This window comes from Hyperoodon ampullatus, assembly GCF_949752795.1.
Source record: "Hyperoodon ampullatus genome assembly, chromosome: 19".
NCBI classification, from domain to species: Eukaryota; Metazoa; Chordata; class Mammalia; order Artiodactyla; family Ziphiidae; genus Hyperoodon; species Hyperoodon ampullatus.
The window spans coordinates 31,733,691-31,803,851 of record NC_136932.1 but is presented as its reverse complement, the minus strand read 5'-3'; the positions used below and the strand labels follow the sequence as shown (position 1 = coordinate 31,803,851).

Genomic DNA, 70,161 nt, shown 5'->3' with positions numbered 1-70,161 from the left:
CGGCCGCCACGCGCTTGCGCGACCGGGGGAGGGGCGCCGCGGGCGAGTGCAGGGCGTGGCCGAGGCCGGGTCCCCGGCTCCTTCCAGAGACCCCCAAAACAGAAAGCGCGGTGGGCATCTCCCATCGCCGGGAAACTAAGGACTTAACGAGCTTGATAAACGCAAGGACTGCACTATTTTTTTTCACTTTGCAAATCAGCTCACTGCATTTGTCAATTTTTAAAAACTGAAGTATAGTTGATTTACAATTATTATATTTAAACTATAAAAATAAACATTGTCTTTGAGGAAAGCCAGAACAGCGCCTGGAAGAAAATTCGAATCTTTGACCATCCACCATCCAGACATAACCGCTGCTAATACTTCCATGTGCGGTATTTCTTTTTGCAGATTTTTAACGGCTACATCCACATCCCAAATATGTTACTGGACTTTCAGCTGACAGCACACATCCGGAAAAGTAGCCATGAATTTTAACAAAGGGCAAATACTTGTGTATCCGGCGCCCAAATCGAGAAAGACATTAGCACCCGCCCCTTCCAGTCGCTTCAAATCCAATTTTGAGATGAGATTATATTGTACCTAACATTTTGTTAATATTCTCACTTGTCACTGTATTGCCCGCATATTTTAGTTGATATGTTTTCTAGCATAATGTTAAAGGGTTCATTGTCCATCTCATGGGAGTCCTAAGACCCTGCTTCTGGATAGTACTTTTTCCTTTTTATTAAATAAGAAAGATGAAACTATTCAATAAGGGAGTAAATATGCTTTTAAGTAAAAAAGCTACTAAGTAAGAAAGAGCGCTATCCTGGTCTGCTTAAGAACAAGAAGCATCAATTAACTCAATAAATACAACACCCGCAGGGCCTGGTGTTCTTTACAGGAGGAGAGATGGAGCCGACCCGCCTTTGCCGGAGGAAGGGAAACCGTCGTCTGATGCTCGCAGTGAACTTGGGGTTGGGGGCAGCTGAGACCGCCAGAGCATCTACTGTCTAACAGGAAAGGAGGCGCGGCCAGCTTCTGTGTTTGTGGCCACGTGTGACACTAGAGGCATTTGGGATTGACCCCAGGGCTGTTAGAGAAGCAGAGGCCAGGAGGCTCTATCCCTGTGCTCCCAAGGGAAGAGCCAGCCAGCTCACAGCATGATTGCTGATGCCTTGTCCGGATTCCACGTAGCCAGAGACCAGAGTCACCTCTTTATTGCTTTTGGTGGCCCAGGGGTGACGTGGACCCTGACGGGGGTGGGGGGAGGGATGGGGGGACCAAGGGAGTGGAGGCAGTGAATGAGGTGGAGTCCCCAGATTTGGATTCACCTTCAGGCTGATCACACACTCCTTTCCCTTCTCCCCCCGCAAGCCCTCCAGCCTTGGCCGCACAGCAAAGTCACTGTGAGGAAGAGCCAGTGCCCTTCCCATGGAGGCCAAGGGCCCAGAATCTACTGGGAGGAATGCCTCACCCACAAGGAAAGACCAGAGACGCTCTTGAAATCCTGCTCAGAATTTTGGATACACACGTCCCGGCCCCTCTTCTCCTGGGATGTGGAAGCAAAACCTGATGTTTAATTGTGCTGTGGCTGCACCCCTACAGGACAGTGTGGTGACGCAAATGGACATAGGGATTAAAGAAGTTGGTGCAGGTAGTGTACAGGGACCCCTTTGAAAAGTGAGAGCCCTGCCTGCCAGGACAGACCAGAGTGCAGCAGTGCAGTGGTCATGCAGTTGTGCAGGGTCACGTCGTCTTTTGTGGGTTTTTTTGCTTTTTGTTTTTTTTGGGGGGGCTGTGCAGCATGAACCCGTGCCCTGGGCATTGGGGGCACGGAGTGTTAACCACTGGCCCGCCAGGGAAGTCCCCCAATTTTTGTTTTTCAAAATACTGGATTTTAAAAATTTATCTTAACTGCTGAGGTTTTTGGTGTCCCTGCCCCCCAGAGAATGCCTCACTCACCTCACCCTAGTTCCGGCCTTGCTTCTCACCAAAATTCTGCTGATGCCCAGAAATCGTAAAGAACTGCTTCCTTATTTTAGGACTAAACTCTATTACACCAAAAAACAAAAACAAAACAACCCCCCCCCCAAAAAAACCCCACAGGGCTTCCTGGTGGCGCAGTGGTTGAGAGTTGAGACACGAACCCGTGTCCCCTGCATCGGCAGGCGGACTCAACCACTGCGCACCAGGGAAGCCCGAAAAAAAATTTTTTTTTTAAATAAATTTACTTATTTTACTTATTTATTTTTGGCTGCATTGGGTCTTCGTTGCTACGCGCGAGCTTTCTCTAGTTGCGGCGAGCGGGGGCTACTACTCTTCTTTGCGGTGCGTGGGCTTCTCATTGCGGTGGCTTTTCTTGCTGTGGAGCACGGGCTCTAGGGTGTGCGGGCTTCAGTAGTTGTGGCTTGCGGGCTCTAGAGCACAGGCTCAGTAGTTGTGGTGCACGGGCTCAGTAGTTGTGGCGCACGGGCTTAGTTGCTCCGCGGCATGTGGGATCTTCCCGGATCAGGGCTCAAACCCGTGTCCCCTGCATGGCAGGCAGATTCTTAACCACTACACCACCAGGGAAGTCCCATAAATCACTTTTATGACAAAACAGTCAATGTCCAGTTAATACAAAAAAAGGATGAGTGCCAACACTGGCAAAGAGGGTGGGGAAATAGATACTCTCACTCAGGACTGGAAAAGAATATAAACTGGAACTAGCTGTTTGGATCGTAATGCGGCAAATGTTTTAAAAATGCTTCTGTCCAAGCATTTCCTCTTCTAGAGAATAGTTACTAAAACAGTTAAGGCTAGAGGCAAAGATGTACCTTCAAGGTCGTTCGCATCAAAGCTGTGCTTGTAACAGTGAAGCCCAGGAGGCAACTGGACTGTTCCATTTTACAAGCTCAGTCTGGATTTCCATGCGAATGAGCAGGGGAGCTGGCCTTGGCAAGTGCTTGCATTTAGGAGCTACCCGAATAAAGGGATGTCGTACTCAGACTCTAGGAATAACTGCTGTGGAGCAAGTATGCAGGGATGGAACATTTAAATTTTTCATTACAAATCCTGGGAGCCAGCGTTGCGTAAGCCAGAGCCCCAGGCTGAGGACAGGACTCCTCCAAGCTGTGGCCTCCTGATTGACAAGAAAGGCCAGTCGCAGCCCATGACGGGAGATGGAAGCCCCTGGCCGCTGCAGAGAGGAAAAAAACTGCAGATTTGGGGAGAATGGAAGAAGTTTTCACATATTGAGGTGGGGGGGAAGTCATTCTGGTTATACATGAGCTAACTCGAATTATATACTAACCAAACAGCCTGTGTGTGCTGTCCAACATATACTGCACATCTGCTGTAAAGAAAAGGGTGCACTGACCAGAAGTAAAGAATGTCCATGTTAAAAATAAAGATGAAAGGCCTCCCTTTCTGGGACGCCAGTGCTGGTTTCTCCTTTGATGGTAAGACTCCCTGCACAGGTGCCCAGGCCACCCTGGCTCACTTTGTATTTGCTGGTCCGTTTTTTTGAAACCTTGAAGGAGTGTGTCCCTGACTTGTTTGATGTTGTTCGTTCTGACAAGATATAAAACTGCACTGAAAACCATGCTTCTCTGTAGCAGATCCTCAGAGCTACTGAGAGCCTGTCTCCCGGGCTACAGTCCTCACTTTGGCTCAAATAAAACTCTTTTCCATTCCCATTATAGTTTGGTTATTGATTATTTGTGTCAACAGGGAGTCTGTGAACTTCAGGCATTTAGATTTTTGGGTTTTTTGGGGGTTTTAAATATATTTTTTATTTATTTGGCTGCACTGGGTCTTAGCTGTGGCATGTGGGATCTAGTTCCCTGACCAGGGATCAAACCTGGACCACCTGCATTGGGAGTGCAGAGTCTTAGCCACTGGACCACCAGGGAAGTCCTGATGATTTTGTTTTATGCCAGGTTTTCCTCCTTTGCTATCTGCCTCGAAAACCTTGATTAGGAAAGAAACCCTCCCTTAAGATGGGAAAATCCAAGAGGATTACAGTTGGAAAGTCTGCACCTCCCTGCCTGTCCTTCCCCTTTTAAAGTTTCTGTGACCCTATTAGGTTTTCGTTTTGCTGAGGACATACTTCAGTATAAACCCGAGTAAGTTTGGCTGGGCTCGAATGTCTTCAATGATCTAATGGAAAGGTTGCCACACTTGTTCGTGGTCAGAAGAGACTGGGGCAGTGTGGATGCCCTTTACCTTGGAGAAATGGAGAGCCAGAAGCAGAAAGTTCTGTCTGCAGGGTATTGGCTGTGGGTGTACATAGCGAGAGACAAGGGTCCTGTCCAGCTGGTCCCCATGTGACAATAAATGTGACTTTCTCAACTTTGCCCCGTGTGACAATGTTGGCCAAACTCATCTCTGGAGATGTTTTTCAGCCTAGAGATCTTGACTCGGCATTCTACTAAACCCAAAAGCCCTGCTTACTGTCACCCGCCAGATGCCGCTGATGGCAACTGGGGGCTACGCACAGAGGCTTTGATGGCAGACAGGACCCTGTAATTCCATTAACAGTCAGAGGAAGACAATGCCATCTTTTGGGGACTAAAACAGCTGTCTTCCAACATGGAAGAACTATAAAAGGGAGAGCCTTGTCCCTATTCATCAGAATTTAAATATGGGCTTAAACTGCCTTAGACAAGAAAGGATTACTGTGGAAGATTGATTCCCTCTACCAAGCAGGTGGCAAGCATACCAGCCCCATCCTTGCCGCCTACTAACTGTGTGCCACTGGACAGGTCACCTGACGTTTCTTTGCCCTAGAGTCCTCAATTCTAAACTGTGATATAACCGATCTCAAAGGGTTGTTGGGAAGGATAAGCCAAGGAATCCTCTGGAAATGGGTTCCAGAGAGCACAATGTTTTGTTTCCTAATTCTTAGCATGTCTCCTAGGCTTCCACGGACATGTCAGAATATAGGACTTCAGAGTTGTCAGGGCTGCCCAGGACTGTGGGGAAAGATGTGATTTAACCTAATTCTAGGCTCTGTCTAAGCACGAGTAGTAACTAAGCCTGCTGTCAATACTTACAGCAGAGTCACATAAGCCAGCAGATGGCTATGGCACAGCTCCCTTTTCCACTTTACCTTCTTCTGTTGTTTCCCCCTCTCCTTTCTCTCGAATATGTATTGTTCTTCTCTGATTAGGCTTTAGTGGAGTCCAACCAAATCACCCTAATTGCATCCCCAGAATAGCCAGTGTGATCTTGTACTCTCTGATGGATGTGTAAATTGGGGAATCATCACCACAAAATGACTCATAAACCTACAAGTGGCCTGGAACCTCAGATCTTTGCAAATTTTATCACTTTTATGAGGACCTACTATGCCCCTGGCACCGTGGTAGGTATTTTATGTGTTACTTCATTTAATCTTCACAACCAATACGCTCTTGAATTCTTCACTGAACTTTGCCTTCCTTGATGGTTGAATGGTCAGGCCCCATAAATGGCTGCTCCCTTGCTCTCTGTACATCCCCTGCCCAACCCGGCCCTGCCTCACCCCTACCTTATGCGCGTGATTGCCTCCCCATCTTAATCTGAAAGTTTAATCAGTAACTATCCGCGTGATCAGCCTGACCCCCAGCTAATGACTGTCCTAGCCCTCGGACTGGAGCAGCTCCAGTGTGTTCAGTCATCACCAGGAAACATCGACCCTCATGATGGTTGCTCACTCAGAGCTGTGCGAGACCTGTTCCTTCAAGCAGTTCCCCCATTGACCAAGGGGTGTTTCTGACCTCATGCTCCGTAAACCTGAGAGCTCTCCCTCCCCACAGTGAAGACTGCTGCCGTGTCCTGCCTGCCCTGTGCCGTACACAGCGGGGTGTCACTGCAGGACCTTTGCCTCTGCCATGTAAGATTCCCCGTCCAATAAACAGATGTCTCTGTGGCTGTCTCCTGGCTCTTTCTTTCATCTTCACTGCTGGGCAATTACAAGGACTGCAGGACTGAGGTGTGCAGCCCAACAATGGTCTTTATTTATTGTTCTCCATTCTTTCTCACGTGAAATAACTCCCTTGGAAGAGCCTTGTGCCATTTTTTAAGTTTTCCAAAGAGATTTTTCTGCTTTGGGCTTCCATTCATATTTTGATAGTATAAGGACTCTGCCATTTTTACAGAGATACTTTCGAATGTTTAATCTGTTGTTCAGTCTGTTGATATCTTCTCTTCCTGAAGGGAAGTGTTCCTACGAATAAAATAGGAATTACTATAGGCTCCCAAACTCTTCTAGAAAGTCTGGCCGAGGACTGAGGTCCCCATCTCCCTCAGGACAACCACCAGCCAACCAATCCTGGGGTACCTCGGGAAAGAACTGCACTCTCCACGCCTTTGAGAGCTGGGGGCTAAGCCCTATTTTGAGCTTCTGAGATTTCTTATCCAGGAGGACATCCTGTCTGCACCTGTCAAAACTTTTAGACACTCCCAAGACCTAGTTCCTGGTTCTCTTCTTCAGTTTTCCTCTACAGGGTGGGACCCTTCTTTTACTTCCTACACTCTCAACTGTTTCTTGTATGGATATTTCCAGAGGTTCAGTGAGGTCCAGAATAAATTTGTTCCAAGGCTCTAGAGCTGGCCCGCTATTCCGTTTGTGCCTACGCCACCCGTCCTTCCCAGGGCAGTTCTGCTCCAGGCCGCGCCCCCCGCCTGGCTCCCCGGACCTTCACGGACGAGGCCAGGAGGGAGGCAAGAGCAGGTACAAAGGCAAGGGTGGGCCTGAGAGACTTGACTGCCGGAGGCAGCGGCCTGGGCCTGGACGGGCGGTGGGCGAGGACTGGCCTCAGCTCTGGGACCCGGGACACCTGGGCACAGGTAGGAGGCACCTGCGTTACTAGCACAGCCTCAGGTGCACGAGCTCCGCTTTTAGCCCCGCCCTGCGCCCGGCCGACCAATCCCGCTGCGGCTCCACATGCTTCACAATGGGGCGTCAGTGACGTCATGCGGCCCCACGTGACTCATCCCGGAAGTCCTCCCAGCCTGCCCTTCGCCCTCCTTTCTGCATCCCGAGGACTCTCTGCCTCTGTCCAGTGCGGTGATGTCACCAGTTTATTGTTAAACTTATCATTGAGTTTATCGAGGCCTATTGCCCCTGAGGCCGCAGATGAGCTGACTTAGGAGGAAAGCTGCAAGGGGAATCTGAGAGCGCAGGAAATGAGGTGCTGTGCCTCAAGGTCCACTCTTATTTGCTGAGCATGGATTTTGTGAGCTCTTAAACGGGGCTCATGTTGTCTCCTAGTGGAGAGTGAACACTGTCCCTGCCGAGTGAGTAATTAAGGCCGGATGAGAGTCACAGATGTTGCCCCCGAAGGCCCTAACCCTCTCCGTGTTCCCAAAGCGAAGTCCACGAAGGGGTCTGTGTGAGGTGGGCAAGAGGTGCAAGTGGTCACGGAAACGTTTCCTGACGCCCCCTGACTGACCCGCCGCTCCTTCCCGCCACAATCCATCTAAAGGCACTGAGCTGGAGGACTTCCTGCCCACATCCGGAAAGCGTCATCGAGGGGCTTTGGAGCTGGGCTGCCTGGACTGGAGTCCCCACCTGTCACTGGCTCTCGTGGGTCGAGGGTGTGTCTTAAACTCCCTCTCGCTCTCACCGTCTACGTATAAAAAGGAGCCTCACTCAGGGCTACTGGGAGGTTGGTGTAAGAACCAATAAAGCACTCCGAACATACCTGTGCTCTGTCAGCTTTTTAATGATCTACTGCAATATTTAAAACAGCCCTGGGTTCACAACTTTGTGCCAAATGACAGCCCTTCTCCCTTGATTCATCTTGTCAACGTCTTCATTCAGAGGTGCTATTAGCGGGACTCGTTCACGTTTGCCCATCTTCCTCTTTTTAGAGGTGACAGGGCAGATGTACTCACTCGAGCAGCTGCTGCTGAGAGTGGTGGGCTCAGACTGAGGACTTCCTGTGGGAAGCAGGCGAGTGAGAACAGAGCTGGGAACTTGAAGATGAATGACAAAAACGTGCAGCTAGGGCTTCCTTGGTGGCGCAGTGGTTAAGAATCCTCCTGCCAATGCAGGGGACACGGGTTTGAGCCCTGGTCCACGAAGATCCCACATGCCGCAGAGCAACTAAGTCCGTGCGCCACAACTACTGAGCCTGCGCTCTAGAGCCCACGAGCCACAACTACTGAAGCCCACGCGCCTAGAGCCAGTGCTCCACAACAAGAGAAGCCACCGCACCACAACGAAGAGTAGCCCCCGCTCGCCGCAACTAGAGAAAGCCTGCGCGCAGCAACAAAGACCCAGTGCAGCCAAAAATAAATAAATAAATAAAATAAATTTATAAACAAAAACAAAAACGTGCAGCTAGAGCGGAGGTTCAGAGGAGTGTGAGGGCCAGTAACGCATGGTGGACAATTCAGAACCACCACTGCAGGCCTCCCTCGGTCCGTGTCCATCCACGCCTGGGTTTGGATCATGAACTCTAAGGCACCAGGATCATCTGTTGTTGTAAGATCATCTGTTGTTGTCCCCCTTTGACTGGGCCTCTCTCAATGAAGACAAAGTAAAATGCCTCTCTCCAAGTCTGTGATTTTCAAATGGTTTCCATTTAGAGGTCTTTCATGGGTTTGGGAAAGTGAGGGACTGGATTAACCACTCAGGCTGGCCCCATTTTCTTAGATCTCCCATCGTTTCTTTTTGTTTGTTTTTCTGCCACACTTCGCGGCTTGTGTGATTTTTTAAAAAATAAATTTATTTATTTTATTTATGGCTGCGTTGGGCCTTCGCTGCTGCACGCGGGCTTTTCTCTAGTTGCGGCGAGCAGGGGCTACTCTTCATTGCGGTGTGCAGGCTTCTCATTGCGGTGGCTTCTCTTGTTGCAGAGCACGGGCTCTAGATGCACAGGCTTCGGTAGTTGTCGGGCATGGGCTTAGTTGCTCTGCGGCACGTGGGATCTTCCATGACCAGGAATCAAACCCATGTCCCTTGCATTGGCAGGCGGATTCTTAACCACTGCACCACCAGGGAAGCCAGCTTGTGGGATCTTAATTCCCCAAACAGGACCACGAGGGAAGTCTCAGTTTCCCTGTGGTTTTAAATCTGCAGCCTAGGGGTGGAGGAGTTGAAGAAAGCCCTTTAAAGAAGAGAAACTGGAGGCTATATCACAAGCTCCAACTTTACCGGAAGGTGCTTGCAGTGTCATAATTTCTGCATTTGACTGAAGGGCTTGGTTCTGGTGGTTATGAAGACTTAGAAGTCCCAAAGCCTGCAGTCAGCAAGCTGGAGACCCAGGACAGCCAGTGGCATAGATCCAGTCTGAGTCCAAAGGCCTGAAACCCAGGAGAGCAATGGTGTAACTCCAGCCCGAGTTCCAGTCTGAGTGCTGGAGAAGACCCATCTCAACGTGAGTCAGCGAGAGCATGTTCTCCCTCATTCCACCTTTGTGTTCTATTCAGGCCTCTAACAGATTGGGTGGGGCCCACCCACAGTGGGGAGGGGAAGCTGCTTTACTCAGTTACCAATTCAAATTATAATCTCATCCAAAAACGTCCATGCAGACACACCCCAAATAGTATTTGACTAAGTATCTGGGCACCCCATGGCCCAGGCAAATTGATACATAAAATTAAGCATCATAGGACTTCCCTGGTGGTGCAGTGGTTAAGAATCCGCCTGCCAATGCAGGGGACACGGGTTCAAGCCCTGGTCCAGGAAGATCCCACATGCCGCGGAGCAACTAAGCCCATGCACCACAACTACTGAGCCTGCGCTCTAGAGCCCACGAGCCACAACTACTGAGCCCACGCGCCTAGAGCCCATGCTCTGCAACAAGAGAAGCCACCGCAATGAGAAGCCCGCGCACCGCAACAAAGAGTAGCCCCTGCTCGCCGCAACTAGAAAAGCCAGCACGCAGCAACGAAGACCCAACGCAGCCAAAAAAATAAATAAATAAAATAAATAAATTTATTCTTTAAAAAAAGAAGTTACACCCCTGAGAGGGAAGCTAGATCCTATATTAGATTCCTAGGGCTGCTGTAACAAAGAGCCACAAACTGGGTGTCTCAAAACACAGAAATTTATTCTCTCACAGTCCTGGAGGCCAGCAGTCTAAAGTCAAGGTGGCAGCAGGGTTGGTCCTCTCTGGAGGCGCTGATGGAGCGTCTGTTCCATGCCCCTTTCCCGGCTTCCAGGGTTGCTAGCAATCCTTGCCTTGTAGCCACATCCCTCCCATCTCTGCCTCCATCTTCATGAGACATCCTCAGTTTTGCACCTCTTTCTCGAATCTCCCCCTCCTTTCTCTTATGAGGACATCAGTCAATGGAATTATGACCTACCTTAAATCCAGGATGATCTCATTTGAGATCTTTAACTGGATTATGTCTGCAAAGATCCTATTATTTCCAAATAAGGTGACAACTGAGGTTCATGGTGGGTATGTCTTTTTGGGTGACACTATTCAACCTCTTACAGACCCATCTCTTGCTTGCAGATGGCCTGGGTCTCTGACTGCCATCCTGCTACAGACTAAGACTTCGACTTTGGGCATATTCCATAGCCTTCCTGATCTTTAGTTTCCTCACTAGTTAAAGGAGGTATGGTCTTTGTCTGGTCTGCCTCACTCACTCAGCCTTGTATTCAATGCATTTTTGTTGAGCACCTTTTAGACACTGGTCTCTATATATCTTGACACCTCATGTGATCTTTTGGGTAAAGAACAGAGTAATCAAGGTGATGCCAGCAAGACAGCAAGATAGGAAGTCTCAGCCCTCATCCCCAACAGGGACATCAAAGTAACACTAGAAATACCAAAAGATCTTTACGAGAACTCCAGAAACCAACTAAGAAGTTGCAGTACCCCAGGCAAATATAAAGCCAAGAACAGCCACATTGAAAAGTGTAAGAAGAGCCATTTCACTTTATCTGTGATTGCCAACCCCCACCCCCAGGCCAGCACAGCTTGTACCTGGGGTGTGGGGTGGGGTGTGGGGAAGAGAACATGAAATGTGTGTCATCATTCCAGCTTTCAGAGGGCTGCCCAAGGCACTGGTTTCTGTCTCTCCTGACTTGAGGGCTAACAGAACCAATGCAGTTTGGATGTCTGGAGGCTGCCCAAAGCAAGGAGGAGCGAGGGCAGCTTTCGGCAGCACCAGAGGGCCTGTGGTACTGCAGACAGAGGCCAGGGCAGCTTGGTGTGATCAGAAGATGCCTAACTTCGTAGCTTCTCCCCCAGGAGGGAGAGAGAAGGGCAGAGCATGAGTACAGCATTCTGGCTTTTTGGAGATGCGCCTGAGGACTGGTATCTATCTTGCCTGCTCTGGGGAGCTGACAGGCGGCTGGCATGCTTCAGATGCCTGGGGGCTGCTGAGAACAGAGGAGAGCTAGGGAACATGCAGTACATTAGACAGGCACCAGAGGGATCAAGGGATTTTGTACTCCTTAAAAAGAACCCGGCAGGGCTTCCCTGGTGGTGCAGTGGTTGAGAGTCCGCCTGCCGATGCAGGGGACATGGGTTCGTGCCCCGGTCCAGGAGGATCCCACATGCCATGGAGCGGCTGGGCCCGTAAGCCATGGTCACTGAGCCTGCGCGTCTGGAGCCTGTGCTCCGCAACGGGAGAGGCCACAACGGTGAGAGGCCTGTGTACCACAAAAAAAAAAAAAAAAAAAAGAACCTGGCAAACCTAATTGGGAAGTTATGTGCACAAGCCCAGGGAATGTGCACCTACCCTTCTACCATCAAAAGATTTCAGAGGCCTCAGAATATTTAGCTGGGCTAATTGGTGAGGGTATTCCCCTGTATAAAGCCTGGGAAAGGTGACTTTTTTCAAAGCATAAAACTCAGTAAATAATCACAAGGCACGTGAACAAACAAGGAAAGATGTCCCAATCAAAGGAACAAAATTAATGTCCAGAAACCAAACCAAACCAAAAAAAAAAAAATCTCTGAATTACCTGTCAAATAAGTCAAAATAATTATGTTAAAGAAGCTCAATGATCTACAAGAGAACACAGAGAGACAACTAAACAAAATCAGGAAAATGATGCATGAACAAAATGAGAATATCAACAAAGATAGAAACTATTAAAAAAGAACCAAATTGAACTGAAGAATACAATAACTGAATTAAAAAATTCAGTAGAGGAGTTCAATAGCCAACTCGATCAAGCGAAGGAAAGAATCAGAAAACTCAGAGACAAGTCATTTGAAGTTACAAAACAAAGAAAGAATGAAGAAAAGTGAAGAAAGACTAAGGAACTTATAGGACACCTTCAAGGTGACAACATAGACATTATGGGAGTTCCAGAAGGAGAAGACAGAGAGAGAGAAAGGAACAGAAAGCTTACTTGAGGATATAATGGTCCAACTCTGAGGACGGAAATGAACATCCAAATTTAAGATGTTCAAAAAACTCCGAATAAGATAAATACAAAGAAGCCTACACTGAGACACATTTTAATCAAACTGTCAAAAGTAAAAGAGAGAATCTTGAAAGCAGCAAGAGAAAAGTGACTTGTCATATTCAAGGGAGCTCCCATTAGATTATCAGCAGATTTCTCAGCAGAAATATTACAGGCCAGAAGGGAGTGGATTGACATATTCCCAGTAATGAGAGAAAAATAACCCTGCCAACCAAGAATACTATAATTGACACAACTATCTCTCAAAAATGAAGGAGAGGGACTGCCCTGGTTGTCCAGTGGTAAAGAATCCGCCTTCCAATGCAGGAGACGTGGGTCCAATCCCTGGTCAGGGAACTAAGATCCCACGTGCCATGGGGCAACTAAGCCTGCATGCCACAACTACTGAGCTAGTGTGTCTCAACTAGAGAGAGAAAACCTGCACACCACAACTACAGAGCCCATGTGCCCTGGAACTAGAGAGAGAAAACCAGCACACCGCAACTAGAGAGAAGCCCATGTGCCACAATGAAGAGCCCACACCACAATGAAAAATATCCCACATGCTGCAACTAAGGCCCAACACAGCCAAAAAATAAAGTTTTTTAAAAATGAGGGAGAAATAAGGACCTTCCCAGGTAAACAAAAGCTGAGGTGGTTCATCACCCCTAGACCTACTGTATAAGAATTGCTAAAGGGAGTCCCTCAAGTTGAAATGAATGATGCTAGAGAGGAACATGAAAGCATATGAAAATATGAAGCTCTCTGGTAAAGGCAAATACTTAGACAAATAGGGAATCCTGAAATACTGTAATGGTGATATATAAATCACTTTTAAAAAAATAAATTTGTTTATTTATTTTTGGCTGCATTGGGTCTTCGTCGCTGTGCACAGGCTTTCTCTAGTTGTGGTGAGTGGGGGTTACTCTTCATTGCGGTGCGCGAGCTTCTCATTATGTTGGCTTCTCTTGTTGCAGAGCACAGGCTCTAGGCGTGCGGGCTTCAGTAGTTGTGGCACGTGGCCTCAGTAGTTGTGGCTTGCGGGGTCTAGAGCGCAGGCTCAGTAGTTGTGGTGCACGGGCTTTGTTGCTCTGCAGCAGGTGGCATCTTCCCAGACCAGGGCTCGAACCCATGTCCCCTGCATTGGCAGGCAGATTCTTAACCACTGCGCCACCAGGGAAGTCCCATAAATCACTTTAAATGCTGGTATAGGATTTTTAAAAGTATACAGATTATCAAGATTATGGTGATGTTAGTAGGTCAAAAGGTAAGGAGGATGTAAGGCTAGGTACCTTCTTTTTTAGTTTGTTATTTAACTTTTTATTTTATTCTAGCCATCTTAGATCTGTTTTATGGCCCAGCATATGGTCTACCCTGGGGAATGTTCCATGGGCATTTGAGAAGAATGTGTATTCTGCTGTTGTTTGGTGGAGTGTTCCATAGCTGTCTGTTGGGTCTAACTGGTTTATGGTGATGTTCATTTTAATCTCCAGTGATTAATATTGAACTGTCTGCTTCTCTCTTCATTTCTGTCAAAATTTGTAATACATTTTTTTTTGTTTGTTTTTTTTTTTTTTTTTTTGCGGTACGCGGGCCTCTCACTGCTGTGGCCCCTCCCGTTGCGGAGCACAGTCTCCGGACGCACAGGCCCAGCGGCCATGGCTCACGGGCCCAGCCGCTCCGCGGCATGCGGGATCCTCCCAGACCGGGGCACGAACCCGCCTCCCCTGCATCGGCAGGCGGACTCTCAACCACTGCGCCACCAGGGAAGCCCCCAAAATTTGTAATACATTTTGATGCTGTTATTAAGTACAAGAATGTTTAAAATTGTTATGGCTTCTGATGGATTGACCCTTTTATCATTATAAAATGTCCCTTCATATCTCAAGTAACATTGTTTATTTTAAAGTTTATTTGGTCTGATATTAGTAATAGCCATTCAAGCCTATTTGTGGTTACTGTTTGTATGATACATCTTTTTCCACCTTTCTACTTTCAATCTGTATCTTTAAAGTGTATCTCCTGTAGACAGCATAGAGTTGGATCTTTTTTTTTTTAAATCCAGTGCAAAATCTTTGCCTAATTTTTGGATTGTTTAATCCATTTATATTTTATATTACTATTAATATACTTGGATTTTCCTCTGACATTTGCTTTTTGTTTGTATCTGTGTGTCTCATGTCTTTTGTGTTCCTTTATTTCTCCTTAATTGCTTTCTTTTGCATTACATGGATATCTTCTAATATAGTATTTTAATTTATTTAATGATTTTTCACTATATATTTTTTAGTTATTTGGTTACCACGTGCATCCTTTTTCTTAAAAAATATTTATTTATTCATTCATTCATTTATTTTGGCTGCACTTGGTCTTAGTTGCGGCATGTAGACTCTTAGTCGTGGCTGCTTTCAAAACTGTTTCCCTGTCTTTGGCTTTCAACATTTTTACTACTATGTATCTGTACATGGTACAGTCTCTATGGACCTTGTCCTTAACTTCACAAATTCTTTCTTCTGCCAGTTAAAATCCACTGCCGAGCTCCCCTATTTTTTTATTTCAGCTATTGTCCTTTCAATTGCAGAATACCCATTTGATTCTTTTTTAAAGACAATTCTATCTCTTTGTTTTTACTCTCTGTTGAATGCATCATTGTCATCATGCCTTCCTTTACTCCTTGATGGTATTTATAATGGCTACTTTGAAGGCTTTGTCTGTTCAAAGCAACATCTGGTCTCATTCGCTGTCAGTTTCTGTGCCTGCTTTCCTTTTTTTTTTTTTTCCTGGTGAATGGGTGATACTTTCCAGTTTATTTGCATGTCTCATAATTCTTCTGTTGGACCCTGAACATTTTGGATGATACATGATAGCAACTCTGGATACTGGTCCTCCTCCTGGCTTGTTATTATTATTAGCTCTTTCTGTTTCTTGACTGGCTGGATTATTTTAGTGGAGTCTATTTCCATCCCTGTGGTGTTGAGCCTGTAAGGTTTCTGGGGCACAGCCTTGGATGTGCATGCTGTTGCCTTGGAATGACACTGGTTTTGTCAGGGCTCTCTTTGACTATCTCTTTCCCTGAGTACACCCAGCTGTTAAACCCCACTAATTGCGTGCTGATTCCTCTACTGTTTTCAAAAATGCCCAGGGGGCATAACTTGCTCCATAGCCTGAACTCATCAAGCCCCCACTCCTTTGAATGGATATTTGTAGAGGTCAGTGTTTGAGATCTGTTCTCATCCCAGGTGGTCTCCTCCCAGCTGTCTCCCTTCCTGGTTTGGGGGTAAAGCAGCCAGCCTACAGTTAGCTTATGTGTCCATTGATCTCACCAATCTCCTTCCAACTGCCTTTCACCACATCCTCCACTGCTGAGAGCCCTCTTAGGATTGAACTTCTCCACACTCTACTGCAGATGAAGTCAGTTCCTCTGGGAAGAGATGAGGATTTATCTGCTTGATGGCCTGACTCTCCCCCCAGGCAAAATCTCTGAGCCAGGGTCTGGAGCTGAGGGTGAGGACAATGGCCCACTTTTTCTGAGTGATATCACCCCAGGAGGAGCTGGGCACTCAGTAGAGGGGAAGGGCAGTTGACTCAGGTCTTCTTGGCTTGTCTCTCCAAATGTGGAAGTACCACCTTCCCAACTCAGACAAGGGCAATCGGGGCCTCAGTGTTCTTGGTGGCACTGATCCCAAGGTAGAGCTCCTGTCCCACCAGTGGAACCTGGGGAAGAAGGGACCCCCACCTCTTGGCCACACTTGTGCAGAATGTAGCTTCCACAGCAGGTAGCTGAGGACAGGATGGAGAAATGCTGAAGCCCTTTCCTTGCTGGGAAGATAGCCCTTCCGGTGGGAGCTGGGGTGGGAGGGAGCCCTGAGCTGAGATCAGGGAGGAAGTGCATTCTGTTTCAAACACCACCAACTTCAGGACTTCCCTGGTGGCACAGTGGTTAAGACTCCGCACTCCCAATGCGGGGGGTCCCGGGTTTGATCCCTGGTCAGGGAACTAGATCCCACATGCCACAACTAAGTAACCTGCATGCCGCAACTAAGGAGCCCACCTGCCACAACTAAGACCCAGTGCAACCAAATAAATAAATAAATATTTAAAAAAAAACCCAAAACCCACTACCGACTCCTGGCATGCTTGTTGAGCTCTAGTAGATTTTCTTGAATATTTCTTCATTTTCTCTATGCCCCTAAACTATTCTAGAGACTTTATTATTATTATTATTATTATTATTATTATTATTATTATTATTATTATTATTTGGCTTGCAGGATCTTGCAGGATCCCTGACCAGGGATTGAACCCAGGCCACAGCAGTGAAAGCGCTGAGTCCTAACCACTGGACCACCAGGGAATTCCCATCTAGAGACTTTAAATGGTTATGCTTTTGTAATTGTCACCAGTTTCACTGGCAAGTGGGTCCACATTGCCCCTCACACTGTCATATCTTTCACCTCACTCTTCTCAAACATTTTCTCCTTTTGGTGGGGAGAGAGGAAGGGATGATATTTTATACTGTGTACCTCTTGCTCTCATAACCCTGCACAAGTATCACTCCCGGGTATTTGTGACAGTTACCCACACACTGGCAGTAGGGACAGTCTGAGCCCTGTGATCCTGGAAAACAGGGATCTGTATAAATTTTAGGGTCAGATTTTCCATTTTTGCGCAACAATGCTGATGGGGTTTTGAGAGAGATTGTCTTGAAACAATAAGTCGCCAGGGAAGAATGTCATCTTAACAATATTAAGCCTTCCAGTCCACGAACACAGGATGTCTTTCCATTTATTTAGATCTTTAATTGCTCTCAGCAATGTTTGTACTTTTTAAAGTATGACTATTATACTTCCTTGGTTAAATGTACTCCCAAGCATTTCATCCTTTTGGATGCTATGTTAACTACAATTGTCCTCTTAATTTCCTTTTTGGGTTACTCACTGTTATCATATAGCAATATATCTAATTTTTGTGTGTTGATCTTGTACTGTGCACTTTGTTGTATGTTTTTAGTGTAGTGATATTGTTGAAACACCAATAAAAATAGAACTAGGTGCACTGTTACTGTGGTTATGCTATAGTTGTGAGATGCTGGGATGTGCAGGCAGTACTTTTTTAAAAAATTAATTAATTTATTTAATTTATTTTTGGCTGTGTTGGGTCTTCATTGACGCACGTGGGCTTTCTCTAGTTGCGGCAAGCAGGGGCTACTCTTTGTTGAGGTGTGTGGGCTTCTCATGGTGGTGGCTTTTCTTGTTGCTCTAGGCGTGTGGGCTCCTTCAGTAGTTGTGGAGCGCAGACTCAGTAGTTGTGGCACACGAGCTTCGTAGCTCTGTGGCATGTGGGGTCTTCCTGGACCAGGGATCAAGCCCGTGTCCCCTGCATTGGCAGGTGGATTCTTAACCACTGCGCCACCAGGGAAGTCCCGCAGGCAGTACTTTGATTAGTGACCTTTGTAGAAAACTTTTTTGACAGTGTGAGGGGCATGAAAGGCTCAGTAGGGTGATCTTTTGAAACCCTTTACCCGTGTACAATGCACAAACTGCTTTCCTTCCTGATGTATGTCGTTAGGATATCTCTGAAGTGCTGTGGTCAGCAGGGCACAGTACATGTACTATTCGCTTAGTGTCAGATGTTGAAGCTTGTGTTTAACAGAGACATGAGTGTGAATGACTCTGCATGGTGGTATCTTTGAGAATTCTGTATTTATCAGCTGGTGGTGCAGTTACTCCTTCAGTGCAAGATGTGTCTGTGACACCCTGTGATTAGCAACGTGTGCTGTGTGTACTGCTTTCCTTAGTGATGTGTGTTGAGACTCGTGTTTAACTGAACTGGGTGCGTGACTGATCCTGTAGAGCTGTCTCTATCACTGAGTCAGTCACTGTGTGGTGCAAACACTCTTTTCTGTAGTGACGTGAGCTGAGACTGTGTCACAGAGTATGTGGTTCAGGTAGCTTGTTATTCTGTGATCCATGTTTGAACACTGTGTTTAACAAGCTGGTTGGTAAGTATATGATGATACTCAAGTAGAAGTGTGTGGTTCAAGTGCTTCATTCTTACAGGATACACGTTTGAACTATGATTGAATTGAGACAAGTGGATAAGTGAAGAAGTACGATGCTATGTGTGGAATGCTGTGCCATGGGTGTGGCTCACATGCTCCATTCTTCAGCAATATATATTTAATCACTGTGTTTAACAGAATGAAGCATGTGAATGAATGAATATAGTGTTATATCTTTGAAAATTTGTGTTTAGAAGTGTGTGGTTCACATATTTCATTTGATACATGCCTAGATTCCTTGTTAGCTGAACTAGGTGCCTTTGTAAATGAGCACAGCATTATCTCTGTGAAACATTGTGGGAAAGAGTGTAGTTCATTACTCTTAAGTGATACACATTAAAACACTGTTTTAAAGGCTTACATGTGTGAGCAAAATGGCAGATTAGGAAGCTGCTAGCCCTAGCGATCCTCAGTGTGATTATCAGTCATTTCTCAGCAGTATTCTTGGAGGCCAGAAGGCAGTGAGATGACAAATTTAAAGTATTGGGGGGAAAAGCTGTCATCTGAGAATTCTATATGCAGCAAAACTGTCCTTCAAAAATGTGGGAGATTGGGCTTCCCTGGTGGTGCAATGGTTGAGGGTCCACCTGCCAGTGCGGGGGATGCAGGTTCATGCCCCGGTCCGGGAGGATCCCACATGCCGCAGAGCGGCTGGGCCCGTGAGCCATGGCCACTGGGCCTGTGAGTCCAGAGCCTGTGCTCCGCACCAGGAGAGGCCACAGCAGTGAGAGGCCCGTGTACCGCAAAAAAAAAAAAAAAAAAAAAAAAATGTGGAAGATTGCTTAACACTATTGAGCTGTATGCTTAGAATGGTTAAGATGGTAAATTTTACCATAACTGAAATTTTTAAAAATTAAAATTAAAATGTGAGGGAGAAATTCAAACATTCCCAGATAAACGAAAGCTGAAGCACTTCATTAGAACTAGACCTGCCCTACAAGAAATGGGAAAGGAAGCCCTTCAAGTTGAAGTGAAAGGACGCTCACAATAACTTGAAGCTGTACAAAAATATAAAGACCTGATTGCTCTATTGTTTCCCACAATGCTCTGAGGCATAAACTGTTCTACAAACAAATCCAATGAAACTTTGGCTCCATTGAAGGAATCATTTCTGATGTCAGTGTTTGACCCATATGCCAGGAAAAAGCAGGCAAGAAAAACTGCTTGTTAGAGTGACAAGATGTTAGATTTAACCGAAAAAGGCTTTAAAGTAGTCATTATAAATAAGTTCACAGAATAAAGGAAACCATAATTAAAGAAGTAAAGGAATGTATGATGAAAACGTTGCACCAAATAGGAAATATCAATAAAGAGAGAGAAATTACTTTAAAACAACTAAATGGGAGATTCTACAATAACTGAAAAAAAATTCACTAGAGGAGCTCAACAATATATTCAAACTGGGAGAAGAAAGAGTTAGTGATTTTGAAGAGAAGAGAAATTATGCAAGCCAAAAAACAGAAAGAAAAAATAACGAAGAAAACTGAACAAAACCTCAAAGAATTTCAAAACAACATTAAATGTAATGGTAGTACCAGAAGGAGAGTTGAGAGAGAAAGGAGCAGACAAAAATATTTGAAGAAATAGTGGTTGAAAACTTCCAAAATTTATTGAAAAACAATAAACTTTATATCCAGGAAGCTCAAAGAAGTAAAGGAAGATATGAAGACAGTGTCTCATAAAATAGAAAATAATAATAAAAACATAGAAAACATATATGGAAATTTAAAAAGTACAGTGAAAAAAATTTTGTTAAAGGGGCTTAACAGTAGATATGGACTGTAATAAGAAAGAATCAGCAAATTTGAAGATAGATCAATAGAGTTCATGCAACTGAAGAATAGAGAGAAAAGAGAGTGGATAAAAATGAACAGAGTTCCTGAAAAATATGGAATACACTTAAGTGTACCAACATATATGTAGTAGAAGTGCCAGAGGAGAGGAGAAAGAAACAGAAAAAAAAATGACTGAAAACTTCCCTAATTTGCTGAAAAACATTAATCTACACATCCAGTAAGCTGAAAGAACTCCAAACAGGATAAATACAATGAGATCCACACCCAGACATATCATAGTAAAACTACTGAAAGACCAAAAGAAAATCTTGAAAACAGCCAGAGAAAAATGACTCATCACATACAAGGGAACCCTAATATGACATTTCATCAGACACAGTGGAGGCCAGAGGCAGTGAGATGACAGTTTCAAAGTGTTGAAAGGAAAAAAAATTTGTCAACCAAGAATCTTATTATCTAGCAAAAGTATCTTTCAAGAAGGAAGATAAAATAAAGATATTCTCAGAAAAATTAAAAATGAATCATTGCTAATAGACCCGCCTTTAAGACACACCTTAAAGACACACTGGTTTTCAGGCTGAAAGCAACGAAACCCAGATAGAAATTCATACACACACACACACACACACACACAGCACACATAAACAGAAAGGAAGAGAGAGAAAATGTGTACAGATAGTTTGTAATTATAAAAGTTGATATAAATGCATATTTCATCTTCTTTCTTAACTGATTTACAAAGTAATTTTAAAATCAATGACCTAGGGCTTCCCTGGTGGCGCAGTGGTTGAGAGTCCGCCTGCCGATGCAGGGGAAGCGGGTTCGTGCCCCGGTCTGGGAGGATCCCACATGCCGCGGAGCGGCTGGGCCCGTGAGCCATGGCCGCTGAGCCTGCGCGTCCGGAGCCTGTGCTCCGCAATGGGAGAGGCCACAACAGTGAGAGGCCCGCGTACCACAAAAAAAAAAAAAAAAAAAAAAAAAAAAAAAAATCAATGACCTAAATATAAGAGCCAAAATCATAAAACTCTTAGAAGAAAACACAGGGTAAATCTTCATGACATTGGAGTTGGCAATGGGTTTTTATATATAACACCAAAAGCACAAACAACAAAAGAAAAATAGACAAATTGGACTACATAAGAATTCAAAATTTCTGTGCATCAAAGGACATCATTAAGAAAGTAAAAGGACAACCTACAGATGAGAGAAAATATTTGCAAATCATATATCTGATAAAGGTCTAGTATCCAAAGTATATTAAGAACTCTGACAACTCAACAACAAAAATACAAATAATCCAATTAAAAAAGGGGAGAAAAAGAAAAAGGGAGGGGGTTAAATCAACATTTATCTGAAGAAGATATACAAATGGCCAATAAGCCCATGAAAAGATGCTCAAGATCATTAGTCATCAGGGAAATGCAAACCAAAACCACAATTAAATACCACTTTACACCCATTAGGATGGCTATTAACAAACAAACAAACAAACCAGAAAATAACAAGTGTTGGTAAGAATGTGGAAAAACTGAAAAACTTATGCACTGACAGTGGGAATATAGAATACTGCAGCCACTGTGATGTTTCTTCAAAATAGTAAATATAGGGCTTCCCTGGTGGCGCAGTGGTTGAGAGTCCGCCTGCCGATGCAGGGGACACGCGTTCATGCCCCGGTCCGGGAAGATCCCACATGCCGCGGAGCGGCTAGGCCCGTGAGCCGTGGCCGCTGAGCCTGCACGTCTGGAGCCTGTGCTCCACAACGGGAGAGGCCACAACAGTGAGAGGCCCGCATACAAAAAAAAAAAAAATAGTAAATATAAAATTAACATATGTCCCAGAAATTCCTTTTTTTTTTTTTTTTTTTTTTTTTTTGCTGTACGTGGGCCTCTCACTGTTGTGGTCTCTCCCGTTGCTGAGCACAGGCTCCGGATGCGCAGGCTCAGGGGCCACGGCTCACGGGCCCAGCCGCTCCGCGGCATGTGGGATCTTCCCGGACCGGGGCACGAACCCGTGTCCCCTGCATCGGCAGGCAGACTCTCAACCACTACGCCACCAAGGAAGCCCCAGAAATTCCATTTTTGAGTATATACTCAAAAGAATTGAAAGCAGACACTCAAACAGGTATCTGTATACATAGGTTCACAGCAGCATTATTCACAATAGCCAAAAGGTGGAAATAATCCACGTCATCAACAGACGAATAGACAAATAAAACATGGTATGTACACAAAATGGAATATTATTTGGCCATAAAAAGGAATTAAATTCTCACACTTTATAACCTGGGTGAACCTTGAATACCCTAGGCCACGAAATAAGCCAGTCACAAAAGGACAAATACCATATGATTCCACCTATATGGGGCATCTCGAGTCACTGAAGTTGTAGAGACAGAAAGTAGAATGGTGGCTGCCAGAGCCTGGGGAGTGGGGGACAGGGAATTAGTGTTTCATGGGGACAGAGTTTCAGTTTGGGAAGATCAAAAAGTTCTGGAGATGATGATGGTGGTGATGGTTGCACAACAATATAAATGTACTTAATGCCACTGAACTGTACACTGAAAAACAGTTAAAGTGGTAAACTTTATGCTATGTATATCTTATCACAATAACAACTAATAAATTAATTTTTTAACTGAAATAAAATTGTAAATGGTGTGGGATGAATTAAAACTTGCAGTCCATCACCGGGTCATGGGTGAAGGTTATGGGGTTCTCCCCTCTCTTCTGCCAAGGGGAGAATGGGCTAGAGACAGGCTTCAGTCCCAAGTATAAGGTGGGGTCTGACCACCTGTTCCTTTACAAACAATTGTGCCCTTGTGGAATTAGGAAATCATCTGTAGCTCCCAGAAGGGGCTGATCCTATAGACATTAAAGCTCATGGCAATACTTTCATCCAGGGGAGGCGTGAGGGGTGCTGGGGAGGCTGCTTTCCCCAGTGAGGTAGAGCCGGGGGCTAGCCTGCAGGCCCCGTGCCACACCTGGCAGGTGAGCCTGCCCTGAGCTAACGTGGTCCACCTGGGTGGCCTGGGGAGCTGCAGTGGTGGCTGTGGACCTTGGGGGCCTGCCCTGTGAGGAGCTGTGTCTGAGCCTCCAGGGCTGTGGCCAGCACGGCCTGCCCTTCCCCACTGTCTGGACCACATTGCCAGCTGCCCGGCTCTGCTCAGTCCACACCAAGGAAGAAGTATGAGGACCATGGGCACCGGGCCGGCTGAGTGCGGACAGTAGCGTTCCTGGCCAGCCATGGAATTAGTTTGGTGAATTAGTTTGGTGTCCTGGGAAGACTGGCAAGTCTTGAGCTGTGGTTGGGATAATTTAGGACAGGGACAGGGACAGTTAAGGGCAGTAACAGTCACCATTTGTTATCTCTTGTTATTTGGGGGCCTCTTCTCGTTAATCCTCAACAAGCCCCCTTGGAGACAGAACGTTCCTGTGTTTTGCATACGGGGAAACCAAGGCACAGAGAATGGCAGTGAGTGGACAGGGGAGCATAGCAGGTAAGTGGCAGAGGGGAAACCTGGCTGCACCTGCTCCACAGGCCTGGCACTTGTGGGCACATCCACTGCCCGCTGCCCTTCAGCCAGTGCACCAGGAACATACATGTAAGTGACCACGTTGGCATTTCACTGGCTGGAGGGAAGGAAGAGGCAGACAGTGGGCAGCAGGGGAGGGCTGGTGGGAGGGTGGGAGGAAGAGCCTGTTACAGGACTGGGCATCAGGCAGGTGGTTTGGTGTAGCATCTAAGGAAGCCCGGCTTTGCTCTGGCTGCAGTGCTCCCAGGAAGCAGGGACAGTTCTACAATTGGGTGCTTTGTGGGTGACCTCATTTATGTCTTTTCTTAGACAAAATTATGAAGCAGCCTTGTCTTGTTTCATTTTGTCCTGGTCTCTGAGTAACCCCAGTAACCTCTGAGGTTGATTGTCTATGAGGGCTTTTATGTCCCGCAGAACAAGACGGCCTGGCTGTGAGCCTGTGAGTAGGTCATACTGAGATGTAGCTGTAAGTGTCAGATCAGCTCCGGATGTCAGGGGCTGCTTTTTTTTCTCTCTCGGTTCCTCTTTTGGACAAAGACGGTTGACATCAGGCAGCAGGACATTAATTCATGACGTCCAGGTTTTAACCCTTGTCAAGACTCTGCTGATTCAGATCAGAAGCATGTGTATTACACACACCCTCTGGTTGATTCAAGGTTAATCTCTTTTTTCTTTCTGTTGTAGGATGCATTGTTGAAACATCTGATGTGACAATGGCCGTGCAGTAGCATTTAAAACTCTGGACACACATGTATCACAGCAAAGGAAAGCATCGACAAAATGAAAAGACAACCTACTGAATGGGAGAAAATATTTGCAAATGATGCGACAGACCAGGGTTTAATCTCCAAAATTTATGAACAGCTCACACAACTCAATATTGAGAAAACAAACAACCCAATTTAAAAAATGGACAGAAGACCTAAATACACATCTCTCCAAAGAAGATACACAGGTGGCCAACAGGCACATGAAAAGATGCTCAATATCACTAATTATTAGAGAAATGCAAATCAAAACGACAATGAGGTGTCACCTCACACCGGTCAGAATGGCCATCATTAAAAAGTCTACAAATAACGAATGCTGGAGGGGGTATGGAGAAAAGGGAACCCTCTTGCACTGTTGGTGGGAATGTAAATTGTGCAGCCACTATGGAGAACAGTATGGAGGTTCCTTAAAAAACTAAAAATAGAGCTACCATATGATCCAGCAATCCCATCCCTGAGTATACAACTGGAAGAGACAAAAACTCTAATTTGAAAAGATACATGCACCTCCAATGTTCATAGCAGCACTATTTACAATAGCCAATACATGGAAACAACCCAAGTGCCCATCAATAGATGACCGGCTTAAGAAGATGTGGTATGTATGTATGTGTATGTGTATATATATATATATATATATATACACATACACATACACACACACACACACACACACAATGGAATGCTAGTCATAAAAAAGAATGAAATATTTCCATTTGCAGCAACATGGATGGACCTAGAGAATATTATACTTAGTGAAGTCAGAGAAAGACAAAAGCTATTTGATATCACTTACATGTGGAATCTAAAAAATAATACAAATGAATCTATATATAAAACAGAAACTGACTCACAGACGTAGAAAACAAACTTACGATTACCAAAGGTGGGGGGAGGGATAAATTAGGATTATGAGAATAACAAACTACTATACATAAAATCAATAAGCAACAGGGATTTACTGTATAGCACAGGGAACTCTATTTAATATCTTGTAATAACCTATAATTGAAAATAATCTGAAAAAATATATATTTACCTGAATCACTTTGCTATAAACCTGAAACTAACACAATATTGTAAATCAACTACACTTCAGTTGAAAAAAAATCTCTGGACAGGACATGTAAACCAACAGTAAAATAGGCAATTAACACAAACAAAATGACTTTTAATGCTTCCTATAGGTCTCAAAGCCAATAGGGCCCAGAATTTAGTTGGGTTTGCTTTAGACAGTCAGGTCCATTTCCTTCCAGGTTCGTCACACACTGTTCTGTCTGCCCTGTTGTACTTATGTAGGCATCACAAGCAGTATTTGCTACAGCAGGCTAAGGGCAAATCGAAGGCTATCCCATCATCCGTGACTGCTTTAGCGAATGCATTTAGATCAGTCTGTTGGCTCTTCAGAACACATGTGGCACCATTTATGACTTTTGTGAAGGTTAGAGAAAAGTCTGAACCACTTTTTCCAGTTGTTTTATTCCCTTCGTGGGAATTGTATTCTGTGGAGTATGCATGAAAAGGGAATCAATTATCCCTTCTGGAAGTTTTTTTTAAATGACTTGTATAAATTTTGTTTTAGAAGCTTCCAGATATTCTTTTTAGGACATATGATTGACTGAAGGGGTGGTTGTTTTAAGTGTCTGGATACCTCTAACAATTACTCAGAATACACAGGATAAGTTAGAATATCCACATGAGATATAACATCCTAGCAGAGCCTGGATTATATTGGGAGTATAAACAGCATTTATTATAATAGGAGTGAGTCCATTGGACTTGTGTGTTTTTAGATTTATGGTTTTCAGGCTTCACTGATACCAATATGGTATTTCAAATTGATCTTTTGCTTAGTGCCTCTGAGATTTTTCACCCAGCAATCTGATCTGGAACTTGTAGACTGAACAATTATTGGCACTCACACAGTGTGAGAAGAATTCCAGCACGGAAAAACCTTGTAATATATGAGGCTGAATATTGTTTTCCCTGAAAGACTGTTGCATGTTTTCTGGAACACAGTTAAGCTACTAGGGATAAGTTTGATCCTTTTAAGCTATTTGTTCCCAGAAAACTCCACACTCTTTAAAGGAATTAAACAACATCTTGGAACAAAAGACATAAAAGTTACAGTGTCAAGCATCCAACTAAAAATCAATAGGCATGACTAAAAAAGGAAGGGAATTCGGAAATGTGCTACAACATGGATGAACCTTGAAAACATTATGCCCCATGAAATAAGCCAGTCACAAAAGGACAAGTACTGGGCTTCCCTGGTGGTGCAGTGGTTAAGAATCCACCTGCCAATGCAGGGGACACGGGTTCAAGCCCTGGTCCGGGAAGATCCCACATGCTGCGGAGCAACTAAGCCTGTGCGCCACAACTACTGAGCCCACGTGCTGCAACTGCTGAGCCTGCGCGCCTAGAGCCCGTGCTCCGCAACAAGAGAAGCCACTGCGATGAGAAGTCCAGGCACTGCAACAAAGAGTAGCCCCTGCTAAATAAATAAATACAATTTAAAAATAAAAATTGTCCCTCGTTTCTCTGAATTTTTTTTTTATAATTTCATTTATTTATTTTTGGCTGCATTGGGTCTTCGTTGCCATGCGCAGGCTTTCTCTAGTTGCAGCGAGCAGGGTCTACCCTTTGTTGCGGTGCACGGGCTTCTCATTGCGGTGGCCTCTCTTGTAGCGGAGCACAGGCTCTAGGCGCGCGGGCCCAGCAGTTGCAGCGCATAGGCTCTAGAGCGCAGGCTCAGTAGTTGTGGCGCACAGGCTTAGTTGCTCCGCGGCATGTGGGATCTTACCAGACCAGGGCTCGAACCTGTGTCCCCTGCATTAGCAGGCGGACTCTTAACCACTGTGCCACCGGGGAAGTCCCAAGGGACAATTTTTAAAAGGATCCTCATGTTGTCACACTCCCACACTTCCATAGTCAGGAGGGGAGGTAAATTTGAGAGCGAGGTTTGGCCACCGTGGAGATTTGTACCAGGCCTTAGCGAGGCAAGTGAATTCGCTATACTGCTCACCCCTGTTGCCCATCCCTAACTCTGCAATATTTATTTATTTATTCGTTCATTTATTCATTCATTCATGCACGCATGTGTACACACATGCATGCTGGGTCTTAGTTGCAGCACGCGGGATCAAGTTCCCCTACAAGGGATCAAACCCGGGCCCCCTGCATTGGGAGCACAGAGTCTTAACCACTGGACCACCAGGGAAGTCCCTCTGCAACTTTTCTGACTTGATTCTGTCATCTGCAAACTTTTTCTTTGCTGCAGTGGACCTGTGTTTTTCTTTTTTCTTTTTTTCCTGTCCTTCTGAGTCCAAATTTTCATTTGCTTTTACCTGTAAAAGAGTCCCATGTTTACAGCAAAACACTGGACTCAAGAGTTTTTCAGGACTCCTACTATTTTGTCTCACCTTTTACAACAAATCTTAGGGAAATCTGTCCTGCCGGAGGGATCTAAAATTATTCAAGTGTAGATGATTTGCTGGCAGCCTCAGAAACTAAAGAGTAACGCAAATACTTTGGTTTGCTACATTCCCTCCCCCGGCAGAGAGAGAAGGATTCTCAGACTGAGATCAAATACTCAGGGCAGTTGCCGTGGAAGGCCACAGAGGGTTAGCATTTGGAGTTGGTCAACTTTGCAGATGAAATGACCTATGACAGAAAACGCAACTGAGATAATTTGGGGACTAGTAGGATATTTTCCATGGTGGATTCCAGCTTATACAAGAATAGGCAAAAAGCTCTGATGGAGCAACTGACTGATAACAGTCTAGACCCTCTGATTCCATTCCTAGAATCTGAAGAAGCTTCTGAACGACTGAAGTTGGCTGCAGTCTCTCGCCAGCTGTGAGAATTCCCAATTTTGAAAAAATATTCTGCGTGATCTGCCATGAAGACAAAGGCAGCACTGCTAGCAGAATTTAACTCCAAAATCGGCATCAGGCTCCAGGCCCACAGCCTGCTTCCCAGTGCTTCTGGGTTTATCCTCAGAGCTGTGGTGGCAGTAGACACATGGGTTGAAAGGGCTCAAGCCCTCTTTGGGTCATTGGACTTATCTGCATGTCCCACGTGCCCCGACAGCCCTCTTTCAAGTGCATGACACCCAGCACTGCAGGCGTGCCATCCACTAGCTGTGGACGAGCATTGTTATCCAGCCCCGATGCTCTCTAACCAGACCCTGGTCAGCAGCCAGGCAGGCGACACAATGGCAACCAAGGACGATGATAGGCCTTGTCTGACTCACCTGACGATGCTGTTCCAAGTTCAGATTCGATCACGTCCCCAGCTGGGTCAGGTGTTGGGATGAAAATGGCTGAGTTAAGACTTCTGTGAGGTGGTGGGTGGCCAGGAACTCTCAGAAGCTTATGTTTTGCCTGGAATTAAATCAGCAGAAGCCGGGTTAACTATTAGCAGTCACTGGGGCCACCATTCTCAATTCAAGACTTAAAGCAGGGGGGCTTCCCTGGTGGCGCAGTGGGTAAGACTCTGTGCTCCCAATGCAGGGGGCCCGGGTTCGATCCCTGGTCAGGGAACTAGATCCCACATTCATGCCGCAACTAAGAGTTCGCATGCCACAACTAAGGAGCCCGCCTGCCGCAACTAAGGAGGTCACGTGCTGCAACTAAGGAGCCGGCAAGCCACAACTAAGGAGCCCGCCTGCTGCAACTAAGACCCCGTGCAACCAAATAATAAATAATAATAAAAATAAATATTAAAAAAAGACTTAAAGCAAATCTATAGACAGTAAATATCTGTAAACATCTCTTTAGGGCCTGTTTTGCAACAGGGAAAATTTGGAAAAACAGGGCATTCTCGACCGTGGTGGAAACTAAAATATCTCACAGGAAACTAAGTGCTGAGTTGTTCGGGGCTTCACAGCTCGTGTATCAGCAGGTGTGGCAGCACCCACGTGAGGCTGACAACGGTTTCTAGGGGAAGCTGTTTTGCTGACGCAGTTGCAGAAGCCCCTGCTGAATCGTGGACGTTCCCCCTTGTAATTCTAGAGGTAACTGCTGTTCGTTTTCAAAAATACGCTTCATGAAAGGAAATGGACGCATGCGTTGAGAAAGGGGCCAAAATAAAAGAGACCAAACTCTGGTTAGCAGCCAACAAAACAACTGCTGTGCCACACCTCCCATCTGCCTGGTGAGATGTGTCATCACAGAATCACGTGAGTCCATCGTCCGAGAGGGACTGACAGTCCCCACGCTCTTACCAAACAGATGACAGTGTCTGCCACGCACCAGAGACGTGCTGCTTGTCAGGCTGCTGCCAGGAAAGCACAGGACGTTTCCTGCACCGGCTTCGTCAGGCAGTGGATTCCGTAGAATCCAGGCCTGTGGAAGGTGAGAGGTTTCAGCACGCGGTTTGCAGGATGTCCGGCTGGCTTGATGTCCACCATCGTTCATGAATCGTGCTGCGTACGCCCTGTCCCCTTGGCCCTCCAAGGTGGAGGTGAGCCCAGCCCTGGAAGCTTCGTCCTGCCATCTCCCGGGTGGGACCGGCCTGGAGCGACCTTCCCAGCGCACCACTGCCCCCTCTGAACTTACAAACTGGAGTCTGGCGGGCCTGTGACCTTGGATCTGAGACCATATCCCGTGGGCACAGGATGCTTGTGCCTGCCCCTCTCATAACCAGGTCCAATGCCAAAAAGGGTTGCTCTCCCTGAAAACCCTGAGACCTCAGGTCACAGGACCTGGAGGGACCGGCCAGAGGAAGTTTCACATGCACTCGGGCGCTGTCACCCCTGGGAGGGACCCTTTCACGTGCCCTGACCTGGCTCCCCACAGGAGAGAAAAACCCAGCTGGATCCGTGCTTCCCAGGTGAAGGAGGTTCCCACAAGGACTGGACTCAAGTTTCCTTGAATGACCGACATTGCTGAACTCAACAGAGAACAGCTTTTCCGGGGGAGTTATCACTGCAGGGAGCCCCACTGTCCTGTTCACAGCAGCGATGCCTCAGCTGCTCCAAGACTCTCAATTCACTGGCCACAAACGTGTTGTCACACCACTGTTTCTCTCTGTCCCAGTGATGGTCTCCTCAGTTTTCCCAAATAGACATGGTCTGGGCGCAGAAGTCCAACAATCCAATTATCCGCAAAGCGAAGTTGGGACCCTCTTTGTGAGTAATTTGTGATAATACTAAAGTGAAAGTAACTAACATGCAGCTTGCTACTCTTGAAGAAAAACACACTCATGGCCCTTGGTAAAGAACCACAAGGCCGACTGTCCTCCAGGGGACATCAAGGTAGGGGTAGGAGTCTTGCGGTGGAGGTGAGATTGGGCTCAACTCCAAACACAGCAAGGAACAGTGGGAGCAGGGTGGAGGCAGTCAGTGGACAGAAAATCATTCAGAGGAGACACCAGGGAACGGGGGGATCCTGGCTGAACCAAGCTCACTGGATTCTTGCTGAAGGCTGGCTGGGGTGATGGGACATCGCCTGGGGGGTGGGGGGAGGAACCTGATCAGATATCCGGGGTGATCAGATACCAAGAGAGGGGATTCCGGCTAAACTGACTTATGCTAAAACTGGGCAACGCAGAGAGGAACATGGAAGCCGAAAAGTCAGGGCCTGATTGAGAAGAGTTCAGAAGATCCTGGATTTGGTCAAGGAGAGGATCCTTGTCAACACTCAAACCCTAAATGTGATGCCCGATGTCTGAGGCTAAGAGCCTTTACAAGTGGAATCGTGTCGGCCCTGGGCCTGCCCTCTATGGAATCTGTTTATTAAGGGGTCTGTTTGGGGCCATCCAAGGACAAAAAGAGAGCTGTTAGAAGCCAATCCTTGGAGGAATAGGGCAGGCAAGTTCTAGCTGATGCTTTTTTTTTTTTTTTTTTTTTTGGCCGCACCATGCGGCTTGCAGGATATTAATTCCCTGACTAGGGATTGAACCTGCACCCTCGGCAGTGAGACCGCCAGGTCCTAACCACTGGACCACCAGGGAATTCCCTAGCTGATGCTTTTTTGATGTTAATACTTGGACTAGTAAACTTAGTGCTTGGAGACAATTACGAAAACATATAAACACAATTACAATGGAAATGGGGGAAATGTGGAATTGGATAGTTGGGAATAATTTAAAACTGGACCAAAAACACCCCACAAGATCTCAGAGGCCTCTCAGCAGGAAGGTAGCTGAGTTTTAGTACCACGCAGCTCCCAGACACCATCGCTAGCTCAGCTGCCACACCCACTGCAATCATACAACTGTTGATCTGCATGGATGTGGAAAATGGCCTCTGGGGAGGGTTTGTCCTCGTCGCTTAGAGCCTCCAGAGCCATGGGAGCTGAATCTGAACCTCCCAAGGGCACCTCACAAGGTGCTTTTTTTTAATATATAATTTTTAAAAATTAATTAATTTTTGGCTACGTTGGGACTTTGCTGCTGCGCGTGGGCTTTCTTTATTTGCGGTGAGCGGGGGCTACTCTTTGTTGCAGTACGTGGGCTTCTCATTTCAGTGGCTTCTCTTGTTGCAGAAAACGGGCTCTAGGCATACGGGCTTCAGTAGTTGTGGCGTGTGGGCTCAGTAGTTGTGGCTCGTGGGCTCTAGAGCGCAGGCTCAGTAGTTGTGGCGCACAGGCTTAGTTGCTCCGTGGCATGTGGGACCTTCCTGGACCAGGGCTCGAACCCTTGTCCCCTGCACTGGCAGGCGGATTCTTAACCACTGCACTACCAGGGAAGCCCTCACAAGGTGCTTTGATACTAGATAACAGCCATGGGTGCCTTTGCCTTTTGTGTCTGGGAAATATTATTTAGGATGGCAGAACAATTACTGAAGGGCCTAAGTTATCACATAAGTGTGAGGCTACTTGTGTGATTGGAGGGAACTCAGGACAAATGCGTTGGGTCTTACAAGAAAAACTCTTAGAACGTTTGAGCCCTGGAGATACTCTATCCCTTAGGCTAAGACTGGGTGAGTCTTTGTGAGCAACAAAATGATACTCCAATAGTTCATCATGCAAGCAACAAAGTGAACACAGTTTGTAAAATTAATGTATGGCAGAAGAGGAATTTTTGCACATTACTTGTCAGTGGGGTTTGGGACACACTGTCCTAAAATTTGATGCCTTGGCATGCTGATTTTTTTTTTTTTTGGCTGTGCTGTGTGGCTTATGGGACCTTAGTTCCCCAGCCAAGGATCAAACCTGCGCCCCCTGCAGTGGCAGCTCGGAGTCCTAACCACTGGACCGCCAGGGAAATCCCTGAATATTTTAAGCTGAAGGAATTTGAGAAATGGGAGGTTCAGGAAGAACTTTCTGACCTTCCCGTGAAACCAGTCATAAAACTGTCATGTGAGAGGTGACCCCCTCCCATACCCGGAGGAAAGAAGCATCTCTATCTCCAAGGATGGAGGGAAGAGGGGAGAAAACTGCATGGACAGGCCTTGTCAAGTTCCCCCGTTCACTCCACGTAGATCATACCCTTCCTGTTCTAGAACATTTCCCCACGACTTCCCACTTGTTATCAAGCCCAGCATGAAAACACGCAGGTGAGACCACCTCTTCAGGCCTTAATTTCCTTAACAAGGTTCCCATGTCACAGACAATTTACATTAAATAAACCTGTGTGCTTTTCTCTTGTTAATCTGGCTTTTGTTACATGGGCCCCAACTGAGAATTTAGAAGAGCATGTTAAAAAACAAAATTCAACTGAGTAAATTTCAAAGATCTTATTGGCTCTGTTCAATAATTCATGGATCGGACAGCATCCCATCTAGCACACAGAGAGGAGCTCCGAGGAACTGTACAAAGCGAAAGACTTTTACAGGCAGAAGGAGTGGGAAACACGAAGTTATACTCGGCAAAAAAAGTGGGTTGGTTACTGCAAGGTCACTTCCCTTTAGGGGATGCGGGGGTCCACCAGGCAGATAACCTCACTGGTGTTGATCAGGGGATTCCCGATTCCCTGGTTTAAGATTCCATTTCTGGGAGAGGCTGAAACTGTAATTAAGTGAAATTTGGTGACATGGGGCTCAGCATCATGACTCCATTTTGGGGACCGTTGTCTTTGACATTGGTATGCATTTAAAGATTTCTCCCCACACCACGATTGTACTGAATTTTCTAATTCATCCCATTGTATTCTGATAATTCTTTACTCTAGAATCACTGAATATTTCAATGGCTGCAAAATACTAAGAGAAAGGTAGAAACAGCAATGGAGATCATTAGAAATTGTAGTGTTACTGTTACCGACCCAGGTCCTTGGACTCTTTTTAATCAGTAGGTTAATTTTTTAAAGTCCTACTAAGTATCGCAAGGCTGGAGTCTCAGGCAACGTGGACTGTGTTTGTATTTTAAGGCTTAAGTGCTTGACCTGTGCCCGGCAGAGATTCGCAGAAGCGGCTGGACAGACAAAAACCACGTAAAACATAGATCCTTTAAAATTCACTTTAAAATTCAACATGTACCAACGACAGAAACTTAAAAGACTCAGACAAGAAGCAAAGAAATGGTGTCACCACGAGGTGGCCTCCTGCCAGCTGGAGCTGGGAACAGAGAACAGAAAAGTACTGGGGGGAGGCGGGGAGCTGTGAAAAAGGTGACCTAACAGGAAGTCTCCAAGATGAAATGGACGGGAGCGTAGGTATGAGGACCCAGGGAGAGGGAAAGAGAGGAGAAAAAGAGAAAGAGAGAGAGACAGAGGTTACCTTTTCAACCCGCCCCTGCAGGTGTCTATTCAGGCACCAGTCAACCTGCATCCAGAAACCGCCAAGCACCCTGTCCACTGTCCCCTGGGGTGCCCCAGACCCGAAACCAGCCAGTTGTACATCTCCCACCTGTTTCTCACCTGTCAAGGTGACTGCTGCCAGCCAGGAGCAGGTCTCACAGCTGAGAGGAGGCATGCTGTAGCTGCACAACGTCCACTCCCTCGGAAGGAGAGGACAGAAGTAGGAGAGGGCAGAGAGAAAAAGAGAAGTAGAGAGATCAGGAGAGGGAAAGGACCAAGGCGAGGGGCAAGCAATGCCTGAGCAAGGGTGCTGAGACCCTCAGGGCGACGAAGGCAGACTTACCAAACGCGGAGAAGCTGAAGCAAGAGGTCTAGGCCGGTGCTCGTCACCTGCAGGGAAGCTGCGTTCGGTGGCCCCGAAGGGGCCTACATCCTCTCCTGGGGGGGCTGTAAAAGGCCCCAAGGACTTCCCGCCAGAGTCATCACAAAGTATAATACTGACCCGGGTCCTTGGACTCTTTAATCAATAGAAATTGATAAGCAGCCAGACCAGGAACTCAGACAAGGCTTTACTGGGGCTTGTGCTGCAGCAGGAGGGAGTGAGAACAAGTAACAGGTGCTGCTCCTTAGGTGGGCGGGCTGGTCCCTTAAATGGGGTGGGGGGCAGGGGCGGGCTGGTGTGAGGGGCTGGAGGGGCGGCTCAGGTGGTCTGCCCACCCCCTTGCTGGTGCCGTGTGCAGGGGGCACGCGCAGTTCCCTGCTTTTGCTCCCAGCACCTCAGCACTGGCAGTTGGCTTGTGGCCTTTTTGTATCTTATTGCTCAGAATTGCCCCCAGCTGAGCATGCACACAGTTTTTTTTTGTTTTGTTTTGTTTTGTTTTTTTTGGCGGTACGCGGGCTTCTCACCGCTGCGGCCTCTCCCGTTGCGCAGCACAGGCTCCGGACGCGCAGGCTCAGCGGCCATGGCTCACAGGCCCAGCCGCTCCGCGGCATGTGGGATCCTCCCGGGCCAGGGCATGAGCCCGTGTCCCCTGCTTCGCCAGGCGGACCCCCAACCACTGCGCCACCAGGGAAGCCCCACACAGTTATTTTTAGTCCAGTGTAGATCCTCTGTATCTGCTGCTCCAGGAGATGTTTATCCAGGTGCAAGCTCTCCAGTAGAGTCCCAGGTCCCAGCCTATCACACTACTATAAAATAGCAACAAGGGCTTCCCTGGTGGTGCAGTGGTCAGGAATCAACCTGCCAATGCAGGGGACATGGGTTCAAGCCCTGGTCCAGGAAGACCCCACATGCCACGGAGCAACTAAGCCTGTGCGTCACAACTACTGAGCCTGCGCTCTAGAGCCCGTGAGCCACAACTACTGAAGCCTGCGTGCCTAGAGCCCCTGCTCTGCAACAAGAGAAGCCACCGCAATGAGAAGCCTGCGCACCTCAACGAAGAGTAGCCCCCGCTCGACACAACTAGAAAAAGCCCGTGTGCAGCAACAAAGACCCAACGCAGCCAAAAGCAAACAAACAAACAAATAAATAAATAAATTTATAAAATAAAATAGCAACAAAAGGGAAAATTGTGAGGGTAAATAAAAATAAGATTGAATTTTCCCTTGTTATTAAAAGGAAAGAGGTCTTTTCTCCCCCCTCCTTTTTCTTAGGACTTTTCCTAGAGAAAACTATTTGTAAATTCTCCCTCTGTCAGGGGCTGCTGTAACAAAATCCACAGATGGGGCAGCTTGTAAACAACAACATTTATTTCTCATGGTTCAGGAGGTTGGAACTCCAAGATTATGGGGCCAGCAGACGCACTATAGTGGCTGGTGAGGGCCCACTTTCTGGTGCATAGCCGGCTGGGTCCTCACACGTGGAAGAGGGTAGTGGGCTCTGTGGGGTCTCTAATCTCTAACAAGGCCACTAATCCCATACACGAGGGCTGCACCCTCAAGACCTAATTACCTCCCAAAGGTCCCACCCCCAGTCCCATCACATTGGGCACTAGGATTTCAACATATGAACTGGGGCATGGCGGTGGGGGGAAGGGGGCAGGGGTGATACACTTCAGCCCATGGCGGGGCTAAGGATGCAGCTTCCCTTGCGTCGTGTCACTGCCATTGTCAGTGTCACAGAGGCCTCAGAAGCAGGAACTGCAGGCTAAGTCACCAGATCTCTAACCGGGACCTTGGAGTTGGTGACCTTCGCCAGAGAGGAGAGCCACCAGCCAGGCTGCAAGGCCTCGGCACAGTCACCTGGGCTCTCGTGAACTACAGAACCAGTGTCGGAAACATCAGGTTTGGGACCCAGAGGCCTTTTCTCGGGATCTGGGAGGCTGTGGGGTGAAGGCTCACCTGAGCAAGAAATTTGGCATCAGAGACCGTGTGTTCAAGTCCCAGCTCACCCCTGACTAGTTTTTTTCAATGGAGATACATCATTTCTCTGAGCTTCTGTTAAAAACGGATACTCGATGTACTGCACGGGGTGGTTTCCAGGCTTTAGGGAGATGCTGTTTGGGAAGATGCTTTGAGAGCTATAAGGCACAGGACAAGTACGACTTAATACGACTCATCTGGCCTCCGCAGAGCACTCGCCCGCTGGGCCCGTCTCCCCTTCTGTCCAAAGAGCAGGGCAAGCAGCGCACTGCAGTCCCATCCAGCGCTGGCAGTGGGGGCGGGGTGCGGGTTCTAGCTAGACAGCACCCTCCCTCCCTGACTCCTCTGAGGCTCTGCCACATTCCTGAGCCTGCCAGCCCCAAAGTCTGGGAGCTTGTATAGCTCATGTGTCTGCCAGATGGCAAGGGAACAACCCAGAGAGATGCTTCCAGAAAACCTTTCTTGACAAACACACAAAGTCTGGGCCCTGTCCCCACCTCTAACCCCAACCCCAGAAGTTCAACAGTCACCGTCAGTCCTCCGTCTCCACCCCACCCATCCCCAGCCTGGCTCTGGGATTTCTCTGCATCGTTATTTTGTCCCCAGCTTGCGGGCTGCAGCTTCTACTGTTGACCCGTGTGTCCCAGACCACGTCCTTCTGCCTCTGTCTCCCAACACTGCTTCCCAGAGTGTACCTGGAGGGGAGCGTCTCAATTTCAGCACAACTGACCCTGAGGGGGACACCATCTGGGGGATCAGGAGTTCGAGGCTCCCCGTCTGCCATCAGCCAGCTGGGGAGCACGAGCTGAGACTCCCCCTCCCTGGGTTTGCGTCTGTAATGCTGAGACGGCGACCTGGGGTGCTTGCCCAGCTGCTAGCCCATGGGAGCAGTCCGGGCTCCTCCTGCTTTCGGCTCCCCAGCCACCCCCCAACAACCTCCACTCTCTCCTTCTGCTGGGACAGATGCCAGGTGGCAACCTCTCACAGGGTCAGCTGAGGCAGGAGAGACCAGGGGAGCAGGACCCCAAGTCCTGGTGGACAAGCCTGAGCAGATGGCCACGCCCTCAGCCTCTGGCCTGAGCCCTCCTGCCCTCGGATCCCACATCTCTGGAATTTCAGTCCCTCTTCCTGTCCACAGGTCCCCGTCATGGAGCGCCTTGGCTCACCGTCCCCGACCCCAAAGCCCCATGTAGGCTGATTCAGGAGATGTTTCAATGATTTACTGGGAAGCTGACACTCAAGCACACACATTTTATTTTTCGTATGATGCGCCCATTAATCCTTTGCAGTTTAATAGCCTAGAAGCCTTCCTTGTGGGGCTTTCCTGTCCTCCTGGGGGCTGCATCCAGGTCTCCTGCTAACATGGACAGAGGTGTCTCCCCTAGGCTGAGGGGGGTGGGCATGTTCCATGCATGTGTCCCCCCAGGACTTTCATAGGATCTGCTATGAGGGCTGTCGATGTAGCTCAGAATGCAACTACAGGTGTTTTTCTTTGGCTTTTGACCCGTTGCTGGGATGGCATTCCACAAAGAACTTGGGCACTGACCAGGCTGGACAAAGGGCACAACCACGAGGGACACGTAAGGGAACTCCATTCCCGGTGCACATGTGGGCTCCCCGGGGCTGCGGGAGAAGGGGGTGGCCCCCGTCCTGCTGGGGTAGCTTTGGAAAGAGTCTCCACTCGGGGGGTTAGGCCACCGTGCACCACCCGGACTCTTTGGCTTTGCCCGGTGGCCCCTCCTGTTCCTTCCCCAGCCTCCTATCAGGGCTTCCAATCTTGAACACCTAGGTCACCCGTCCTGGGGCTGCTCCCATCTCTGAAGGGGAGACTTCCAGAATGGCGCCTGCTCAGCACCCCTACCATCCCGGGAAATAAGCCAGGGCGGGGAGGGTGGGCCACAGTCTTGGCGGGAGACTCTGGGGCCCAGTTTATCTGGGAAGAGAGGCAGCTTAGCAGTCGTCTGCAACAGAAACAGCCCCAGACTCTGTTCAGGTTCACACTCTGCCGCCGGCCCTGAGGCCTCCTCGATTCTCGGTCACCGGTCACCACCCAGATGGGTCGTTCAACCAGGGTGGTGTGGCACACAGGGGCCCTTGGAACAGCGGCCCCCATCCCTCCCCTCCCCCCGGCAGCTCTCCTTCCCTGGAGCATCTGGCGGGCGGTCACTCCTCCTGCAGCAGGGGCTCCCGGTCCCCCTCTTGCACTCTCTCGTCCTCCTCCCTCTCCATGCAGCCCACCGTGGCCGCCAACCCGGCACCCACGCCTCCCCCGACCACGGCCGCCCCCGTGGCCCCCACTGCAGCTCCTGCGGCCACCATCCCAGCTTCTGCGGCCAGCGCCGCGGCGGCCATGCCGGCGCCCACCACGCCCCCCGCCAGGCCCATGAGCCCCGCGCCCACGGCGCCGCCCACAGCGGCCAGGTGGCCGCAGAAGCGCACGGTGTAGGAGTCCATGAAGGCCTTGGCCTCGGCCTGCAGCTCGGCCTCCAGGGCCTCTAAGGTCTGCTCCCTCCCCGTGCATAGCAAGGCCGCCCCGTGCCGAGCCAGGAGCGCGTCCTTCTGGGCTGACAGGAGGTTCCGCATGGTGTCTGGTAGCACCCGGAGCGCAGAGAATATGCGCTTGGTGGCCACGTCCTGTGATGGACGAGAAAGAAGGGGCCCTGACCTGGAGCCCAGGTGCCTCCCACCGGACGCCGCCCCCCCCCCCCAAAACCGCCCAAAGACCGGCCCCTCTCCTGCAGGACGCCTGGCCTCCCGGGTCCGAAGCTCACCTGCTGCCGCAAGTACTCCTCAAACTCCTTCTTGGCAGCTTCCACCGTCCGAAGGTCGTGCAGCTGGGCAGCCATCTGTCCACGGCAAAACCCGGCTGCCTCCCTCCTTTCCCCCACTGGGCGCTGCCGGGTCCCCCGCTCCATCTCGGGGAGCCCGGCTCGCCTCCCACCCGCGTCCTCCCCATAGCCCCGTACCTCATCCGGAGAGGCGAACCCAGGCCCCGTCCTGCCCATCCAGCCCGAGAGGTTCTGCGGAGACAGCGTCGGGGGGTCAGGGGGTGCGGGGGCCAGCGGGTCTCCTGGGGCTCCAGGGAGCTTTCACACCTTGATTTCCTGAGCCAGCTGCTGCCCCGTGAGCAGGCGTCTGTCCCCCCTGGCCGCTGGGCGCCCCTCGCTCCAGTAGCCCTGGCAGCGGCTCTTGGCGTGCAGGGGGGCTGCGCTCAGCACATCGGCCACGTAGGCGCGGAGGTGGCCATCATCATCATCTGTGCCTGAGGAAGAGAGTCCTCATGCAGAGGTGCCTGGTAAGCAGGACCGGCTTCAGGAAGAGAAAGGGGTGTTGGGAGAGAAGGAGGAGGAGGGGGAGGAGGAGGGGGGAGGAGAGGGAGGGGGAGGAGAGGAGGAGGGGGAGGAGGGGGAGGGGAGGAGGAGGGGGAGGAGGAGGGGAGGAGGAGGGGGAGGAGGAGGGGGAGGAGAGGAATGGGGGAGGGGGAGGGGAGGAGGGGGAGGAAGAGGGCAGGTCGGGGAGGCTTTGCTCCTGGGACACTCACCTCCCGGGCTTCCGTGGCCTTTGCTTGCCCACTGCCTCCTGGGAGCTGGCAGGAGGCAGCAGCGGGCTCGCCTTCCTTGGAGTAGCCCCTGAACCTTGGGGTATTTGCCGCACGACTTCTAGAGAGGAGTGGGGATGTGCTCTGAGCGGGCTCGCTGACAGGACCCCTCCCCGGCTAACTGACCTTCTGCCCCGTCTACACCTCCGCCCCATCCCCTCCCTCACCTTGATGATGTTGCCTACATGCCCCTGCCCCGCCTTGCTGGGGTGGGATGAGTCACGAACTAAGAGGTCCAGGTGCTGGAAGAGAAGGGGTGCTGATAGCAGCAGCCGGGGTGTCGGAGTCTGGGGTGACAAGTCCAGAAATGGGCATCTCACCTGGATTGGCACCATCCCATAATGCCTGCCCATCACCTCGGCCACGTGGACAAACATCTGGGGACAGGGCACAGGGGTCATGGCTGGGCCACTCCAAGCATTGTGCCTCCCCTCCCCCTGGGCCACTGGAGGACACCCTCCCGGCTCCTGGCCCCAGGACCCTCCTACCTCTCCCCAACCAGGCACCTCCTGGTTTACCCTCTGCCCCCAACCCCCAATCCTGCTCCAAGTCACAAAATCCTGGGCCAGAGCTGAAAGGCACCCCTGGCCTCATGGGCAGGGCAGGGACAGGGTGCAGCCCCAAGAGCAGCTGTCTCCTCACCTCCAGATATTCCAGGTCTGTATCCTTCAGCTCCTGGAAGGCCGTGAGGATCTGGAACCAAGGAGAACAAGGTGGAAGAGGGTCTGTGAAGGCAAAGAGACACTGGGAAGACCCCGGTGAGGAAGGATCCCCAGGCAGACCGTGGGGCTCAGGATGTGCGAGGGACCAGCCCGAGGGTCCCCCCGCAGCCTGCAGGGCAGGGCTGGCCTGGCCCGAGGGGTGGGGGGCAGGCAGGGGAACGGTCCACAGACCTTCAGCTGCCCCAGGGACCTCCGACCCACCTTTAGGACCTTCACACTGACTGGGGGCACCCCCTTGCAGGGGCACCCCCAGAACCTGCGGGGACCCCAGACACAGGAGCCTCCTGGATAAAGGGGATGGTCACCGGGGCTTGGAGGGCCAGACCTGGCTGGGATGGCCCTAGTGTGGGTGGCGAGAGTGGAGCAGGGCAGGCAGAGGGGCTGGGGGGCCTCACCTGGTAGGAGCTCAGCATGGAGGTGAGGGCGCAGAGCCGGGTCCTCGTTTCCCTGCTCAGTTCAGGGCTCATGGCGTCTCCCGTGTCCACCAGGAACACGGCCACCTGTGTGGAGGCAGGGGTGCACACTGAGGGGTCAGCCTGCCGTGCCCCCCAGGTGCCTCTGCCCGCCCCCAGAGATTTCCTGCCTGATTCCCTTCTCTGTGAGCCGGTCCGGACTCCTCCGCCCCTTCCCCCCTCACCTTCCTCCCCTCCTTCCCCAGCAGGAAGGGATGGCTCCACATCCAGAGGCCCCTGGTGAGGCTGTTGGCTCCCCACCGGAAGCCCTGCCCGGAGCACCCTCCCCTCGGCCAGCCGCCCTCGCCGGGCTCCTGTGGGGCAGAGAAGCAAAGCATCTGTTGGCCCATCTGGCCCCCTCCCCTCCCCAAGCCAGGTTGGGTCCCTGCCCCTGTCCCCAGCCCCCGGCCCGGCCCGGCCCAGCCCCGCCCTCACCAGGCCGGGCAGGCCCTGAAGCAGGTGGTTTAGGAGGAAGGTCTTCCCCGAGTACCGCTCTCCCAGGACAGCAAGGAGGCAGACGGGGGTGTCCCTGGCCAGCGGGTGCTTCAGGCAGCGGTTGATGGCCCCCATCCTCAGGATGAGGCCCCCGGAGGCGTTGACACGCACCAGCAGCAGCGGCTGGGCCCTCACCGCGCAGGTCTCCTGGGCCCGGAGACAGGGCTCCCTGAGCACCCAGGCTGGGGAGCGTCCACCCGAGCTCCACCTCCCTCCCTGACATCCCAGTGTGAGGTCAAAGCTCCTGGCCGGCCGGGAGGAGGCCTGTGCACCTGCAGCGCGGTGGGCAGTGGCCTCCTTGGCAGGAGCCTCATCCTCTCCCCCAGGCCCCGGAGGCCCTTCTTCTGCTTGCAGGTCTTGCGGCACTCGGGGCAGCAGGGCGGCCCGCAGCCGGGGACACGGTGGGTGCTGAAGCACCGCGGGCAGAAGTCGTGGCCGCAGTCCAGAGAGATGGGCTCGCGCGGCCTCTCCAGGCAGATGGAGCAGGCGGGCGGCTCCCGGGGCGCCACAGGCCGGGACCCCAGCCCCAGGTCCAACTTGGGGAACGGTGCGTGGGACCTGGGGGCGGTGTGCGGGGCACGGGGACCCCAGGGCAGCAGTCAGAGGGAGCCTGAGACGGGGAAGCCTGGAGGGAGCCGTCTTGGGCAAGTTCCCGCCCGGGTCTGCCCCGTTTCTAATGGTCCAAGAGGGAAGGATGGAGTGAACAGAGAAGATGGTGCACCCTGCCCGGAGCCTGGCACAGACGCCCACGGAAATCCTCCCCCATGGCCTCCTGCTGCGAGGAGGGGGGGGGGTGTCCCTCCACGGGTCACTGACCTCTCCAGACCCCAAGGGGATCCCTTCTACTACCTCCCTCGGGCAGCGGGGACCATAAGGAGAGGCCTCCCGTGGGGCAGCATGCGGCTCTCGGAAGATTCCAGCTCTGAGCTGGCATCTGCCTCGCTGCAGCACCCACCTGGTTTTCCTGTCCCTCCCTCCACAGCCTGGCGGACCCAGCCTCGTGCTCCCTCCCCTGGGACAGGCCTCCAGGCCCCAGTCCGGCCACCAGGCCCTGCCACTTACCAACTGTTGCTGCTGTTGCCCATGAAGCTCTGTTTTCTCTCCTTGGAGAGAAAATTGGGGAGAAAAAAAATCCCAAAAATGTTATTTAGAAGGGAATCCAGACTTCTATCTTCATCCTGGATTCCAGGCGCCCCCATCCTCCCTCTGCAGACCCAGTCCCCACCCCCAGGTCTCAGGACCAAAGACTCGCCTGTTTGCCAAGCCGGTGACAAAAAGAAATGACTGACAAGGCAGACCTCGGCATGGGAGGCTGGCGTGGGGAGAGGGTCCGGGAGCAGGGAGGACACCCAGGAGAGATTTGGCGGCGCTGAGGATGGCTTTCCTCCCGGAAGGGCTGGCGGAGCTGTGGCCAGTGGAGGCTGGGGGGTGGTCTCCCCAGACGACACAAGTCGGCAGGGCTGGAAAATGGATGTGACAGTCGGGAAAGAGGAGGCTGCCTCTAGACTCACCCCAGGGGGAGGAGACAGGACTGCGGGAACCAGGGCTCCGGAGGGAGGGACAGAGCCGGGCCCAGAATCCCTGGCAGAGGCTGGGATGCAGGCAAGCCGGGGTGGTGAGTCGCCATGGAGACGGGAGGGAAAGATAAGGACAGGGAGGGGGAGGGTGGATGGAGAGGAAGCCATATGGGTGCGCGGTAGACACGGGACTAGGCTGGCACTGCTTCCGCGGGGTTCTTCCGGGGCCACCGGGCAGGGGGTACAGAAGGCAGAGCTGTGGGAACGGGGAGAGAGCATGACCTGTGCTGACCTAGAGCCACGATGGCCTCCTTCCTCCCATGGATGGTCTCTGTAGTGGGCACCTGCCAGGTGTGGGGCCCGTGATGCCACTCCACTGCCTGTGGCCTGCACGTCCCTCCCTCAGGCTGTCCCAGCTGCAGCTTTCCTCAGCACCCTGGGCTGTTCTGACGTCGGCTGCATGTCCCCTGGTGTCTTCCTCCCCCAGTGACCTTCACCCTCCTTCAAGCTTGTGACGGTTACCCCTGGCCCTTCTAACTGCCTCTCACCTGGGCTCCTGCCATCCGCCCCCCAGTTCGCGGCCAGCCCAGAGCCCTGAGCACAGCGGACCCCTCGCTGCTCACACACCTGCCATGGCTCCCTCTACTCCCATCGGGTCGAAAGCCAAAGTGTCTGGTCTGCCTGAACCTTCCTCGGCAGCCCTCCCTCCCCCACCTCCACACCTTTGCCCAGTGCTCCCTGTGCCTGCAGTGGGGCCCCCATCCTTCCTGAGACCCTCGCAGGCCCAGCTCAGGGCCCGTCCCTCCCGCCTGGACGTGATCTTGCCCTCAGGTGGCCTGTGGCTTGTGGACCTGACCCGTGCCGGGCTCTGGAGCCGGGCTGATCCGGCTCAACTCCCAGCTGACCCCTACGAGCCGGGCCCCAGGTGCTGCCTTTCACTTCTCTGAGCTCTGAGGGGTCACGATTACATACCGAAAGCCACTTGCCCGGGGCTAAGAGTTATTCTTAAACCAGGATGCAGGGGGGTGGGGTTGGACTCCTACCCTGGAGGCGGTCAGGCGAGACCACCCTCAGCAGGCGGGGATGCCCCTGCAGCCCGGGCTGGGTCTTGCTTCCCGGGGACCAGAGGGCCTCTTAATCAAAGCAGACTCGAGCCCTCAAGGGGTTGAGAGCAAAGCCTCACTGGGCGGGGTCGGGGGGCGGGGATCAGGGCCGTGTCCACTGCTCTCCTTCGAGGCCAAGTGGGTTTTCTCGGTCACATGGCCTCACATCCCTGGCAGACAGATGCGGGGAGAGAGCCTGGGCGCCAGACTCACGTGCACTCCGACCCCTGCCCTGTCCCAGCGTGAGACCCGGGAAGGGACCGACCTCTGGGCGTCTCCGTTTTCTCATCGCCAGGCAGAGATGTGGTAAAGCAGACGGGCACCCAGCCTTCCCCCAGCAACACTCCCTGGGCACCCGGCCCTCAGGGCACATGTCCCACTGTGGGACAGGCCCCTGGTGGCCTGGCTCCAGCCCCTGACCTCCTGACCTCTGTTCCAGCTTCTGGGCTGGGAGGAGGGGGCTGGGGTGGAGCCAAAAATCCAGTCTCCAGCCGGGGTCCCCGGATGCAGGCAGGAGCTGCTTCACCGACCCCGGTGCACATGCACGCACACATATACGTGCACACACACATACATGTGCACACACACCGTCACACGTGCCCTTCACGTCAATTCACACACACGCAGTCGGCACACTCCCCTTCACCCGCGCTGCGCACACGTGCCTTCACTGCCCTCCCTCGCCTGTGGACCCCAATCATGCACACACATGAACACGCCACACTTAGACTCACAACTGCACACGAACCTCCACACACATGCATAGGCTCACTCATGAATGCTTAGCAAACACATTCGTGTGTGCACCAAGGCCTTCACGCTCGTGCACACTTACACTCGAGCTCACAGTCCCACAGGGACACACACACACTCGTACCCACAGGCACACGAACTCACCCTCAACCTCACAACCTATGAGGAGGTACTGTTTCACTCTCATTTTACAGATGACGAAACTGAGGCCAGAGAGGTTAAGTCTCTTTCCAAGGTCACACAGCTGTGAGTGACGTGCTGGAATCCCGACCCAGGCCGTCAGTCCGCCCACCTAGCCATCCAGTCACCCCTGTATCCGTCCATCTTCTCATCCATCAGCCTCCAGCGTTGTCTGCCCATCCAGTCATCCGTCCTTACGCTTCTCCGTCCAGAGGACAGGTATTTACTGAGCACATTACACCTGGCAGGACACAGGCCCTGAGTGCAGGCTGCTGAACACTTGGGGTGCCTCCAGTCGAGTGGGGGAGGAAGAAGGGTCACTAGTCGAGTCCTGAGTGATATGCTCTCTGCCGAGGGCTGTGGGGAGAGGCGGCTGTGAGCACAGAGCAAAGGCAGGGCACTTGGGTCTGGACACGTGGGGAGGTCGGGCCTTTAGGATGAACAGAGTAGCAGGCAAAGGTGTGGCGGGTGGGAGGACAACGTTTCTGGCAGGGAGACCGGAGAGGTGAAGGAGGGGAGGGCGGGGGGGCGGGGCACGCGGGACCCCCGCCTGCGGTCCCAACCCCCAGTCCCTGCCCCGCAGCGCTCTCTCACTGGGCCCAGGAGGCCACCGTCCTGTCGAGCCACAGGCCTCTGGGTGCTGTCAGGTTGTGCTGAGCCCCGGACTTAGCTGCCTTCATGCCCAGGACCCTCCACCCCTGCTCTCACCCAGGCCTCACCAAGGCGCGTCTGTGCCAGGCCGCCTCGTGGGAGCATCAGAGACCCGGTCGGGCCGCCGTCGGGGGAGGAGGACCGGGTGCTGGAGCCGTGGGATGACAGAGCTGGAGGGAGGTGCCCTGTTTGGCTGCCACCTTCTAGCTTCGAATAAAGACCAAGGTGAAGCCAAGCATGGTGTGGAATTCCTGCTTTTGTGGAGAGAAAACAAGGTTTCTACTTCCTGGATGGTCCCTCCCAGAGCCACCAGTCCCCGCCCATCAAGGTGGCCCCCACCCTGCCCTGAGACAGCCGCTGGTATTGAAAGGCCCCCTCCACGCCTCCCCTCCCACCGCTGGCCATGGTTACACATGGTGTGTAGTTTCCACCTCTGTGTTCAGAGCTGGTGGGGGGCAGTCAGCAGAGGGGCACCCAGGCCAGCCCTGAACCCTATGCTGGGCAGGACACAGTGCAGGCGTTGGCGGGGCCAGGCCCACTGTGGCTGCCTAGGACCCTGACCCTGACCCTGGCTCCACTCCCTCTCCTGCCAGCTGCCAGGGACTTCCCATCGCAGCAGGAAAGTCCCGAGGCTAGGGACTCGGAGCCCCCAGCATCAATTCATCCCTGGCTTCCTGAAATAATTTTCATAATAGAACAACCATCCGACACCTGCTTAGCAATTTAGGGTCACGATGTCTTGCCAAGAGCTGCCTTCACTGATTCCCACAGCACAGAGACAGCCTGGCATCTTGAGCTGGGAAACAGGCTTGGGCGCGGGGCGACCGTCCAACTGGGTGAGGCCCCAAGTCTGGGTCTCACCCAGACTTGGGGCCGCTGAGGCTCAGTCTTGCAGGATGGGTGGGAGTTAACCCCCCTTCGTGAAAGGTGCTGGGTGAGGATGGGTGTTCCAGGCACGGGGAGCAGCCTGTGCAGAGGTCGGGCTGGGGTCAGCGCTGGGGAGTAGGGCAGGGTCCGGGGACCAAGGTGGCGGTCAGCAGAGCACAGACATCCGAGGGACACGGGGCAGATTTCAGACTTTCCTTGCATGACAATGGGAACCGTCAACGATTCTAAGCAGGAGGTGTGTGAGCAGATTTGTGTTCTGGAACCATCGCTTTGCCCACACAGACAGACTGGAGGAGACCTGGCTGCTCTGGGCGGCATTTAACTGGGCCTGCAACCCATCCCTAGGGACAGCCGTCCAGAGCATCGCTAAGTTTTCTGTAACAGACAGCAGTCATAATCACACAGAAGCTTCCACGGCCTGGGGCGGCCCAATGACATGTGCTGAATGTCAGGAAAGGAGTAGAGAAGCCAAAATTCCAACACGGGGGACAGGAAGGTGGGCTGCAGGGGCAGGACACACAAGACGGGGGCACTCATTGATGTGGTGACAGCAAGTGACAGCGGTAAAGCTGGAAGCACCCCCCCCCCCAGCGCCTTTCTGAGGTTTGCACCAGTGGGTGGGCGGTCCTTGGTGGCTGGCGGCCAACCAGCCCTCACACACCATCTCCCTCCAAACTCGAGCCCAGACCTGGCTCCCGGCCCCTCCCCCCGCGCCACCCCATTCAGACTCTCAGCCGCCCACCAGGTCTGGAACATCCAGGCAGTGGGCCAGGACGCTGAGGGACAAGGCCACCTGGCCCCGAGGAGCAGACTCTCCACCAGACTCTGCCCAGCTGGACCCAGCCCCCCAGACCCCTCCAAGGTGAGAGGCAGCGCCTTGCAGCTGGACAGACAGCCAGACTGAATGGGGCCGGGGCCCCTGCAGTCCAGGCCTCTGTATCCAGACCTCTACTGGCCAGGTGGCCTAGACCAAGGCCACCCCCCAGATGGGCCGGACCAGCTGGAGGGCCCTGGACAGCACCCAGGCCTTGGCTCAAACACCAACCCTGCCCGGATCGCCGGGCCCGGTCACTCCCCTCACTCAAGCTCAGTGTCTCAGCAGTAAAACTAAAGATAATCACTCCCGTGTGGGGTTATTGTAGAGAGCCCGGCATGCAGCTGGCGCTCAATAAATGCCAGCTGCTGATGAGCCGTGGAGGCGAGCCTGGGCTCACCTCACTGTGCCCGCGTCTCCCCAGGCGCCTGCCCCCTGCCTGGGCTCTCAGGTCTCCCTCCTGGGGCCTGATCCCTCCTCTGTGAAATAAAAAGCCAAGAGATTCCTACAGAAGCAGAACCTTCCGGGGTACTTAGGTCACGAGGACGATGCCCCACAGATAAAGTACTATTTCAGCAGTTTATTGCTGATAAAAATGATCGCACATATTTACTGGGCTCCTAAAATATGCTGAGTCCTTTAAACAACAGACTCTCCAGTTCTCCCCGATTTCCTCTAAAGGTGGAGACATTGCTCCACTTTACAGATGAGGAAACTGAGGCTACCCAGGTGCTCATAGCCACGCCCGCCTTCTGCTGGCCTCCCTCCCTGACTCTCTTTCTCTCTCACACACACAATGTTCCTCCTTCCTCTCTCAACCTCTCCCTGGGCAGAAGCAGCAGCCAGGAGCTCAGCAATCCACCATGTAGTCTGTCTGCTGACAAAATGAGTGTGGAGTGAGATTAGGTAACAGGAAATGACCAGCTGACCCTGAGGTCAGGAAGGAGGGTGTCCAAAGGCTGGAGTTTGCTTCTGCTTTCCGACAATGAATCTGGCAGCAGAAAGGGCAGGAGTCCCCACCCAGGTCGGAGCAGCTGGTCCAGACTGCTCGGTCCCTGTGGCCATCCTGCTGCCAGAGGCGTGGAGGTGGTCAGCTGAGAGGCCTGAGCAGGCTTGGGAGCCGCCCACGGAGCTCAGGCCAGCCCTGCCCATCCACAGTGGCCACCAGGGACAGACCAGGGTCTGAGAGGTTCAGCCACCCCTCCCTCCCCCACCTCTCACATACCCACCCTCCCACCCCAGCCAGGCCAGTTTGGGGGGTTTTTTTCATCTATCTGTCTATCTATTTATTTATTTTTGGCTGCGTTGGGTCTTCGTTGCTGCGCGTGGGCTTTAGCTGGGGGGAACATAAAACGGTATAGCCACTCTGGAGAACAGTCTGGCAATTTCTTAAAAAACTAAACATGCAACTACCTTATGACCCAGCCACTGCACTCCCGGGCGTTTTCCCCAGAGATATGCTCCCACAAAATGTTCACACAAAAACCTGTACATGAATGTTTATAACAGCTTTATAAACAAAGTTTATGGCAAAACACTGGAAACCACTCAGCTGTCCTTCAACAGGTAAATGATTAAACAAAGCAGCAGGTCCAAATGGAGAACACAGCTCAGCAATAAAGGGGGAAGAACTAGTGACACACACAGTGACCTGGATGAATCTCCAGAGAATTACGTTGGATGAAAAACGCCAAGCCTGAAAGGTTAGATGTTGTATGATTCCATTTATATGACATTCTTGAAGTGACAAATTACAGAAATGGAGACCAGTTGGTGGTTGCTGGGAGGGTTAAGGAGGGGGTCAGGGTGCAGGGAAGTGAGTGTGGCCATCATGGGGCCGCAGGACGGACCCTGCTGTCCTGGAAACGTCCTGCATCTGACTGCATCCATGTCGTTATCCGGGTTGTGATACTGAAGGACAATTTTACAAGATGTTCCCATTGGGGAAAACTGGGTACAAGATACCTGGGCTCTCTCTGTATCAGTTTGTACAACTGTACGTGAATCTACCATTATCTGAGGAGTAAAAGTCTAAGTTAAAAATAAAAGTAAATAACAATCTAAAGGAAGGGTGTCCCTTCCTGCTTAAAATTGGACACCGGCTTTCTGTTGCCCGTAGGGTAGTCTAATGCTCCCTCCCCACGTGGCCTGCTCACCACGGGACAGTGGGTAAGCAAAGGCGGGGGGTGGGGGGAGGCCCGCATGCAGTGAGGCCCCAGGGAGCACAGCTCAGACGTGAGGGTCCCCGTGGTCTCCAAGGAGCACACGGAGCTTCATCTCTGCGGTCACATCCAATGACTCTGACCAGGTGAGAAAGGAAATCTGACATCCAAAAATGTGTATTTGGGACTTCCCTGGTGGTGCAGTGGGTAAGACTCTGCGCTCCCAACACAAGGGGCCTGGGTTCGATCCCTGGTCCGAGAACTAGATCCCACATGCACGCCACAACTAAGGAGCCCACCTGCCGCAGCTAAGATCCGACACAACCAAATAAATAAAATAAATAAATAAATAAATAAAATAAAATAGTATCCCTACTACAAGACAAAATTTAAAAAAACCCACAAAAACATGTATTCATCAATTCACTTAAAATAACAATAATAAATCATCATGTGCTTACATAAATAACATATCTCCATAAAAATAACCATATTTCCCAACACAGAAAAACAGTGAGAAGGATGGTGCCAGCTCGCCTGACTGCGAGTCTCTGCACCCTGCCTGCACTGGAGCAGCCGGGCTCTCACGTCTTCTTCGTTCAGTCTTGAGAAGCCTCATGTCGCAGGCTCTGCAAACTCTATCCCACTCCCTGGAAAACCAGGGCAGAGAGTGCAGATAACACACTAGCATTTTTACTGCAAAAATCCTTCCGATGGGGGCTTCCCTGCTGGCGCAGTGGTTGAGAATCTGCCTGCCAATGCAGGGGACACGGGTTCGAGCCCTGGTCTGGGAAGATCCCACGTGCCACGGAGCAACTAGACCTGTGAGCCACAACTAATGAGCCTGCGCGTCTGGAGCCTGTGCTCCGCAACAAGGGAGGCCGCAACAGTGAGAGGCCCGTGCACCGCGATGAAGAGTGGCCCCCACTCGCTGCAACTAGAGAAAGCCCTCGCACAGAAACAAAGACCCAAACAAAGCCAAAAAAAAAAAAAAATCCTTCCGATCTCTCAGACGCCCTGAAGGGGCCTGGGAGACCCTCAGGGACCCCAGATGACACTCTTGAGAACCACTACATAGAACTAGAAAACAACAACAAGCTATTGTTGAGCGAAAAACCAGACGCCGAAGAACATGCGCTGAATTATGCCATTCATAGGAGGTTTGGGAACAAGCAAAACCACTGCAAGATGAGAGCAGTCAGAATAGTATCTCCATCGGGCTGGGGAGGGGGATGCACAATCGGGACCTTCTGGGGGCTGGAAACCTTCTGTCTCCCGACCTGGGGGCGGTGACACAGTGGTTCACCCAGGTAAGACTTGGTCGAGCTGCACCCCTGCCCACGTGATCGCTAACCTCAATAAAAAGAAAAACTGTAACAGCAGGCTGATACGCCTTGGACTCAGCTTCAGCTTCATTAGAAATGCCAGGATGTGCCCACTCTTCAGTTTGTAAGGATCAGAGGCCACCTGTGGGGGTCCCAGGCCCCAAGGGCATGCCCACTCCCCATTAGAGCCAAGATCACCCTGGTGCAGCCAGGGCAGACTTGGGAGGTCACGGGACACCCACTGGCAAGGCCACCGCTGGACCAGGGAGACCAGGGGCCCAGGTGACACAGCCCTCCCCCACCCCTCCTGGCCCCGCTCTGCTGGGTGCTGGGCAGGGCACCTGCCCTGCGCTCTCACTGGGTCTGGATCGGGCAGGGGCATGACAATCAGCTGGGGATTTTCTTCCCCCAGTGAGTCTGTCTTTTGACTCAAGACCAGCTCTCTTTGTAGGAAAAAAGAAGAACGGGCTCTTATTTCTGCCTCAGGCAAGAAGCAGACTTGGTGTAACCACAAAAAGACAATTAGGAACTGGGCCTTGGAATTCTCCACGGCCCTCCCTTCCCACTGTTTACTATTACACAAGCCAAAGTCCGTCCTGCATCGACACTCCTCTGACCCTCTCCTGTGTCCCCACTTGTCCTCTCTGCCCGGCTGGCCAGCTGGCGCCCGTCCCTCAAATGCAGCTGCACACTCCCACCCCAGGGCCTTTGCACGTGCTGCCTCTTTCACTCAGACTGCTCTTCACTCGAATATCCTCGCAGTTCCCTCCCTCTGCCCCCCGCCCCCACCCCACGGGTCTTCATTCCAGGGGTCGGCGCTCCAACTGGCCCCTCTCCCCAGCATGTCAGTGAGTCTCTATCGGGGCCCACCCATCTCGTGTCTATAGACAGCCTCAGGGCAGAGCTGAAGACTCACGTCCAAGCCCACATGGCTCCCGAAGCCTGAAATGTTTCGTGTTTGGTGGTTTACAGAACAAAGCTGCTGACCCAGACTTAGTTCCTCCTGGCCTCTCACTGAGCCCTCCTGGCCCCAACTTCCCTAACTTCAATCACCTTCAATCACCAGTTCAAGTGCGTCTTGTTTTCCCTCTTTATGTTTGCCCCCACCCAGCAGGCTGCCAGGCGACCCCTGCGTCCTGCTTGTCGTCTTGTGCGTCCCCTCCCCGATGTGGGCAAGTGGTCCACTGGGTCTGCTCCTGGGTGCATCCCGGTCACCCCGGGGCAGAAGTGCGCCAGGCCCTGGAGACAGATGCGGAGAGCGCGGGTGTCCCGCTATTTCCGTCCCCCTAAACTTCCCGCATCGTGAGCGCCGGGAAGGGGCACACCGTTCCGCGTGGTGACTGGCGTGGAGCAGGCGCCCCATAAACACTGAGGGATGCAGGGGTGCACATGCGCAAGGACGTGTGTGTGCGTGTGTGTATGTCTGTGTTTCTTCAGAACTGACAGTGGTGACGAGGACCCTTGCTAAACAGAATTCTGTGCCCATCGGTCCTTCCCGTCGGGAGGAATGGGACGAGAGTCTGGGATTCCAACCCCACGCTCCTCCACTCTGCGGTTTTTACTAAATCATCTCCAGGAAGGAGTGTGAAGTGCAGGGTGCTTCCAGAAAGCAACACCACCCTTGTTCCAGCCTGCCGGCCTCCCCGTGCTGTGTGCAGACCCCCTGCACCTGCCCTGCCTCTCCTCCCACCATCGCCCCCCAGCGGCACCCCCTCTGGGGTGCTGGGCCCCAGAACCCAGGCTTCTTCCCTCCAGCGGGGGCCAGCACCTGCGCAGACAGCTGCTCCTGCCCCGGCATCAGCACCTCAAGGTGGCTGCCTGGCTGCTGGGGGGGCGGGGGCGGGGGATGAATCAGTGGAGCGCGGAGGACCTCTAGGGCAGGAAAACTATTCTAGACGATGCTTCGATGGTGGACACGCGTCATTATACGTTCATCTAAGCCCACAGAGTGTACAGCACCAGGAGTGAACCCTCACGTCAACTATGGACTCTGGGTGAGGATGACAAGGTGTGGGTGCAGGTCCCGTCTGGTGGGATCGTTGCTGGGGGGCCGTGTGCGCTTCGGGGCGGGGGGGTACACGGGAAACCCCTGTGCCTTCCTCTCGGCTTTGCTGTGACCCTAAAAGTACTCTAAAAAACAAAGTCTGGTATTTTTAAAGGAGCAATTGTTGAACTGTGTGCTTATAGCGCATGGATTTTACGACCTGTAAGTTATACCCCTGCAACCGAGCAGCAAGGACCCTATGGGGCCTTCCCAGGAAAGACCGTCCAAGACTATGGCCTCTGCCTGCCTCTTGTTTGCAGAAAAACTTTAGCCTCCTGGGCTTTCCCTGAATTCCAAAGAATAAATTTAATCAGAGAAGTGAGAAAATACAGAAACAAAGGAAAAAAGTCAAGCAAGACGAAATAATAACAGTTTGGCCATAAAGCAAAGTCAAGGACCTTTAGTTTCTCCTCAAGGGCTGTAGATAACATCCTGAGCCATATCCTTGAGCTGTTTTGCAGATACTGAAAACCCCCCACCAGGTGGAAGAAGTTAACTACATGCTGACCACCAGCACATAGACCCCAGGCAGGTTGGAACCAGAAGGTTGACTGAGATTCCGGAAACATCACTCTGTTATCTCACCACCAACCAATCAGAATAATGTCCAAGAGCTGACCACACACCGCTCGACCCCCTCCCTCACTCTGTCTTTATAAACCCTCCCTGAAAGCCCTGAGGGAGTTCGGGTTCTCCTTGTGGCCCTGAAGTTAACGCTGCACTTTCCTTCACCACAACCTGGTGTCAGCAGGTCGGCTTTAACACTCGTGGGCGAGCACACCTGAGTTTGATTCAGTACCACCCCCATGAATCATTTTTAGAATTAAAAACGGAGATGGAAAATGTCAGAGAAAAGGTAAGGACAAGTAAGGATCCATTCGGGAGACCCAGCATCAACTAATAAAATAATCGGGAAGAGAACAGAGAAAACGGAATGAAGAGGTGACAGAGAAAAACCTACCCAGGAGGAGGACACAAGCCTCCCCGTGTGGAAGGGCCACCAAGTGGCCACACGGCGAAACAGGAGGAACCATCGGACTCCTCCGACACCAGGGTGGACGCTGCTGCTCTCCAAAAAGGGCCTTCAAGCACCCTTTTCCCCCGAGGATGTGCAGCCATTCATTTGATTACATTAAAACCAAAACCCCAAAACCTCCATGTGTTTCCTTCCCAGCACGCAGCATCCACAAAATTCACACACCGAAATGAAGCCACGCTCCTAGGTTACATGAGCCCCAGACACCCCAACCCCAAAGGCCTCCGGGTCCACCTCGAAGGTCTGAGCCCAGCACCAATCCGCCCCCGCCCCCACCCCCGCCCCCGACGCGTCTTCTCTCGGCCACATTCTGAGCTCCGTCCACTGAACTTGCCCCAAACCAGAACAAGGTGAAGGGGGGGACGACGCCAAATCCCTCCTAATCTCCCCCCTTTCAAGAAGGAAAACACGGGAGGGAAGGAGCCCACACCCCGGATGGCCCCCACCCGTCGGGACCCATGCTGGCGACACCTCTCCCGCGTGGCCCCCTCTGCCCACCACACACCTGTCATCACGGCACCGTCTCAAATTCTCCCCTCTGGCCCCAGGACGGGTGAGGTTGTGTGTCTGTTCACCGCTGCCTGCACGGGGGTTATGGGCTGGCCTGTGTCCCCCGAAAGTCACCTGCTGAAGCCGACCACAGGGCGGGCCTGATGCGGTCTGACCTGACGCCCCAAGGGACACCACACCCTTGTCCTGCAGTAACCACCAGGGCCCTGCCCCTTCCCGTGGCCTCTGGGGAGGGGCCCGGGGCCAGCAGCTCAGCCAGACCCCTCCTTCCTTCCGACAGGCAGACCCGTCTCCCTCGGAGCCGCTCATTCCGTCTGGGTTGGGGGACGTACCCCCTGCTGTGGGAGACGTGGGCGTCTCGTCCTTAGCTGTGGTCTGAGACACTCCACAGGCTGCTGGGCTTTCAGGACAAAACCAAAGACCTTTGTCAACCAGGGTCCTGGCTGGAAACTAAGGCAGACTCAGCTGTTTTGTAGAGCATTCCATGAAGGGACGGTCACCTGGATGTGGGCCTTAAGGAAACCAGCATGGGGGGCGTCGAGGTACCCGGGGCCCTCCTGGGCTGCAGGGATAAGGGGAAGAGATGGGCTGTCAGGGCCAGTGAGGGGGTTACGGCGGGGAGCCGTCCCTGGGGGTGTGGAGGGAGCACAGCCATGAGCAGACTGCGGTCCTGGGCAGGACAGGGCCTGGGGGGAACACCCGAACCTCCCTCCCCCCTTGTCCTGCCAGTGCCTCCCACTGGCCGAATCCTGCTGGAAGCTGGGGCCACAGGAACAGTGGCGCCCTGGGGACAGAGCAGGACAGAGAAAGGTGGAGCGGAGAGGCAAACGCCAAGGAGGTGGGCAAGAGACCCATGCAAGGCCCATGGGATGGGAGCCCTCACCTCCTGGAACCAGCTCTGCAGCAGGCGGGCCTGCCCAGCGGGCAGCAGCTTCCTGACAGACCGTCCCCTCCGTGCCTACCACTCCGCAGCCTCGGAGCCCCTCACTGCCACCCACCCCCGCTCAGGCAGCCGCCTGCCCCGACAACGCCGGTCAGAGAAGCCCCTCACCTACCACAGGGGCATCTTCCTCAGACCCCTAACAATGGGCAGAGCGAACCAGGCGCCAGGAGGGCCGAGACCCAAGCTCAGGGCTTGCGGCCCAAGCAGAGCCAACATGACTCAGCACCTCGCCTGCAAGGTCACCACCGCCAACCAGCCTGGGGCCCGGGACCAGATGCCTCTGGGTGACCAGCACCTCAAGAACGGAGTCCCCCTGCCCCTGCTTGAGTTAGCCCCTCCCAAAGTGGAGCCCAGGGCCGTGCATTGGATCAGCTAAACCAACCAACTGCACCCTCATTCCAGGCAGGGGGACCCCCAAGACATGGGAAGAAATTTCCACGCTGGGCAGCCAATAAACGTGCCCACTGATACGGGCTCCTTTCAGTGCGTCCAAGGGTTTCCCTCAGACACTGTCTTCAGAGGGAGGACTGACTCACGGTACCTGTGGCCAAATTTCTTTCCCTGAAGAGTTAAACCAAGCCTCAACCACACCCAGCAAGCACAGTGCCTGCTTCGCACACCCACATACATTAAGTTTTTAAGAAAAAATTAATAGGCAAAATATGACTGATAGGACACCATTGCTTAATTCTTTCTCTTTCCTTTTTTGTTTTGGTTTGTGTTCTTTTGGTTTTGGCGGGGGAGGGGTTCCTATGTTTATTAGTTGTACTCAGCAGAAGTCTTTGATACTTGACTTAGGACATGTTTTATTATTTGTTTTGATGACTGATTTTTCATTATTTTCCTTTCTGTAGCCTGTGCTAAAATTAGCTGGCATTTGCTGAAAAGAGAGATGTTTTAGGATTAGATCCAGCTGTGTGTAACAAGAAACAACCAAAGAGGCTTAAACTAGATAGAAGTTTCTTTCTCTGCCATATAAAAGAGGGCTAGAGAAGGGCAGTCCAGAGCTGGCTTTGGACCTGCTCCACGAATCCTCCCTCATCACCTCCCACCACGCCCTGAAGGGGCCTCCTCCTCACTGTCCAAGGTGGCAGCTGGAGTGCCAGCCATCATGCCCAGGAACAGGACAGAGGGCTGGAAGAAGAGGGAATAGCTGCTGCCTTTGCACCACATCTGTTTGCATCTTCTTGGCCAAAATTCAGACATGTGGCCTCACCAAGGGAAGCTGGACAATCAGGCCAGCTAAGAATCAGGACCTCACTACTCAGGACTAAGGGAAGAATGGCTATCGAGAGGAAGGCTACCATCTCTTCCACAGACAAGGATAAAAATCACATTGAAGGCAGTCCGTTCACGGAAGAACAATTACTACATTTATGATGATGACAGCACATATTTACTGAAGTTACCAATTATGGGCCCTGTGCTAGGCACCTCATATCTGTTACCCAATCCTCACACAGGCCTCTGAAGGACAGACCATGACCATACTTGTTCTACAGAGGAGCAAACCGAGGCACAGAGAGGCTAGGTGACTTGTCCAAGGTCACCCAGCTAACAGGTGGCACAACTTGGATCTGAATGCAGGCAGCTGGCTCCAGATCCCCCAGGACACACACAACTATGAAGTGACAACTCTCACCAGCACTTACAGAACCGGGGCCAGCTGGGAGCACCCAAGGGGCCGCGGACGCAGGAGTGAGGAGGGGGCCCGGGGCCAGAGCTGCTCTCTTACTCTGAGCCTCTGCACGTCTCATCCACTCTACAAATGCTCGCCCCCAACACGCATGACGTGTGCGATGAACTGCCTGGTGCCTGTGTTTGCGGTTCCGTGGGCAGCCAGCACATGGCAGGTGCTCCGAAGACACCTGACCTGTGAGTGGACGCAGGCTCCACGCAGGGTCGAGACGCAGCCCCTGCCCTCTGGCGCTCAAGGCCAAGTAAGGAGATGGCAGGCGGCCGCGCGGGGAACAGAGCCGGCTCAGGCGGGGCCCCCATTCGACAAGCCTTGTGAGGCCCGGGCTGTACTTTGTGAGTCACAAGCATTCAGGGGTAAGACCCTCGAGGTAGGCCTCAGCCACACTTCGCATTCCTCTCAAATCCAAGGTGAGAAGTGTAGGCTCAGCCCTGAGGTCACAGGGAGGCTCGAAGCAGGGGGTGGCAGGGCGGCCCCCAGGGGAGACCATCCTGGCAGCCTGTGCATAGGACTCTGCCGGACTGGGGCAGGGAAAGGGTGGCTGGAGGCTGAGGGGGCCGGGCAGGAGGAGGCGGCCTTTCAGGGCTGAGGAAACTGACTGAGAAGGGCCGAGGGGAGTCTGAGGTGGGACGGGAGCCGAGTGAAGGCATTTGGAAGAAGGGGCTGCGGCTAGGGGAAGAAAAACAAAGGAGGCCTCTGGGGGAGGGGGAAGGAGGGGGCCTGAGGGGTGCTGGAAGGGGCTGGAAGGGGCCCTGGCTCAGGCTGGCGGAGAGCACTTGGATGCCTGCAGGCTGTGCTCACGGCTCAGCAATGTCCCGGGCCTGCCAGGATACGCCTGGCCGCTGCCCCTGCCCCCCAGCCCCAGCCCCCGGTCCCACATCAGGAGCTCTGGAGCTGTCCCCCACCCCACCTTCCGCTCCCCCAGAATGGGCCTCCGCTCCCCAGAACCCAGACATACCCCCCCAACCTCAGCCTTTCCCCAGCGACGACGGATAATGAAACCCAGGCCAGGGAAGGAGAGGGAGAAAACAAACAGACGTGGGCAGGAGGGCCGTCAGGAGGTGGGGCAGGGGCTGGGGGTGCCGGGTGGGGGGAGTCCGGGCCGGTCTGAGCCCTGGGGCGTGGACTTCCTCCTGCTTTGCCCCGCAGGCCTAATGAGGCCCAGGTGGTCCCTTGGCCGGGGCCCACTTCCCGCGCCACTGACAGTGTAAGTGGATGCCGGTTCCGTGCCGGGGGAGGGGGAGAGGGGGCTCTGCAGCCACAGGGGCGGGGCTGGAGCGGCTGGCTGGGGGCCCAGCACATAACTCTGGGCCGGCGCAGTCTGGGGCGCAGTCTGGGGCAGCAGACACCCAGACGCTTGGAGCCCAGCTGGCAGCATGAAGGTACCAGGCCGGGGCGGGGGCCTCAGGGCCACAGGGGACTGAGCCCACCCTGCAGAGAGCCCTCGCCAGGTGGGGGGGCTGTGAAGGGACGGGGCTCAGTCCAGGGGAGGTGTGGAGGCTGAAACGCAGACCAGGGGCTCCTGGCAGGGCTGGTTTGTCTGAGGGGCAAATGCAGAGGCGGCGGGGGTTCTGGGGCCGGGCGGGTGACCCCGTTCTCCTGTCGTCAGGCTCTTCTGGCTCTGTCGCTGCTGCTGCTTCTCTGCACTGGCCCCTGCGTCCCCCAGGTCTTGGGGATCCGGGGAGACGGTAAGCTGTTGCACTCGCACGGCCCACGGGCTGGGCGAGGGGGCTGTCCTGAGCATCGCAGCTGGGAGTCGGGCCCCAGGGCTGAGCCTGTAAGATGGGGCAGGTGGGCCAGACGGTATGCGCCCCCAGCTCGGGGAGGGAGGTGAAGGGGGGGCCGGGGGGGCGGAGGTGGCTGGTGTGCCTCAGGCCCCTTCTCCTCACCCCGCCCTCAGCTCTGGAGAGGTCATGCCTACAGCAGCCCCTGGACTGTGACGACATCTACGCCCAGGGCTACCAGGAGGACGGCGTGTACCTCATCTACCCCTCGGGCCCCAGCGTGCCTGTGCCCGTCTTCTGTGACATGACCACCGAGGGTGGAAAGTGGACGGTGAGTGGAGGGGGGGGGCACGGAGGCCAAGCCGCACGGCTGTGAGCCTGTGACTTCGTCCCTAAAGCAGGGACGATACAGCACAGTGTGTGCGCCTCTGCCACCACAGACTCCTAGATGCTTAAGGTAGGTTCGTGTCTGTAATCCTCACAATAATCCTGGGAGCAAGGTTACAAATGAGGAACCAAAACCCAGAGAGGTGCAGTAACTTGCCCAAGGTCACACAGCCGGCGCCGGACTCAACCCCAGGCGCCTCAATTCTAGAACGCCCCCTTCACCTCTTCCTGCTCTCGGCAGCCGCTCCCCGAGGGTCCTGGTGCCGGCTGGTGCCGGCACGCGGCTCACCTCGGCTCCCGGCTTAGTCCTCTCACAAACCGCCTCAGCCTCACAGGGTCCGCACCCGGGTGAGGCCCCAGCCCCCTGGCCCCTCGAGCGTCCAGGCCCATCCTCTCTGCTCCAGGTTTTCCAGAAGAGATTCAACGGCTCAGTGAGCTTCTTCCGGGGCTGGAACGACTACAAGCTGGGCTTTGGCCGCGCCGATGGGGAGTACTGGCTGGGTAAGGCGGGGCCCGGCAGGCTGGGGGCCCCCAGAGCCAGGTCCCCGCTGACTGGCACGCCCCCCGCCCCCTCCCAGGGCTGCAGAACCTGCACCTCCTGACACTGAAGCAGAAGTATGAGCTGCGGGTGGACCTGGAGGACTTCGAGAACAACACGGCCTTCGCCAAGTACGCCGAATTCTCCATCTCGCCCAACGCAGTCAGCGCCGAGGAGGACGGCTACAGCCTCCACGTGTCGGGCTTCGAGGACGGCGGGGCAGGTACCCGCTCCTGCCAGCCGCGGAGGGGCTGGGGGGAGGCCGGGCTGCCCCCGCACCCAGGCGGTCCCGCGAGCTGCGGACGCACAGTTACCCAGCGTCTGGCTCGGGAGAGGCCCTGTCCCCAGGCTGCCCCTCCCCTCCGCCAGGCGACTCCCTGTCCTACCACAGCGGCCAGAAGTTCTCCACCTTCGACCGGGACCAGGACCTCTTCGTGCAGAACTGCGCGGCCCTCTCGTCGGGCGCCTTCTGGTTCCGCAGCTGCCACTTCGCCAACCTCAACGGCTTCTACCTCGGCGGCTCCCACCTCTCCTACGCCAACGGCATCAACTGGGCCCAGTGGAAGGGCTTCTATTACTCCCTCAAGCGCACCGAGATGAAGATCCGCCGGGCCTGAGGCGCCGGCCCCGCCTCGCGGCCCCGCCCCCTCTCTGCCGCCCCGCCCCGCTGCCCTCAGCGCCCGCCTCTCCCGGGGGCCCTGTGGCTCCAGCCCAACCGCTCCCCTCACACCCACGACGCCCACCTTTCGGCCGGGCCTCCGCTCCCCTCCACACGGCTACACGTCGGCGGCCTCCCAGACCTCCGGAAGGCACCGCCACCCGGCCTGGACTCGGACCCTGTCCGGAAGGCTGCGGGCCGGTGTCCCACCTTAGCCGGCTTCCCGACTGCGGCCTCCGCCAGGGCCCTGCGCCGGGAGACCGGCGGCGCAGTCCGACCCACTCCCGGCACACGCCACGCCACCTGCGTGTGGCCGCCACCGCCACGCCCTAGCAGTCCCGCCAGCCAGCAGAGAACCTCCCACCCCTCACCTCCCTCCCAGCGGCGAGCACCACAGGCCCCCAGCCCCGTGTAACTCTCCCGCTCAGCTTCCCCCGCCTGCCCGTCCCAGGCACCCGAAGCTCGACATCCAAACCGTGTCTCACCCCGGCTACCGCAAGCCACACTAGAACAGCCACAGCCAAGATAGGCACAGCTTGTGAGGTCCCCCCACCCGCCCCGGGGGTGAGTCTGACCGTGCGAGGTGGCAGAGGGCAACCTCTGTGGGGCTGGGAGCAAGTGGGGAGTGGAGGTCTTAATAAACCTCAGGACCTGAATGAACTGGCCTTGGCTGTTGTGCACGCAGATGCGTTTGCTTGGCCCCCAAGCTCTGGTTCCCCCACTGATGGCACCCTGCCCTTAACTCCAGAAACACGCCCTGGAGACAGGCGCTAAAGGGAACCTTATATTTCACAGGCTTCGTTTCGATGGCAAAAAAAATTGTGTAATAATAATAATGTAATAATAATAATAATAAAAATACAATACTGAAAAGTATCGCTCGGGGGGGTAGGGGTTGCCCCTCCTGCCGTGGCTCGTGCTGGCTCAGGTGGCCGCTTAAGGCCGCAGGGTGGGTCTGAGATGAACCTGCAGAATAATCCGAGCTGAGCTTCCCCCGTCAGGCCCGGGGCTCCAGCCCTCGGGAACGGTCCTGCGGATCTTGGAGCTGGGTCTGCCCCTGGCAGCAAGGCACAGACTGCGGGCCTCAGGGCTCCTGGAGGTCAGGCAGGTCAGCCAGCAGCATGGGGGAGTCCATCTGGATCTCACGCTGCAGGGACTCGATGTCGGCAGGGTTTATGCCGTGGCCCTCGAGCCAGTCGGCAAGCAGGGAGGCTGAGAGCGAGGCTGAGTCGGCCTGGCTGAGGGCGGCAAGGGGGAGAGCGGGGTGAGGGGCTCCTCCTGTGCTGGGAGCCCCTAGCCACAGCCCATTCCGGAGTCCCGGCCCAGCTCTTACCCGTCCTGTGGCCCGTCAGCCACGCCCATGTCGAAAGACTGGTTTAGGAATTCCTCCAGGTCAAAGCCAACGCCATAGCCCGCTCCACTGCCCTTTGGGGTGCCGGAGAACACGGGGGGCAAGGGGTCCTCCACCTGCAGGGGATGGTGGCAGCTTACAACGCGGGAACCACCCAGCGCCAACTGAGGTCTGCAGGGCACCCCACCCTGACACTGCCCTTGAGCGGGCCTGGACACCTGTGGTGACAGCCCCAGCCTCAACAAACACTGAGTGTGGGCTGGGGTCTCCAACGACCGGCTCATCAGCGCTACGCTCCTTCGCGAGTGAGCAGGCAGGCTAGGAGAGCTCGAGCCCCGTCTGCCGCTCCGCTCCATGGGACCAGGACACAGCACAGCCTCTCCTGCCCCCAACGACCTCCCAAGTTCACCTCCCCTGGATTCAAATCCAGGCATCCCCACGGCCAGCCCTCTCCCCTCACCTGCGACTTGGACAGCTGCTGGGTCACCAGGGTGACGTCAGGAGATTCGGAGGTGGAGGGCTGAGGGGCCCCTCCGGGGTCTGGAGGGGGTGGGCCAGAGGGGAAGTAAGGCAGAACGCTCGGGGCGCTGGGGCCAGGCAGCCCAGGGGGGGGCCCCAGCGGCCGGGGGGCCAGGAGGCCGGAGGAGGCGGCGGTGTGGGGCGGAGCGGGCGCAGGCCCGGCGGGCGGGCAGGCGGGCTGCGGCAGGGGGCCCGCGGGCTGGGCTGCAGGGCCCACGGGCGGGCTGCGGGGCCGGGCGGGGGGCGGCGTGGGCGCGGGGGCCGGGGGCCGGGCCATGCGAGTCCAGCGCTCCAGCAGGCTGCGGTCGTTGTCGCTGAGCACCAGCCCGGCCAGCGGGTCGGCGGAGGCGCCCCCGGAGGCCCCAGCGCCCCGCTCCTTGCGCTCCCGCTCCTGCCGCCGCTTCTCCCGCTCCTTGGCCCGCTCCTGCCGTCGCCGCCGCTTCTCCTCCCGCTCCCGCTGGCGCTCCTGGGCTGTCACCGGCTTCCGAGGCTCGGGAGCTTCCAGGGGGGCGCTGGGGCCATCTGCAGAGAAGACGGGAGGGTGACGGTAAGAGCTTGTCCAGGCCTGGGGCCCCGCTGCCTCTCGCTCCCCAGCCAGCCGCGGCCTCTGCCAGGCACCTCGGAGCCGGCTCCGCAAGGACTTGAGCAGGGCAGCCTTGAGGGCAGCCTTGGTGTTGTCTGAGATGGCTCCCTCCCTCTTTGGAGGGGCTGGTTCACTGGCCGGCAGGGGCGGCTGCAGGGTCAGATCGATGGTGTCGGGCGCAGGGCCGGGGCACGGCAGCGGGGCCGGCGGAGGGGACTCCATGGCACAGTCCCCACTGGGAGCCCAGGGACTGGGCATCTCAACATCGGGGCAGCCGGGCTCACTGGCCACAGGCTGTAGGGAAGGCTGGAAGCGGATCTGCTGGCGGATGCCCTCGCGCCGTGCATGGAAGTCTTCGATCTCGGCCACGATGGCCTCCTTAATGCGTTCCCGTGTGAGGGCTTCGCGGTCAAAGGCAAAGTCAAAGGGCGGGGCACAGTCAGGCTCGTCATCGGGGTCGTGGTACTTGGCCAGGAAGGGGTGGCGAAGGGCGGCAGCCGCTGAGATGCGGGCACTGGGCTCAAAACGCAGCATGCGCCCCAGCAGGGAGAGGGCCTGGCGGTCGGCACCCGGGTACACCGTCTCCCAGGGCACAGGCTGGCGTGGCGGCAGGCTCTGGATGTAGGCCCGCACCCTCTCGGCCCCGACGGCCTGAATCACGGCCGGCGACGGGGTACCCAGCACCATCATGATCAGCTGCAGCTGGTGCACATAGTTTTTGCCTGGGAAGAGCTGGCGGCGGGCCAGCATCTCCCCGAAGATGCAGCCCACGGACCACAGGTCGATAGCCTGCGTGTACTCATGCAGCGAGAGCATGAGTTCGGGGGCACGGTACCAGCGCGTGGCCACGTACTCGGTCATGAAGTACTGGTGCTCGGCGGGCGAGGTGCACAAGCCTCGGGCCATGCCAAAGTCCCCGATCTTGAGCTCGCAGTTCTCATTGACCAGCAGGTTCGAGGGCTTGAGGTCGCGGTGGATGACCTGAGCCGAGTGCATGTACTTGAGGCCCCGCAGCAGCTGGTACAGGAAGTAGCGCACGTGCTCCAGCGTCAACGGCTGTGAGGAGTGGATGATCTGGTGCAGGTCACTCTCCATCAGGTCCAGAACCACATAGCTGAGGGGCAGGGGAGACAGGCAGGGGCTGTCTTGCCCACCCTCCAGCCCCAGCCTCACCACGCCCTCCCGCTCCAGAAAGGTCATGGCCTTACTCTCAGACTCTGTAGGGGCCACCCACTGGGTATGAAAATTCTAGATTCTCTACAACTCTTCCATTAACTTAAGTGAAGTGAAATCGCTTTTCTCTCCAGATCTAGTTTCACCATCAGAGCAAAGGTCGGGTTGGACTAAACCAGGCCGGCCAACATGTTTTGTTCGGGAGCCCTCTCCATTGTTTGGTAGTGGCTGCTTGAAAGACTATGATGAAAACTGTCAAGTCTTCTCCATTTTCTGTAGGACAGTGTTCTGTGATTGACTAGTGATGTCTGCTACGGGAATAGGCAGGTACAGATACAGAATGAACGTCCTACGTTTGCCAAGCTACATACTGAGGTCCTATAAAACTGTTACTTCTGCACTCTTCTTGAGGAATCACATGTATCCCTGGCAAAGCCCTAAGGGAGCACTGATCCCGGAATCGCAGGAATTTTCCCAGCCTGCCCTACATTAGGTTCAGCTACCTTTCTAGAACTTCAGCAACATGGCCCCAGCGTTCAGAAAAGGTCCCTGCTCGGCCTCCCTCTTGCATCCCCACTCCTTACACAGATCTGAACTCGCCATAGGGCACAGTGGGCCGCAGGATGTCCTTGATGGCAATTATGTTGTCGTGCTTGAAGTGTTTGAGGATCTTCAGCTCCCTGAGGGTCCGCTTGGCATTGGTCACCACGTCAAAAGCGTTAGGGATCTTCTTAATGGCCACCTGCTGGCCTGGGGAACAGGGGAAAAGCAGATGCCACCAGGTACCTTGGTTAGCTGCAGAGTAGCACAAGGCCCCTTTCAATACCTCCCTTTGCAGATGCAAGTGACAACAGCTACCACTTACAGAGTACCTACTTTGTGCCAGGCTCTGTGCTAAGCATAGTACACACGTTATCAGATTTCCCCTTCTCCTTCCTGAGGCAGGTACTCATAGCTCAAAGTTAGAGATGTGGAGACCTGGGCTCAGCAGCTTGCTGGGCGTTGCACAGCTAGTTAGTGGTAGACTCTAGACTCTCACACCTGTGCTCTCTACCTCCCTACACTCTGCATCTCAGACCTCATCCATCCCACCACCAACCCCGAGCGGCAGTCTCTGGCTCCAGAACACACTCTGGAGAACCTCTATTCGGGTCTAACCCGGACTGTCACCTAAGGAGGAAGTAGGCTGATGCGCTGGCAAAGCCACCAGAGTTTCAGAGACCCGAGCCCAATACAGAGGCCGGCCCCCAGAGGCACCCAACCTATGCTTGCTGACTTGACCCAGCATTCACATCCCAGCGTCCCCGCTGGCTACTTGGGACTGGGCTGGTCTCAGCCCCCGGGAACCGGTTTCCACACGTGCGAGCAAGGCCGGGCGGGTCGCTCACCGGTGAGGCGGCGGCGCGCGGAGGACACCACCCCGTAGGCCCCGTTGCCAATGGTCTCGATGATCTCGTACTCGTCCCCCACGTCGAAGGTCACGTCGAAGGAGCGCGCCTTCAGCAGGGCCAGGTTCTTGGCCGCCACGGAGGCGGCGGGGCCGGTGGGTTCCGCCTTCCCCGGCCCGGGGGGCTCTCCGGAGCCGTCCTCGCCGTCGTCCTCCTTCAGGGGCTCAGCCATGGCGTCTGCGTGGGGACGCGGGCGAGCAGGGGCCCGGCCCCGGACTCAGGGAGCCCCCTGGAGCCTCCAGGCCCGCAGGCCGGGCGGCACACGCAGCCCGCGTCCCGCACCCGCGGGAGCCCGGAGCTCAGGCCCGCGCGGGACGCGGGGTCGGCGGTGGGGGAGGCGCAGCGAGGCGCGGTCCAGGAAGAAAGCGAGGGGCGGGGCGCCCGCTCTCCTCGGTCGGCGGATGGCGCCTCACCCCGACGCCACCCAGACCCTCGGAGGTCCCGGCGTCCCGGCTCCCCGACTCCCCGGCGTCGCCGGCTTTCAGTCCCCGGGTCGGGGTCGGGGGTGGGACCGGAAGACCCACTCGCTCACTGGGTCGGGCCGCCACCACCACCATCACCACCACCACCTCAGCAGCGCGCTGTCTCCCGCCCCGCCCCCTAAGACCACGCCTCCGCAGGCTCTGGCCAATCCGTGGATGGTCTCCGCGGAGGTGCCCACCCCTTCCACTTGCTGCGCCCAATCCGCGCCCACAGGCCAAGGAAGCCGCGCCTCCACCCGCGCCCGCGCCGCTGTCCAGTCCCCCGGCGGGAGCCGCCCAACCCGCGCTCGGCTTTTGCAGCGGCTCTGCGGCCTGGTGCCCTCCTCGGACGCATGCGCGCTGGCAGCCCCGGGCGCCGCGAGACTGGAAAGCACTGCCCCTGCGTGCGCGGGCGCGCGCATCCACTCCGATTTACCAGGTGTCCTGCAGTCAGTTGCTGCTGGTCCTGGGAGCTTGGAGGGTTGAGGTGACTAGATGTTACCTTGGCGGCCGCATCACGCAGTCCCCCTCCTTCAGGCCCCTCTTCCCTTATCAGCCCCTATCGCCCCGGGGATTGCGCCCCCCATTTTCCCGATGGGCCCCGGGAGCCCGGCGCTGGGAAAGCGTCATCCCAGGTAGACGGTGATCCGTCACATCCAACCACGGAGATCCTGGTCCTCCGGGTTATAGAGCGTCGGCCCGAAGCCTCCACTGACTTTCGGTGGCTGGTCCTCTCCTCTCAGCTTCCGGCGTCGCCGGGCCTCGGCTCGCGGTTTCCCGGTCTCGGGCGTGACGCCTCCGTGGGGCGGCTCCGTCCAGCGACTCCCGCGCCTTGCCTGCGGGGCAGCGGGCGGGGCCGCGGAGTCAGCAACGCCCGCTCGCTGGAGGCCGCGTGTCCACCAGTGTCGGGGGAGGAAGGGTCCGGGATCGGGAGCCCAGGAGTTAGACCTGAGCGCCTCGGCGAGGGTCCATCCCTTCCGTCCCAACTGGTGGCCGAAGAGTAGATCCAGACCAGAAAGGAATTTCGTTTACATTCCCCACTGTTGTGGTTGTTTATTTTTTACTAAAACATACATAAAGTTCCACATAAGTGTATCAATCAGTTTTCACAAACCTAACACCTCAGTGTATAGAATTCAAATGGAGAAAACCAAAAAAACAGAACGTTGCCAGCCCTTCAGAAGCCCCTTCTCTTTTCTTGTGACAGTTTATTTCTGTTAACTCTTCCATACTTTGTGGGTTTTTTTGCACTGAAATTTAAGAGGTTCACTAGGACCCATACATTAAGATGGAAAAGTAGAGACTGCGTTCTTAACAACACGACATAAGGAAACACGTCTAGGAGTATAAGGTCAGCCCCAGAACAAATAGATACCTCGTATTTAGACGTGGAAAAATCACATGGGCCTCCTGAGGTAGCTGAACTATACATTTGTTTCTGATTTTCCTGACAGCACAGCAAAAAGCCAAATTCTCTCTTACGTGATTAGCCTTGAACATTAATAAACCGCATTCATGGGAAGTGGACCTTTTCTGCCCTGAGTTCTGAAAATATTTCCGTGATGGCCTTTCCTTAGGTGACAGTAGACAGCCTTCCCTAACTCTGAAATATGTGCGGGGTGAGTTCTGCGGTGCCCGTCAGTGAAAAGAGAGGGCGTAAAACAGCAGGACCCATAAATGCGTCTTCTCAGGGAAACTGATGGCCAGCTCTGTGACGGTCCCATCTGCTGTGGGAATAAAGCATAAAATAGCAGAAAAGACCCATAAACTGCGAATCCTTTAAATACTTCTCTATAAATATTCCAGCTAGGATCGGTATACAAGTTACAGATATTTCAACTTCCTTGGCAAAAACTCCCTGATTCTCATTTACTTTTGAGTACACCATGAGCTGCTTTACTCCTGCCCCTACTAGGCCCTGACTCCGTCCTGGAATAGTCATCAATTATCTAACATTCTCACCCTTGCCTTATGACCTTGCTGCATTTGACACAACTGACTACTTCAAGAAAAAGTTGTTTCATATGGCTCAAAACTCAAATCTTAATTAAAAAGTTCAAGTGAAAAATCTTGGTCTCACGCCAGGTGGCTGATGTTATAGTTTCCTACTGGAAGTAAGAAGAAACAATATAAATTCAACACAAGCAAATACTAATACACACTCTTACCCACCTCCCCTTTACTCTACAAAAAGGTAACAAATTCTTTACAATTTCCCTGCAGATCATGCAGTATCAAAAACCAGACGGATCTCTCATTCTTTTTTTGTTATAACAGCATTTTTGAGATATAATTTATATTATAAAACATTTACAGTGTACAATTCAGTACATGAATTTAGTTCGTTCACAGAGTTGTGCAACCATCACCACTGCCTAATTTTAAAACATTTTCATCACTCCAAAAAGAAAGCCATTAGTCACTCCTCATTTCCCCTCACCAGCCCCTGGCAACCACTAATCTGTATGGATTTGCCTATTCTGGGCGTTTCAGATCAATGGAATTATACACTGTGTGACCTTTTGTGTCCGACTTCCTTCACTCAGCATAATGTTTTCCAGGTTCACCCTTGTGGCATGTGTCAGAACTTCATTCTTTCTTAAGGCTGAATATATTACACCGTAGAGATAGACCACATTTTGTTCATCCCATCATCAGTTGATGGACATTTGGGTTGTTTCTACTTTTTGGCTATTGTGAATAATGGTGCTCTGGACATTCACTCACGGACGAGGTTTGTGTGGACCTAGGCTTTCCGGTCTCTTGGGTACAGACCTAAGGGTGGGATTGCTGGGTCATATGGTAAACTTTTTGAGGAGCTGCCAAACTGTTTACTTCAGTGGCTGCACCACTTTACAATCTCACCAGTATATTTGAGGGTTCCAGTTTCTCCACATCCTCACCAACACTTGTTATTTTCCTTTTTTGTTTGTTTGTTTTAAATTGTAGTCATCCCGGTGGCTGTGAAGTGGTCACTGTGGCTTTGATCTGCATTACTCTCATGACTGATGATGTTGAACACCTTTTCATGTGCTTATCGACCATTTTTCTTCTTTGGGGAAATGTCTGTTCAGTGTCTATTCAGTTCCTTTTCTGTTTTGAATTGTGTGATTTGCCTTTTTATTATTGAGTTGCAGAGTTCTTTTTTTTTTTTTTTTTTTTTTTGTGGTACGTGGGCCTCTCACTGCTGTGGCCTCTCCCGTTGCGGAGCACAGGCTCCGGACGCGCAGGCTCAGCGGCCATGGCTCACGGGCCCAGCTGCTCCGCGGCATGTGGGATCTTCCCGGACCGGGACACGAACCCGTGTCCCCTGCATCAGCAGGCGGACTCTCAACCACTGCACCACCAGGGAAGCCCCTAGAGTTCTTTATATAGTCTGGATATAAGTTCCTTATTAGATGTATGATTTACATAGTTATTCCCATTCTGTGGGTTGTCTTATCAGTTTCTTGGTGGTATCATTTGAAGCACAAAAGTTTTTAATTGCAATTAACTCTGATTTATCTATTTTGCCTTTTGTCACTTGTGCTTTTGATGTCATGCCTAAGAAACCATCTCATTCTTTTTTATTTTTAAAGTTTTTCATTTTTTATTTTTACTTATTTATTTTCTTGGTGGTCACATCGTGCAGCTTGCGGTATCTTAGTTCTTGGACCCCGGACCAAACCCGGGGCCTCAGCAGTGGAAGCACAGAGACCTAACCACTGGACCGCTAGGAAATTCCCATCTCATTCTTTTTTATAGCTGCATAGTACCACTTTACAGATATAATCTATTTAACCAAGACCCTATAGGTGGACACTTTTTGCTATTGCAAACGATGTAGTGCTAAAGTATCTTGAACACATCGTTTCGTGCGCTGTGAGTCTAAGCCACCCAGAAGCGGGTGTGTGCCAAG

At 53.0% G+C, this 70,161-nt stretch overlaps 3 protein-coding genes across 5 annotated transcripts; 1 reads left to right on the top strand and 2 right to left on the bottom strand.

Annotated features, from left to right (window-relative positions):
* Positions 1-38,695: 38,695 nt before the first annotated feature.
* RNF112 (ring finger protein 112) lies at positions 38,696-43,515 on the bottom strand (the record flags this gene model as incomplete). 2 transcript variants are annotated; one of them, XM_079724969.1, is made up of 15 exons in its annotated part: positions 38,696-39,166; positions 39,304-39,378; positions 39,499-39,552; positions 39,628-39,794; positions 40,074-40,191; positions 40,298-40,372; positions 40,451-40,507; positions 40,773-40,823; positions 41,248-41,352; positions 41,490-41,618; positions 41,740-41,946; positions 42,072-42,357; positions 42,862-42,902; positions 43,052-43,204; positions 43,311-43,515. In XM_079724969.1, 15 exons carry the CDS (start codon positions 43,482-43,484, stop codon positions 38,696-38,698), a joined length of 2,163 nt encoding a protein of 720 aa, XP_079581095.1. The 2 variants fall into 2 exon arrangements, with proteins under 2 accessions (XP_079581095.1, XP_079581094.1); XM_079724968.1 differs by lacking the exon at positions 43,311-43,515 and having other exon boundaries at positions 40,068-40,191; positions 43,052-43,105.
* Positions 43,516-55,309: 11,794 nt separating this feature from the next.
* MFAP4 (microfibril associated protein 4) lies at positions 55,310-60,703 on the top strand (the record flags this gene model as incomplete). The annotated part of the gene is made up of 9 exons (XM_079725548.1): positions 55,310-55,324; positions 55,512-55,620; positions 55,755-56,052; positions 58,571-58,628; positions 59,031-59,109; positions 59,322-59,476; positions 59,937-60,033; positions 60,111-60,293; positions 60,440-60,703. The coding sequence occupies 9 exons, from the start codon at positions 55,310-55,312 to the stop codon at positions 60,685-60,687; spliced, it is 1,242 nt and encodes a 413-aa protein (XP_079581674.1). The 3' UTR covers positions 60,688-60,703.
* Positions 60,704-61,789: 1,086 nt separating this feature from the next.
* MAPK7 (mitogen-activated protein kinase 7) lies at positions 61,790-65,974 on the bottom strand (the record flags this gene model as incomplete). Of its 2 annotated transcripts, XM_079724661.1 has the most annotated exons (6): positions 61,790-61,966; positions 62,062-62,195; positions 62,540-63,120; positions 63,217-64,295; positions 64,939-65,104; positions 65,743-65,974. In XM_079724661.1, 6 exons carry the CDS (start codon positions 65,972-65,974, stop codon positions 61,813-61,815), a joined length of 2,346 nt encoding a protein of 781 aa, XP_079580787.1. In that variant the 3' UTR covers positions 61,790-61,812. The 2 variants fall into 2 exon arrangements, with proteins under 2 accessions (XP_079580787.1, XP_079580788.1); XM_079724662.1 differs by lacking the exons at positions 64,939-65,104; positions 65,743-65,974 and having other exon boundaries at positions 63,316-64,291.
* Between the last annotated feature and the right edge of the window lie 4,187 nt (positions 65,975-70,161).